Source organism: Poecilia mexicana, unplaced genomic scaffold (genome assembly GCF_051168715.1).
Source record: "Poecilia mexicana isolate PSO_F unplaced genomic scaffold, ASM5116871v1 scaffold_12, whole genome shotgun sequence".
In the NCBI taxonomy this organism is placed as follows: domain Eukaryota; kingdom Metazoa; phylum Chordata; class Actinopteri; order Cyprinodontiformes; family Poeciliidae; genus Poecilia; species Poecilia mexicana.
The window spans coordinates 8,754,594-8,812,946 of record NW_028263381.1 but is presented as its reverse complement, the minus strand read 5'-3'; the positions used below and the strand labels follow the sequence as shown (position 1 = coordinate 8,812,946).

Here is a 58,353-nt window from a genome sequence, read left to right as displayed (position 1 = left end):
GCTAAACTGGCTGTATATGAAGTAGTGGGCAAGAAGCATGCTCATTGAGAGTTTAGGTTGTCACATTTTAGTTGAAGAGCCATATAAGTGGCGCAAAAATATTCACAAATAAACTCATGTTTAATCTATTTATAATAATTATTCATTTTAATTCTTACATTATTATTTGCATTAAATTCTTTTCAATGTTAAGGTTGCAAAGAATAAGCCAATATTATTTATAAAGCATATTGTACAACAAAAGCAACTGAACAAAAATGTTGCTCAAGATAGAATTAAAAAAAAGCAGTGTGCAAAATAAAACCATAATTTAATTTAAAACATCTTGACAAAATTAATAAAAACGAAAAATATTTTTACAATATTAATGCACTTGTGGATCTTCTACCGATGTCTGTTTAAATTGTGGTTTTTATCTATAAATATTTTAATAGGTTGTTTTGATAGGCTGCACATCAGAGTAAGGTGTCGTTAAGTGATATACTGAAACTATATGAATCTTTAAATCCCCTGTTTCCACGGAACTGGAACATGGAACAAACAAAATCAACGAAACTAACCAATTGCTGCTGGTGCAGAGCGCAAACCCTCATGATACAAATACAACTTTGTCTTGTTCACACAACTACTTTTGCTCAGACTTGTCAACCGAAACCTGCCCTCCCAACTGAGTGTGTCTGGATACGGTAAGCCATGGGGCAGGTTGGAACAAAAACTGCTGGTTTACATCGGAACCCCCCCTGGCTTGTCCAAATGGTTTAGCAGAAGCGTGTTGAGTAATCAGAAACCTCTGCTACAGTAAAATATCTGCTGATGGAGTCAAATTGCATTCAAATAAAGCATACTGTCTCCATGAGATGAGAAAATGCATGATAAGTAATTTATGAAGTGTCAAAATTGTGTGAAATTGCATCATATTACTGAGTAAAATAAAGCAAGTTAGGATGATTTATGGTTCATTAAGTGTGCAATTAAATACATGACACAGTGGTTCGCACTGCTGCCTTGCAGCACGAAGGTTGATTCTTGCTGCAAGCAATTTGCATGTGCTCCCTGTGCATTAGTGAGTTCTCTCCTGGTACTGTGACTACCTCCCACAATCCAAAAATATGAATGTTAAGTCTCTTGGTTTGTCTAAATTCCCTTTTAGTTTACATGTGTGCACGGATCTCTCTTTTGGCCTGCAATGGACTGGCAACTTGTTCAGGATATCCTGCAAAATGACTGATGGAGACGGGCACCAGCAAACACGGTGGTGGCAGGATTTTGTAATGTAAACATAAAATTGTCTTTTCTGTAATTTATAAAATGCCACACTAATAGAAAATGCTTTGGATGAATTTGATAATGCATAAATGTGACTGATGATTGACTCTGGTAAATTAAACAACAATTTGGTGACAAATAGTACATATAAATAAATGCCCTGCTTAAACCCACATCTAGCCATGAGATGAAATCTCACGCTCTGCCAAATATATAAAGTCTGACCACACAACTCAGGATGTAGTGCTGGGATGTTTCGTTGCCCGTTGGGTTTCATATTACAATGTGTCCTCTCTCCGTTTCTCACATACAGAGCCGCCACAGTAAACAACATGTGCAGCGCCACTAAAAGCTGCACACCACAACCACAAAGCACATTGCTTCTCATTTCATCTTTCGTCTTCCCTGGCTCCACAACAGACAACACAGCTAACGGTTTCATCACTGCTTTAGTCCCATGCTTGACATACTTCGAGAACTGTAAAACAATAGGCTCGGTGAGAGTTTGCATTAAATTATTAGAAAGGCATAATTCCTTTTAAGGAACTGTAATAAAAATGTTAACATTTTTGTCTTACTGCTGTCATTTAAATTTCATTTACTGCTATTATATGTGGTTATTTTCATATTTAAACAGAAAAGTGTGAGTTGTTTGAAGATCCCATCTCTTTGTTGCTACATCCCCGATCAGCATTATCTGCTCATCTGCATCCTGTGGGTGCGCAGCGATGGGGACAATGGCAGTTTCTGTCCTCTGAGACGCCGTCTACCCCTTCATTAAGGTCATTCCTGCGAGAAAGCCAGGCGCCTGGTTATTGTTTGGTTAACCACTGTCTAAACTCATGATATGAGCCCAGGCAATGTGGTTTGCTAATGGCACAGAGTCTTGAGATAATGGAGAGAAAGAGTTCAACCATGCAGAGGCACGTATGTTTGTTGTATAAGCTCTCCTGTTTGGCAGGTGTGTGATGACTGAGAGAAACCAAGAACAGAAAAGAGTTTCCAATGATCAAAGAAGAGAAAAACACGTATTTACAGCAGACAAATTTATTTTTGTCTTTATCTTCATGTCTGTTTGACGTTTAAACATAAATACAAGCCTCAGCTATCTCTCCTGCCCTCAGTCCTTATGATGGGCGAAGATTAACCCAAAGTCGACCCATAAAACCGAACTCTAAATCCAAACAGCCCATTGGAAGGGAATCTCAAACTGCTCCACCTTAAGATAACAATATAAGCACGCACGCATACTTACAAGCTGTAAGTAATAAAGTGATTGAAAGATTGCTTGGGCAGGTGTAGGCATGGTTTCACAAGACAGGAGGCGGCGAAGATTGGGATCGCAGTAGAGGGCTTACTATCAGGCGATCTCTCACTTCCCCTCATAATAAACCATTATGATCTGCTTAAGAGACCCCTCGTGTTGTTTCAAAACTTTCCGGCATGCTACCCACTTATTGGCACTTTGCAAAGGGCAAAATAATTCCTTCTTTTATTGCAGTCACCTAATCTCAGAAATATTTACCACACATCCAGTCGTGGGAGGGAGACAGAAGGGTGAAGGGACGAGGATAAAAACCCTTACTTAAAAAGATTTATTTTTAACAATAGCCTAAATAAATAAATCACTGGTACAATTATAAACGCCCTAGAACATAACTTATTTAATTCATACTTAACTATTGCCACCCTGAAAACACATGTAAATGGATACATTACAACTTCGTAATTGCTGATGCAGGACTTGCTGTTTCTTGGAAGTACACAGTGATACAGAGTCCCATTTCTCACACAATCTTCAAAGTAAGAAATTCAAATCTGTTTCAATTTAAATGACCGACATGGCACAAATTTACAGGAAATGTGATTTCAAAGTATTTCACAAAAACGTGAATTTAGTTTTTCACTTTCTCTTTTGTCCTTGGTAGAGAAAAACATTCAGTCTGCACCAGTGTTTCTCCATTCTGTTCCTCAGAGATCACTGCCCTGCATATTTTAGGCGTCTCTGTTGCAGAACACCTGATTCAAATGATTGCATGACCTTCTATAAACCCAGCAAGTGCTGCAGAAGCCTGTTAATCACCCATTTGTTCAAGTCAGGAGAGAGGCAGAAGGGAAGCACCTAAAACACCTAGTGGTGCCTGTGAACAAGAATTGAGAAACACTATATAGTCAGCAAAAAAAGAAAGAAAAACAGAAATTGAAATGGGTTTTTAAAATCTTGTTTTGTTTTACCAAGTTTAATAAATGGTTGCATTTATTATATTTTATAGTCTCTTTGCTAGTAAAAGGTGCTGAATGGTTTAAAAAAAATAATCAAGCAGTATGGCTTGTTTAAGGCTTTGTACTTTGTTCTGCTTCTAACATTTTCCATGTTAAGAACTTGGGTCTGAGAGCAACTTAGAACCACATTCAACCAAAAAAGCTGTGGGTTCTGCTAATTGAAATGCTCAATGAACGGACTAACTATCAATAACAATACAATTTACTAACAATCTTCTACATTTAACAAGTTCTACATTTAATGTATCAACATGTTAATTAAAGCAGGTTGCATGATACTATATTTTAAACTGGTAATACAAATTTTCAGAAATTATGATACTTTTAACTTCAACTATCACTAAGTTACTATTGTAAAGCAGATCTGCTGGATAAAATGTTAAAAGCAATTTTCCTATCTTGAAATCCGAGTTTACAAGACATTTCTGTAAAGTTTAATATTTAAAAAAACACAGAAAAACATGCTGAAAAGTATAACTCTTGGTTGCACGATTGCATCTGGTCCTTATATATTTGTATTTCTCAATGTGGTGCTTGTTATAAAGAAATCGATAGCCATTGGTGTGAAGTGTGTGATGGAAAAGAGGGGAAGAGACGATGCAGCAGCAAACACACCTACCTCACTGTGGGCCACCTTGAAACACCAGCAGATGGGGACATTTTTTTGCTCTGGCTGGTGAGCATATGGCATAATGTGAAGAAGTTTGAATGCCCAAGAACAAAGTTTATAAAATCAAAGAGAAACTCAAAGCCAAGATTTAACCTAGATTTAAAATGCTCAAAGACTGAAGTCTGCCTCTGCAAAAGATTGCATTTCAACTATTCCTATGTGAGCGTTTTTGAACGACCACGTCGAGCAAAAATGGCAGCTTGCAGAGCCCTTATTTGATTACAATAACGGTCCTGTATCAAGTTTAGCGATCAGCTAAGACTGGATGCAATTTTCGCAGCACACAATTAGGTATAATCTTGTTTTAGTGCTCATTAAAGTGAGAGTGATGTGAAGGAACAATTGCAGGGGAGAGCAATGTTTTTACAAGTGGAAGATAGATTGTTTTACAAGCAACAGAGGGAGAGACTGAGAGTGGGGCAGAGCAGGATAGTGCAGACGTCACATCTGTTCCTGACAATCCCTAGGGGGTTTGGGAGCATGGGAACCTGCAAAAGCTCCAATGGTTGCAACAGGCTTTAAAATGAATCTCTTCACTTCTCAATTTAAAAGGAAAAATAAACCTAAATAGAGGGTTTCACTAGAGTATAGAATTTTACCACAGTAGCTTAACTCAGGAGCCAGAATTGATATGAAAGAACTGCCAGATGGTAGTTTTGGATATGACAGGAAAAATAAAAGCATCTGTCATCGGTGTTTTGTGCATGTGCTGGGGTCCGTGTCTGTCATGTATCCAATAGAAATGTCTCCTGAATCTGGGCTTCCTGTCTGTGGCTTGTGGCCTACACCATGCTCAGTTTGCGAACAACGGTTTTGAGTTTCCCTTAGTGCCGTGTCTTGCACCGGCCCCCCAGAATGGTGACCACCACACTTTAATAATCTATTTCACAGGGGTCAATTCCCCTTTCTCCACAGCGTCAGCTGGGTCGCTCCATTTACCCTCTTCTCCCCTTCCTCGCCCAGGCTCCCTTGTTGGCATGTGTTCGGTCCAGCGTTGTTTACTGGACTGAGCATTTAGCGGGGTTAGCATTTCACCATGGCAGCTGTTGGCACCATGTGCCTCTCTCTCGAGCGGCTGGCTGACAGCACGCAGGCCACAGCTTCACACACCCTCTGGCATCCCCCAGAGGACGCGGGCCTCTCTCCTGCTTGGCCTTGGTTGAAACCAGTAGCCTTGACCGGGTATCAGATGCCGGTTTAATGGGGGGAGACCCAGTTTTAGCTTTAATTGATTGCTCCCTGATGGTACTCACAGCTTACAGATAAAGTGTCTTGAACTTGGAATAGCAAATTCCACATCCTGTCTTTAAATATAATGTATTGGACATGTACAGACTGTTGTCTGTTTGAAAGCTACAGTTGTGTTTTTCATTGGGAGGATTAAGGTATTGTGTTAATGATTTGCACAGACAAATGTGATCCATATGTAATAGTTCACTTTATCAGCCTCTGTTTACTGTGCCTTACAACTTAATGGTTATTTCTACAGAGATACATTATGACTTACAAATAGCTCAATGTAACATATAATCTGGCTCCAGTTCAGTTTGCTCCTTCGCAAATTTGTTTGTACCTACTTTCATTTCTTATCCAATAACTATTGGGGATTGGATAGTTAGAGATGTTTTGGTAGTTAGATATATGAGAAATTATGTATATTATCATTAAAAGGCTAAAATCCTATGCATCATTTAATTTAAAATAATACATAAATAATAAATAATCTAAAATAACAGAATTGCCTTGCAACAAACTACTTTTATAATTAATAAAAATGCAGAAGCATGAAGCATAAATATAGTGTTATGCAGTGCATAGATGGAGAATTTAATTTTCTATGGGTATAAAAGGAGACTAGGAAATGGCAACCCACTGATTAGGATACAAAGAGTACATTTTTTATTTTTTTTAATTTCCTTTATTTAACCAGGTAAACCCTGTTGAGATCCAGATCTCATTTTCAAGAGGGACCTGGGAAGAAGTCTGCAATACACAGCAACCTGGTTACAAAATAAAATTAATTAATACGTGTAAAACAGTATAAAACAATTTAAAAACAGTGACACTGTTTAAATTGGCCCAGAGCTGACAAAAACATGTTTATAGCAAATTGTGATTTGCTAGAAAGACTTTACTAAAATAGGAGTCATTGTGGCGTTCCAATATATGGTAGCAGAACTCATGATTTTAAAATATTATGTAAAACATATTATGTATTTGAATCTGTAAAATGACACGCACTTAAATGCAGACAAGCTATGTTCCCAGGTTATCACTACGGAGACAATGTCTGAACCTAAAGTACACTAAACCAAACATTCTTGTCAATACACCCAATATTATTTAGGGACCAGAAAGAAGACGGCAAAGATTAATGAAGAGACAAGACGTGCCTTAAGACATAAATTAAGAAGGCATGTGATCTATCTCTCTGACATTTAGTAGCCAATCAGAAGTAGAAAACCAATAGGCTAGTTAATCAGGAGGAAATTTCAGCCCGACTATGCCCTTTCAGCTTTAATTCAAGGTGACGTGCAATACAGCCACCCTCTCATACAAATAAACACAGCACACTTAAGAATCGTCTTAAATATAAACCAGTTTGAGGAAAGATGCTGAAATCCCAAAATGCCAGTGAAGTCAGGCTATCAGCTACCTCGTCATCACTTCATATCTATGCCTGGCAGATGGCCGAACTTTCTAGACAGACAGGGGAGATTGTGAATGTTGGTAATCTCGTCCCACCCTGCCTCAAAGTCCAGGGTCGCTCTGAAAGTGGCGTAGAGAAGCAAGGTCAGGGTGACAGTTGTCCGACATGCATCCATACCGTTTGGATGGAAAGTGATACCGCAGACAGCTGAGGCTGCTTCTGACACTCTCAGGGTTAATTTGGAACGTCTTAACATTCACTTTGCAAAGAAGGATTTGTAATGAACGTGGAATTGGTGGGGGGCAAGTGGGAATCCCAGCATTTGAGTCCCCTTGTGTCTCCCCTGTTTGGCGTACACACGCACACTGATAACTATCTTAAGGCCACAGAGCAAATTCTTGAGGTCGTCCGGTAACCGCAGTCATGCGGCGCCCATAACTCTTTCAATCATAATCACAGAGGCATGTCCTGTCACTTCGCTGCATGCACCCATCATGCCCACTCTCCCCTTGGGTATGGATCATAATTAGAGCCCCAAGGTAAATATTTCTGTCTTTCACTACAGTCAAGTGGTGTATGAGGTGCAGTCCAAAAATAGAGGAACTGGTCATCTACAAATGATTTTACATACCATGATTGTCTCAGTGAACACATCGGCACAAGGGGCATTGTGCTAATTGGCAACAAATGGTTAAAGTCAGGGTCTCAGGAAGATCTTCATCTTGGATTTCATTGTGGGTTTTTCTGTGTGGAGTTTATGTGTTCTCTCAGAGCTTAAATGGTTTTTCCTATAAGTAGTCCCACTTCCTCTCAGATTGTAAAAACACACACTTCAGGTTGTTGGCTGTTCACTGGCACTTTAAAGGACAACGCGCGCTTGTAAATTAAAAACATTATAAATGTTACTGTTGGGTCTGGTAATGTTTTTTATTACTGCTTTATTTGGCTTTTAAGAAGTATTTATAGGTTTCGGCAATATTTTAACAAGTGGTTGAAATTCTGTGAGTATAACGGAAGCACGGAAAACTTTACATACCCATTTCTTCCTCAATGACATCCACTGACAGTACATAAAACTTGGACAGACGGTAAAAGGACAACGCATTAAAAATCAATAACAACTGTGATGACAATTGTGTTGTAGTGATGGAAATGAGTATGAATAGTGTGGGTAAGACATAAAAATGAAACTTTAATTTTGTATCCAGTTTTGAATAAAGCTAGGTAGTTTGAAATAAAATCTCAAGCAATTTAGTTTAGGTTCTATTTAGTTTCAGTTCTATCAGTATTGACAGATCATTAATGTAAACATGACATAAGAGTAAATGACTCTTATGTCATGTATATATATATATATATATATATATATATATATATATATATATATATATATATATAAAATTAGTGTGATGGTGGCTATTTAAATTGTAACTTCATATAAATCAATTTCATGAACTTGGTTCAAAACACTAAACAACCGATATGATATATATACTGTACACCGCTAATGCCTACTGATGCATTTGTTACACATACCAAGGATCACATTAGTAGCTCTTCCCTGCCATCTAGCTGTTGCAGTGATGAATAATTCAGCTACTTTGCACACTAAATACCTAAATTCATACTTTGTTTGTGGTATTTACAAATTAAAAATCTCTACATAAATGAGAATATTTGACAGCAAATTTACAAGTTATCGTTTATGTATTGTAGTTAATACTGGCAGTAAAGATGTAAGACTCAGGACTCGGGACTTGCAGGTCTTTATTTTTGTTTTGAGTTGGACTTCTTACTTTGTGAATTACAAAACAAAAACATGGGGCCACTTCTGCTTTGCATCAAGACAGCTAAGTGTTTTTCTATTGAATGTTACAAGGTTAGATTATATAGGCATAGGAATCTTTGCCCATTCCGCTTTAAAATTAGTATTCATATATGATTGTGACTAGATGAATTTTGCTAAGAACAGCTTCTTGTAAAAATATTTTCCCCCAGATAAAATTAAAGTAAATTAAAGGCATGATTTTTCTTAATTGTCTAATGTTATTATCCTTTTGCAATATATTAGCTGGTCCAGAGACGCTGTATATATACATTACTTATCAGAAATGAGAATGGATTGGATGGTACAATAAGTGACTGGTGTGAAGACCAGTCAACTCGATTTACTTCCTAAATATCCACGGGCTTTGTTTGGATCTTGCTGATTGTGCTACATACGTCTTTCTGTTTTCTCTCACATTAATCAGATAATCTATATCTCTTCTGAGCTAATCTTATAAGAAAACCATAAGATTAGAGGTGCCTGCAGCTCCATGTGCGAGAGTTCACAACTTCATAGCTTACTACTGTCCTGGTCCCCATTTGAGCATCACTTTTTCTGTAGTTTATATGTAAGTTCCACAGTCACAAAGCTCCTACCTCCAACTCTAGAACTAAATCTCATCTGAACCCCCCCAATGAACAAATACCTTTTCTCTGCCATCAATCAATACAGGAATGTGTTGATTGATGGCAGAGAAAATGAGACTGGGGGATATCGCTTGGTCATTGATTCAGCGCTTTGTTCCTAGAAGATGCACCCGAAAAGGGTCACTAAGAGAGCATTGGACTATGATTGGGAGGCAGACGGATGATTATAAATATGAGATGTTCTGCCTTTTCTGGAAACCCCTCAGCAGAGTTTAGACTTCAAACTATGCAATCTCAGTCTGTTTGGGCAGCTATTAAGCTTTGGATCAGTGGGCCTGTAAAGACCGACTGCCTGGCCTGCTGCACTGCTCCAGGCTTCTGCCAAAGCAATGCCCCTTATTAACAGTTATAAATGTCTGCTTAGTGGGGCAGTAAATCTAATGCATGCTTAGTTTGGGGATTTGTTGATACAGGTGATTTCTTTATTTAGGCTCATGTTTATGTGTGTTGCCACACTGTGAGGAGCTTTTTTAAGGTCTGAGCCAGGTGAAGATTATTTGCCACTTCAGAAAAAGAATAAGTTGCTTTTTAAGCTTTAATGTTTGATTTATTTTTAGTTTAACAGATTTTAAGTGATAGTTGTCATTTTGGTCACCCAGCTGTTAATTAGAGTCCTCTTCCTGCACTGTTCTCACTTTGGACTGTAAAGGAGGGGGAAAGGACCCCAGAACAACAAAACAAGACCCACTTATGTATGTAAGCCTTATCTGCATGGAGCCACCACACCGGCACCTTCCTGCCATTCATTTCCTTCAAGAATTATGTAAATACAGTACCTTGCTAAAGCGTGAACTTCTTCGCAATGAGTCATGCCACAGCCATACATTTTAGTTTATTTCACTGTAATTTTAGGTGACAGGCCAACACAAAGCAATGTACAACTAGGAAGTGAAGGAAAGCTTGTATTTTTTTTTTTTTTTACAAACAAAAATCTAGAAATAATGACATGGATTTGTATGCAGTTTGACAGCTTTGTTCAAAGACCTTAAGCGTCAATGACAGCAGAAGATGTTAAACACATATTTATGAGAGAGAGTGGCTCATTGTAGCTCCGGTGGTATTTTTAGGGTCGTTATCCTGCTGGAAGCCGGAGCCCCAACAGGGGGAGAGGGTTGCAAAAGTCTAGACCTTTGCAACCCCCAGCAGTTTTTTGTCCCCAGTATTGCTGTGTGTTTAGATCATTGTCACCAGATTTTCTGTCACCGCTGAATAAGTGCATCCCTTCAGCATGATGCTGCCACCACTATGATTCACAGTAGGGTTAATGTGTTGAGTGCGATGTGCAGTGTTTGTTTTCCCAGATACACCGAGTTGTACATATAAAAAAATCAAAAAGTTCAATTTTGGTCTTATTTGGCATGAGCGCCTATGTTTGCACATGTGCAGTAAACATAGGATGACAGGTTTTCCTTTTAATAATGGCTTTCTTTTTTTCCATTTGCCTATAAATACGGAAATTAATTTACACACAGCTGTCCTCCATTTCTGTTGGGTCCTAAGTAGATCTCTTCCTGGATCCATTCACTCCAGCTCTGTAGTCGAATACTGAAGGCAATTATTTGCACTGCTTTCAAAGTAAAGTTGGTTGAAGACGAGCGCACTGAACACTGTTCTGATTCTTTTTTTTTTCTCAATAAGTTAGAAACTGATTCATTTTCACTTCAATTTATATTCATGCAACACTTTGTGTTGGTCTACCTCCTAAAAACACAATAAAACATAATATTTCTGGATGTTGTGTAACAAATGTGAGCACATCTAGGAGGCATGAATACTTTTACAAAGTAGTTGCCATTCGGTTTGGAAAACTCGCAACAACTCTCCACGCCACTTGGCAAAATATCGTTAAACAATATTCATGTGAATATTTCAGATCTGGTAATGATGTGACAAGTTTATACACAATAAATTAGGATATTTCACAAGTGATAAGTGGTCTCCAAATTTGTTGTCATAATGTGAATTGAACGATTAGCGCATTTTCTCACCAAGCTGCCTCTGGGGGTCAGACATGTGCTTGATCTGTGCCTCTCCTCTCAGCTGTCAGTGTCTGGACATGTTTTACATTAGCACGGGTATCTATATACGAGGGACTCGTCTGCAAACCGCTGTGAAGGTTGTTTGATGAAGGTGATAATTAAGACACCTGACGTCGAGCCAGAGGTTGGGAAAACAAAGAGAAAAGGAGAGGCTCCGTAGCGTGGGGTGTGTGTGTGTGCGTGGTGTTACCAAGGTGTTTTCCCCAAAACAAAGACGTGTGCCTTCTGTAAATATTTGAATCAAACAGGGTTAGATACAAATTTCAGCTGGCATAGAGTTTCTAAGAGCTGCAATTTTAGATACAAATGTTTTCATTCAACTCTTAAATTAACCGTGCTAAAGAGAGAAAACTTACTTATATGTCACCTGTTTTTAAGAGTTGCCTGAGATAGCATTTCAGTTTTAATCCCATAGTAATTGTAAAATAAACTGATTAAGCATTGCAGTTAAGAGGTAATATCCAATAACTGTTTTATTAAGAGAAGATTATTTTATTTTATTTTTTACCACATCTCAACTAATTGCTGTGGACTTTCAATGAAACATTAATATTGTGCTACTTATTGTATTAAAGTTTCTTGATTCAGTCAAGCAAAATAAAAATAAAATATTGGAGCTTTGGTAGCCTTTATTGAACAGCAGTCCTTATATTTTGTGTAGTAAATGTTTAGTTACTGTTTCGTTCATATTTATTTACAGTAAGGGATTCATTGTGGACGTTAAAGAAGAATACCTCAATAACTCAAAACATAAGACAACAGTTTCAACATCCAAAGTTGATGCTGAAGCAGCTTTTGTAGCTTAAAAAAAAAGAATTGCTCTATGAATTTGGATCAGAGTGGAGCAATTTTAAATCCTTATAACATTTATCTTTTTTTTTTTTTTTCCTGTCCTATATTCTCCACTGCCCGACATTTGACACAGTCTGTTCTGAGAAATTGTTTAATCCAAGCTTGTGGATGCATAGGGTGGGAGCCTAACTCCAGCATTGAATGGATGAGAGGCGGGCACAGCCTGAAAGGATTGCCAGGGCAACACACAGACACACAACCACGCACACAAATCCACACCTAAGGGCATATTTACTCATAATGCAAATTTTTAAACAGTGGGAACACTACCTGAAAAAAAAAAAGAAAAAAGCACATGCCTGCAGGGACAATATGCAACATAACTGGATTTGAACCTCCAACCTTCTTGCCTCGAGTCATATTCACACTGTGATACACACACAGGCCACTTTTTAGGTAAACCTGCTCAGTTACTTTTTCTTTTTATGCCAGATCAACAAATAAGTTTATCACATAGCGACAAAGTCAGTTCATTTAGGCTTGCAGAGACGGCAATGAAGACTTCCCAATGTGCACACAGAACATGAAACAAAAGAGATTAATAGAAATGTGAACTTAGCATGGTGGTGTCAGAGGTGTGGGTTTGAGTATTTTAAAAGCTGTCGATCTGTTTGGATTATTTAGAGGATAGAAAGACAAGAGTAGTACAAGCACCATCTCTCAACATGTTGAACCTTACAACATTGGGCTACAGCAGCAGAAAACCACAATGGGTGTCATTCCATTCAGCTAAGAACAAGTAACTGCAGCTACAATAGTCAAAAGCTCCTTAAATTTGGACACTAGCAAATTGAAAACCTGGTCCTATAAATCTCGATTCTAGCCACCAGATGGTAGGGACCAGATTTCATCCCAAACTGACTTCTTGAACATGCAAGTTCCCTGCAATCCAAAGGCCATCAAAGTCACCAAATCTCAGTTAAGCAAAGCAGCTGTAGGATTTGCATTGAGGATGTGAAGCTGCATGATGCTATCAAGTCAATGTGGATCAAAATCACTGAGCGATGTGACTTACACCTTACTGAATCTATGCGCTACAGAATGAAGGCTGATCTGAAGGCAAGAGGTAATCAAACTACTACTATCTTGTGCCTAATAAAGAGTCCAGAGGGTTTATTTTTAAGCAGATACTGTATCAAATTCTGGACCAAAGTGATAAACTCTAATATTATTGATTGGACTGAAGATTGACCATCATCAATTACTTCTGATTTCTATTTAATTCCCAAAAATGATTTAAATATGCATTCTTTAAAAAAAAAAAAAGATACGTTTTTGGGTGAGACATTATCAGCACAAATTGTTAGAGTACTTGAAAGCTGTCACGCCTGAGTAAACTATCACTGTGCTTTTTCTGAGACAACGCCACAACTGTTTAGGTGGGAAGCAGGAATTTCACCACCCGGTCTGATATCAAGATGACATCATGCTGGGTTTGTCAAAGAAAGCAGCTTTCTTTATCGCGACCTCTGGCCTCGCGCCGTCCCAGCTTCCAAGGAAGGAAGGAAGAGATGCTGAAGAGAAAGAACAACATCGTGCTCCAGGTCAGAAGCTACAGTTCTGACCAGCCAGAGTTCAGGCTGCGGAGGGCAGCTCCATTCAATTTAAAGCTCTAATAAATAACTCTGTTTATTTGCACCCTATGTCGACTTCTTAAACAGGTTTCTAAATTAAGCCTTGATAGAGTTGTTTTTTTGGGGGGGTTTTTTAGCTCCGGGTCTTCCCCCCTTCAACTGTGCGAATCAATTTTTAAGTGTTTTCTCATGGCCTTAAATATTCCCCTATAGGAAAGCCTCTCAAACCAGACAAGGGCAGAATGAAGAAAAAAAACACAGACGTTCAGATGTGACGGCAGATAACAAAGTGTTCTGTTTTTCCAAAAATCCTCACTTTCTGACTCCAAGGACTGAACCACACCTTGGGATGTAGAGAGAAGGTGCAGCAGGGCAAGTGTGAGCAGTTTGCCATGAGCTGATCTGAGCGTGTGCCTGTAAGATCTGACATTTCCCACGGTGGGTCAGGTGCTTTCCAGCATGCCCGTGCACATCTTTCTTTCTTTTCTTTTTTTTCCATCCCCTTCAACAAATTACCTCAATAGTAGAATTTACTTTGCAGTTGTGCAATAGGCGCATTTCTAATTACTCAAGTGTGCTTTCTTTTTCTTATTTTCCACGGTTTCCCACACCTTGTGCACCTCAAGAAATTCGTCTGATTTGGCGCCGGTCCATGCGGCAGACACACCGACATAGGGACAGACATATGCGTGGACTTCATAACAAAATAATTTCTGCCCTGGGGCGGGTGAAACTTGCAGTTTCTCCAAATGACAGTTTCACTTGCCCTGAGGGAAGGGAAAAAAAAAGAAGGAATAATAACAATCTCGCTCAGGCATGTATTCTTAACTGTCAGGACAGTAATATATATTGCCGTGAGAACACTAAAACTATGCTGAAACAGCATGCGGCGCAGAAAGACATATGCCCTAGAAACCATACAAGTGATTAAATGCTTAGATTAAAAAAAAAAGAATAAAAAGATGTGTGTACACAATTATGTTGAAACTGAAACTCTGAGGCTGGAATGTGTAATTTTTTTTTTTAAATGCAAAGACATTTTTGTGTTTTTGGACTTCAGGTTTTTACAAGCCAAAGACAAACAGAAGAAGAAATGCACATAAACTCTCCTTTAGAAAGCAACCATCACTGTGTAGAAAAAAATAAAAGGACTTATTTTAAAAGTTGTCAGAATCATCCTATTTATTGTTGCAATTTTGGATCAACTTTAGAAAGAACTTGAAAATAATCAGTGCGTTCACCATATGTGGCAAAACTCTAGATATTTGCAAGGAAAAACAGGCAAAAATGAATTAATGTGCAAAGCTGGTAAAGATATATCAGAAAAAAGAAGGTATAGTTACAGCAAAATATGCATTTAGAAAGTTTTGACTCAAGAGATCATTAAAGCTTTTTGAAAACCTTTTGTACCTTTTCCCTCCTCATCACTATAAAGCCTTATACTGTATGTCGACATAAAGTCTCAGGGCAGTTCATTGAAGTTTGTGGGTATAACATGACATAATGAAAAAGTTTCATAACTCCTTTTTCAAGGTGATTTGTGACTTGAGAAGTGAGCTGGTTCTCAGTTCCTAAATAGGATTTCCACAATATACGTTTTGAAATCATTGCAAGTTTTAAGGGTCTGTACATTATTTTGACCTGTCACAAATATTTTAGGCTCATTCTCACTCAAAACACCATGATTTGATCTTTTTCTGTAGTTTTTTTTCTACTGCAACTTGCAAGGGATTAGATATAAGAAAAACTGTTGCCATAAACAATTTTGCAAGCGTTATCGAACAATGCATGAGTACACAGACAATTTTTTGTCATGATTTTTTTTTTAAATTTAAGAATGCAATTAAATTTATGAGTGAAATTTACTGTCCATTGGATGAATGAAAGCTGATGTATGTCATTGTGCAAGCAAACTGAATGCAGGACTGATTTGCTTGCTCCTATTAGGTGGATGCAGACATTGTTAACTCAAATGTGAAAGAATTAAAACCCACAAACATAATGTATTTAGCTGAGTCAGCTTTGCCCCCTCCCAGCACCCTGACCAAAACAGACCTGCTATAAATTGCATTTCTTGCTGTTTCACTTCTGGTTGGGAGTTTTTTTTTATCCTACAATCAGTGGTACCAGGATGTTTTGATCTTCAAGTGCATCAGATATTATAGCATGAAATCAGAAACAGGTGTTTCTGATAGGGAAAGTCACTTCCTGTTTTTATCTTCTGTCTTATGAAGCAGAGAAATGAAACCAGTCTGAGTCAGTGCGGCAATTTATAAACTGACGTAATGCATTTGATCTTTGTTTGAACCCTGACAACATTGATCTGAGTCAACTACAGTTATTTTCTAGAGCAGTTTCCTCGGCTGGAGGAAAAAGCATGAGAAAATACATTTAAAATCTTGTTTTTGGAGTTTTTGTTGCATATTATAGAATATATATATTACATTTCCTGCCTTCATGTCTGGAAAGTCTGAAAGTCTGATAAACAGCCTGATTTAAGATTACTACCAAACAACAGACTTGCATTCAATATGATCTGTATTAATTGTACAACAAAGCTGTTAGAAAGGCGCAGATAGCCACTTTTAACCAAGCAAAGTCATTAAATTTCAAAATATACAAGTAATGTAAGCAAAAGCAAGAATATTGTGAGATTTGATGTGGATATATTTTACAGTTTGTTATGTAAATTACTTTTTTCTGAGTAGAACATCTGTAACAGTTAAAAAAAAAAAAGTCACATTACAAACAGAAAACATCCATGCATTTTGCAGTCTGTTTTAAACCTTTTGCCCATTCGTCTTCGCAAATGAACTCTTGCTCGCCGCACCTTCTCATGGCACCTGGCATCTTGGTTTGGACTTTGACTGGGCCATTTTTTAAAATGCTTTAAACTAAACTTTCCATTGTGGCTCTGTTTGGTTGTTTAACATTGTTGTTCTACTGGTAGGTTAATCTTCATCCCAGCCTCTAGTTATTTTTAGCCTGTAGAAGATTTTCCTGAATTTAGCTCCATCAATCTTCCTATTAACTTTGAATCCAATCACCTTCAGTGTTTCCAGCACCTTTATTTTAGTCACATGTTTGTTGTGTCCTATACATTGCTTGTGCCAAGCAAGACTTCTTGTTTCATTTCTCTCAACAATGACTTTCATATCACCAGTCTTCCACAAAAAGCCAGATTTGTGAATTGGGCTGTGAACACAAAAGCACGTTGCGCTTTTCAGATCAATTTTGTAAACAATTTTGAGAAAGGCGGTTGCATGTTTTTCTCTTCCACATCCACAATTGCGTGAAAGTGGAAAAACAACTTTGTGCCCCTTGAGTTGACCTTGTCTCATCAAATCCCAATAATGCAAATCGGGGTTGCAATCTGATAGACTGTGTAAAAGTACAAGTCAAATGTAATAAATGACTAGATGAAAATAAAGTCCTCTATAGATGCCTCTAAGAGCTTCATAAACATAAAGTTACCATTTTACACAACTTTCTATTATTAACAGTTTGTGTACACGGAGGGACATGTTTCCTGGAGCATGTGCAGGGGAGGGGGCAGCTCTGATTTGGCCACAGGACGAGGAGGAGGAGAATTTAGAAGGGGCGGAGGAGGAGGAGTAGGAGGAACTTGTGAAGTTGCTCGTAGATTTCATTGAGAACTCGGAGTGCAGCCGGTTAACACCTATGATCTGAGCTGTGGTGAAGACTTTCACTCTACCTGCTGGGATTAACCTTTCCGTCTCAAACTAAGGATATTCATTTTGACGCAACATCTGGAGCCCCAAACTGCGGATCTATGCGAACCCAACGCGGGACTCCTGCACGTTTGTGAAGCTGAAGAGGAGGAATGTATCATTTCTTAGTGAAACTGACATTTCTAATTCAAGCAATCGTCTTCTCACAAGGTAAGCTTTAAAAAATAAAAGTCGTATCCTGTTTAGATTCAGCAGAGAGACTCTGAGGAAGTTACAAAATGATTAGAAGTGCGTTATAAGTTGCCAAATAAGGCTTTTCTGTTTATTATATTCCGGAAATGAGACTGTTAGATTATTGCATGCCGAATAACGAGAATCATTACCTTGGTATAATAATTGTATTAAGCGTGGGAAAAAAAGTTCTTTGCAAGCTGCTGCAGTCTGCGCTGCGGTCGCCGCTGACTTTCCCCGTCTTCGCCAATGAATCAGAGCAATTAAGTTCGTGTGCGCCGCGAAGATTGGTGCAGAATGAGTTTTATGATGTTTAATTCAGCCACATCATAACTTTTAAAAATATTTTTATTTCGTCTGTTCCAATAAAACTTAACACCTGCTTGACTTGGTTATAAACCACATGAGAGAAGATAGAAGTTGGTGCGTGTGCTGGAGTGGGGGGCGGGGGGTTGGCAGAGCGGAGGGTAGACGCTAAAGGAGCTACGAGGCAGAGGGGGGCAGAAGGGGTGCACCTTTTGTCTGCAAGTGTGGGAGAGTGTTGTGAGTGCCGGGTGGTGGGGGTTGCTCGGGGGGGGGGGGGGGACTGTTATCCCGTCTGCTGGTAAACAATGCCGGGGGAGAATGTTTTATGGCTCGTGCTGGACTCTGATTTCTTTTGTTGCGCATCTGAGCCCCGCAGCTGCCGCGCGCTCTTCCTCCTCCTCTCGCAAAAAAGCGTGCCCCCCCCCCTCTTCCCCTCCCACCTTTCCACCTCGCCCCCTCCCAAAAGCCACGCACCACTCACCACGCGCTCCTCTGGCCTCACCGGTGTCCACAGCAGGCTCCCCCAAAGCATCCCCCAAGGACACTCTCGTGATAAATCAATTAATATACACTGGGACGCAAGTGTGATTTGGGATTTTCAGCAAAAATGTGACTTTAGATGTTTAGAAAGTTACTTGTTTTTTTTTGTTTTTTTGTTTGTTTGTTTTTACGGATTTTTGCATTTAGAGTTTACTTTAAGCCTCAGATTTCATTTTTTTGTTCATGCACTCTACAGGTTTAAAATGCTCCCTGCCTACTGAGACGTGCCTAAATGGAGGAAGATGTGAAGCCACCTCAAATGGAGATGGAGAGTGCAAGTAAGTGGTGGAAAGACTCCCAGAGAGAGAGAGGGGGAGAGAGAGGGAGAGAGAAAGTGATGTTCCAGATGTTACACTCCAAAACATACCTACAGCTATTATTGTTGTGTATGTATTTCTTTAAATTTGTGTGGTCCTTGAAAGTGCATTTCAGTTGGAAAGAAAAGGGGCCGCAGGTTCCCCCCTTTCCATTCCAGCCTTTGAGCGGGTGCTGTGCCCAGCAACCGTACAAGCTCTTCTCAGAAGTTTCGCTCTACTCCTGTATTCCTCATCCAGTTCTTTTTTTTCTTTTTTGTTGCGCTGCCCCTTACACACACTCACTCTCTCAAAAAATGAGAAAAACTTTGGAGAAGTGAAGAAATCAAAAGAGCGTAGACCCACAATGTTCAGAATGGGAAGGACAAAACCAGTCCACCACTCTCCTCCCCCCCCTCCACAGCAGCCCATTAATGAATGCAAGACCCCCACAGCAGCAGAGTGAGAGGACGCGTCCAGCCCTAAATCTTGTTGTTCTGCTCTTTCACGGGCGACAGCTGGGGCTCGCCCGCCGCCCGTCACTCCATTGTCCCCGCAGTCAGAATAATGCTGTGTGACTAATCTGAGTGGGGCTTCCCATCATGCCACAGCCACCCCAGACACCTCAACACACACCGAACTCCTGCTGCCCACTCCCTCCAACCTTCCCAAAAAAGGCTTGTCTCCATCATTTTGAATCGAAAGCTCCCCCCACCCCCCACCCCCAGCTCAGTGCTTGTGATCTCCATTTGAAAGCCAGATGGCTGTGAAATGTAATTGGATTGGATGTCAAGAGAGTGAGATTAATTGGAATAAAGTGCAGAAATTTAAGGGCAAACAAGTGGGAAGCGGAGCATAGTGGCAGATTGGGATCTGTTTGTTTACTGTGGGCTGGTGTTATTAGTTTGCTGATGTGACACCTAACATGGCTACATAATCCTTTTGCAGTCACTGAGTCAGTCAAAGCTCAAAGTTTGAATCCTGGAGATTTTATGTGACAAACAAGTAAAGAAGGATGTTAGTTTGCAGTTTTTGTAGCCAGAACAGGTGCATTAAAAAAAAAAAAAAAAAAAAAAAGATTTATTTCCGTTGTGATTCCCAGCAGTGGCACAGTTTGAAAGAAGCTCAGAGGTGGCCCGATTTGCCCTCTGGGCATGTGGTCACGGCGGGCACTTCTCTGCTCTGTGGGGACAACAGGGAGCTATTGAAGAGCCTGCATTGCTAGCCTGGGGCCACCAATTCACAACATCTAATCTGCACGCTCCACACACACACACACACACACACACACACACACACACACACACACACATAGACCTCCGCACGTGTGCACTCCCTGGCACACCGAATCTCTCCCTCCACTCCTACAAAGCTCCTATTGTGGCCACCATCTCTGCTCGGTCTAATTAAAAACAGGCAGGATGAGGGCATCACTTCGCCAACCAGCACTCTCTCCTTCCTGGCTGCTTTCATTAATCATCCATCCTCACACAAAGCCAAGCAGCGATCAGTCCTGGGATGCACTTAGAGAATCATGGGCGAGAGCGCGGCATCGACGCACCAAAGGGGTTTCCAAGTTGTCATTGTTTTCAAGTCACACTCGCAAACGCTGGTGCCTCATCGGCGATGGCAGATTCACCCAGATACTGTGTGGAAGGCCTGGTTGGAAAGTCCACCTGTGGTTAGTGAAACGGAGACGTGTCCGCACATTGAAGTCAAAAGTTACCAACAAAAGGGGCTAAATGGAAGAAAAAAGTTTATAAACGACTTAACACCTCATGCCACCTATTCCACCAACACACACACACACACACACACACACACACACACACACACACACACACACACACACACACATGCACACACGTAAGACACCCGTTGCATTTTGTGGTTTTTGCTGCTCCGTGTGAGCATTCGATGACACAGATTTGAGTGCTGAGATAGATCTAAATCCTCCTCCAGCACAGTTCCCACGGTTGAAAGATTTGTAGTGGATAATAGAATGGAAATGGTCAGATATGTTTTTAAAATTGTCTTTTTAATCTTTTTCACATAACATCCACAAGCTTCTTTGTATTCATAAAGTCACTGAGATTTTAAGTGACAGTCCAACAAAGATTATTTTATTTGACCTCTATTTTTGCAGGTGTCCAATGGCAAAGGAGAAAGAAAAGGACACATGGTTTCCAAACATATAGTGTGCATTTAAATTTAGTCAGCTTAACTTAAACTCTGGGTTGACTTAATTATTTTACCCCTAAATAAAATCTAGAATAATTAATTTCCTTCAGAAGTTTCCTAACTCATAAATGGAGCGCCGCCGTGTGCGACTAGATCTAAATGTAGCTGTACCTCTGAGAGCCACAAAAAAAAGGATGTTTTCCTCACGTCCAAGTTGTAAAAATAGCATCTCTCTCTTTTTGTGGACATGCGTCATTCCTTAAACCAAACTGTGCTTAGTGCTTGGTTGTATATTTATGTGTCTGATTCGGATCATGTTCAGCTTTTGTTTGTAAGTGCTCTTGTTTCCTGCCTCTGTGCGACAAAGATGCTGAAGTTTTCTAGGCATTTGGCAATGCCATAGTCACAAATGGAAACCGTAATGCTCTTTTGGCATGGCCGGGTCATATGATGCAAAGTAAACGTGTGACTCAACCACAACAAATCATGAATTCCACCACTGTCAGACTCTGCACTTTCTAACGGGGATAGTTCCTCCTTTTTTTTTTGTTTGCAGAAATTGTTTGTCGCTTGACAAACAGGTTTCTTGGGTTTTTAACTAAACAAAAACAAAATGTTCAGCTGTTGGTTAAAACCTAACAATGGCTCTCTATATAGCACAAAAAAAAAACAGCTTGGTGTGATTTAACTACAGTGAAACAGCTATAACATACGCCTGCGAGGGGGAAACACAAGGTTGTGACTCTGAGATTCAAGAGGTTATTTGAAGGTCTGGGGCTTCCTGTTTCTCATGGTGCCTGGTAGCTGACTGCCTCTGTAGGCTGTGTGAAAGCACAAGATGAAGGGCACAGCGTTCTGTGACTCAAATTCAGTTTCCATTGGTGGGACAGTAACAGTGGCATGGAGAGGTCGAAAGGGTTATGACCCCAAAACTCACATTCGTGTAATTTACGCTGCTTAGGAGGAAGAGACTGTTTTGGTACTTTAAACACTTCTGACAGAAATACATTTGAAAGCAGGAAATAACATCCAGACTGTTAGTGTGATGAACTTAGGTAACTTTGGCTGGTGCTGTGTATCAACGATAGCACATCTCACTTAAGAACACCACCTTGAATGAGTCCCTCACCGCTCAAGAGACGATTTGCCCTTCCGCCAGGAATGCTGCTCTTCATTTGTCCTCCTATAGGATTACCAAGCAGGTCTCTGTGAAGGCTCAGCTTTGGAGCACGGGAGTGCATGACGGGGTTAAGTGTGGTGACTGATGTTTTTTATTGGGTTTAAGGCTTCAAGCCTGCCACTCCCTCGGTCGGTTCCATTCCCAGGATGCCAGGAACCCCTCGAATGCAGACGAAATGAAGGGTTTGGGGAACCCTGTGGAGAAAGAATCAGTCTCTGTTACGCTGAAATATCTAACGCGAGAAATGTTTCCCATATTTATTGTTGGTGTGGCTTTTAAGTGGGCTGCTCTGGATTTCCTCAGAGCAGGGCAATCAAAGCGGTGCTGTCAGAAGACACAGATAAGAAGCTATTTCATTCAAGTGGGCTCTGAAAGCTCACATTCGCCAGCTGAGGCTGTCAGAAGTAGAAATGACACCTCCAAAATACACTCAACCTTGAGCAAGTCCTTGGTCACGCCTTTATTTTCTTTAAGTTTTGCTTCAGTGGAGTCAGAGATTATTTTACTTATTAATCAGTAGTTCTTTGTGTTTACCGGAAGATCTTTAAAAGATTTACTTTGAGTCGTTAATCATCATTTTGAGATTAATGTATATTTGTTTGGCATTAATAGAAGTGTGCCTTCTTTAATTTAAGCTTATAAAGGCGACTCACAAGTTGAAGAAGAGTTAAGTCAGCTTAGCAAAGAGACATTTGTAAAAAGCTTTAAATTGCATGTTGTCTTCTGATTCTAGACGTCCCACTTTACATATGTATTGTAAAAGGAGAACTGCTACATAGATTGAGCAAGAATGAATTTCTTTGTTCCCCTTACATCAGAGCTGGGAAAATCTTATATGTAATTTGTTTGGGACAGGGGCCACCTTAAGTTAAACTCATTACCCAACACTACAGAATGTACTTTATTTTCAAATTATCCCTGCTTGATCACCTGCTGACTGTGCACGTAAATGTTATTAGCTTCACAGCTTATTTGTCAGCTGACAGGGTTTTACTAAAGCAGTCATTTTTAAGTATCCCCATTTGAAATATGCTAATGAAATGTAGAATTTAATTTAAATTAAATGATCCAATGTTCAACTTGGTGAACAATGGGTCAGTAGCTTACTTGGTTGGTGAAAGGGTACAACCAAGTCAATAATGTGCTGTCAGAAAAACAAGGTTCACTGCACTTACACAACATTCAGCTAAGTGACTAAATTGTGTAAGTATGTTTTTCTTTTTTATTTGCAGCGAAGATATGTATTTTGAATAGAATCTGTTTGCCTACAACATATATTGTATCACTTCTCTAGGTAACTAAATAAAACCAGAAAGTCTCTGTTGAAAAAAAAACCATAAAAGAAAATACCATTTGTAGTTTGCTGTTATTCCTGTAGCGGCTCTAAAACCAAGCCGATAGCGTAGGGACACTCACTTTCTCAGCTCCTCTCACTATCACATGCAAGGCACTGCTGTCTGTAATTTTGCAGCTGGAGCCCCATGCTAAGCTGCTGTATGTCCGTACACTCTCGACCACAGCTGAGTGGAATGATATGAGTTGGCTGTTTGAGGTTTTATGATGCAATTTTTGTCACATCTCTAATGCAGCTTCCCATCCTTTGGTTTTAATATTTTGCAATAAATACTCCATTTAAATGAGTTCAAAGTTTTCCATAATCAGTTAATTTCTACGTTTCTATAGCCAAACCACATTATTAATTTCTTGGTCTTACACAGATGTGCACCCCAGGAGTCAGATCTTGGCTAATGATTAGTTACATTAAAAAAAAGGAAAAAAAAACCCATCAGGGCCCCTTCAATACTGGAGAGAGGATTGAAGATATACTTTATAAGTAGCAGGAGAAAAAGTACAGGAAGTTCGCACGTGCACGCTTACTGTATGTTGCCCTCGACCTCTTCGTGCATTTTTTCCACAGCAGTGGCATTTTCCACTGCACAGTCGGGCTGGTTTTGTGTCGCATGATAAAGTCACCCCCAGAAGTGACAGATGGCAGATCGGGCCCAGTGGGACAAGAGCAGAGAGGGGAGAGAAGGCAAAGAGGCCGTCCCACACTCACAAAAGTGCTTAGGGTCAGAGGTCGGGGAAGCATCTGCTCCGGCCTGAGGGGACATTGCATCGTCGGGAGAGACCTGTTGCCGTGGTGTGTGCTGCTAGTCTGCTCAGCCTGTGGGTGGATCTTTATCTCTGAATGGGGTGACTTCACGACAAAGAGGATCTGTTACAGCTATTTGGTGTGTGCTGATGCAAAGAACCGGAGTGCAAACATTCTGCTTTAAAGGAGGTCTGCTGCATTCTGCTGAGTGAGAATTCTTACACCAAAACAGCCGACTTCTCTCCTGAGTATCCAGGATGTTTTGATAGTGAAACACAAAAAAAGAAGCAGGAAACCTCAAAGCAGCCTCAAATACCTTTACAGTGGTCTGACAATTGCAACTGTCTGGACTCTCCGTTTGTGCACGTAGGACTGTTAAACCTCCCCGACTGGTCTCACCTCGCTAAGTCAACAATCAGAGTTTTAGCAGTCTTGTGTGACATAAGGAAAGGGTTGTAAAAGCAAACTGCTGTGACCTATAAAGGAATCCCTGCAGGAAAGAAGTCAAGATGCAAGTTGATGCTGAGGTAGTAACCAAACGAGAGGGAAAGAGGATGTTGGGTAAAATGAAAGGAGAACAGGTAGGCAAGAGAGGAATTAGGCCCGGATTGCGTGGTTTAAGGGAGTTGAAGCAACAGAAGTTGCAACAGCTGACTTCACATGGGTCCTTTATGTCCCTGGAGGCGAGGTTGGCTTTTCAGTCCCCCCCATCTGAGAAGAGGACAGGAGGAAGGGGGCACTGAGGGGAATAAGGGGACAGGAGGACGAGGAGGAGGAGAAAGGAAAATGGGAGGAGGAGGAACCCTGTCCAACAGCTGCCTTCATTAACATGCGCACCTGCTCCCTGCGGAGATACTCGGAGGCCAACAGATGCCCTTTCTTACACATAAACACTCACGCTCGTGTGCACACTGTCGCACAAGCTCCAATTCAAACATAAACATGTTTTTTTTCGCTGACTTTAAATTTTCCTTCACGTGACAGACGGGACCTTACGTCCACACAAGTGGCATGTAAAACATGTGAGGATTTTGTAAGTGTGAGATCAAAGTTAATAAACTGCTTGATGCCTTTTCATTTGTGGAATCCGTCTCTAGCGATCTGCCGAGAGGCGTGAATATTTTTCATTACTGCTGGGACCTCGGTGTCATTATTCCAACGATCTGATAGAGAGGGCCATGAGACTGATGGAGTAATTGTTCGTGACTAGATCGGATGGAAATATTAGAGAGCTTAGTGCCTGAATGCAGCGCTGCATGGGGGACATGCATAGGCGGCACAGTCGCCTTGATCTCTACAGTCATTCGAGATGAATTTGGACAGCGTGGGGGTAAAAGGTAGATGGGAACAAGCAGTTATGGCTGGACTATTTAGCGGTGTCTGTTGTACCAGTAGAATGTGTTTTCAAGGTCCTGAGAGGGCCTAATCCGGAGAGACACACTAGAACAACATGTCGTCCATGTTCGGTCTAGGTTGGGGAGAAAAACTTTCATCTCACCCCACTTCCACCCTTCTGAAAATCTCCTTTTGTTTGGATGTTTGTTCCCATGATTTTGTCAGAAAAGGATCCCAGTTTTATAATCTTCACCGCCTCCTCCCTGTCTTTTCACAGGTGTTCCACTGACTACGTAGGGGATCGGTGCCAGTACCCAAGCCCCTGCAGCCCGACCCCCTGCCGCAACGGCGGCGAATGCCACGCTGTCTCCCATGGCAACACGTTTGATTTCCACTGCGTGTGCCGCCTGGGTTTCACCGATAGGCTGTGTCTGACTCCCAGGAACCATGCTTGCATGAGCTCCCCCTGTCGCAATGGAGGAACGTGTGACCTCATCAGCCTCAGCAGCTTCCGCTGCCGCTGCCCACCAGGATGGTCAGGTATGTGGCTAGCATCAGTTTCTATCCTATTTCACTTTAAGCCCTCATGATTTACTCACCTCTTTCGTTTGTTTGCCCAGGTAAAACCTGCCAGACTCCAAACCCATGTGCTTCCAATCCATGTGCAAATGGCGGCCAGTGCTCTGCTTTAGATTCCATGTTCAAGTGCACCTGCCCCGCCAACTTCCAAGGCCTAACCTGCAAGCAGGACGTCAACGAGTGTGCCCACAATCCGTCTCCATGTCTCAATGGCGGCTTCTGCGTCAACGAAGTTGGCTCTTACCACTGCCGCTGTCCTCAGGAGTTTACTGGTCAACACTGTGAGACCATTTACTCCCCTTGCAGCCCCTCACCATGCCAGAACGGAGGCACATGTGTCCAGAAGGGAGAAACCACCTATGACTGTAGCTGCCTCCTAGGTATGTGTACTGAGGTCTCGCAACATTAAAATGCCAAATTTTTTTTTTTTTGTCAAAGTGGAGGTTGTCTCGTGAGCCATTATCCGGTTATTGCATGGATATAATTTCACTCTGAATAAGTTAAATCTACTTTTATGAGGAAGTAAAGAAGGAAATATTTCTTGGGTCAACTAATGATTGTGCTAACCAACATCTCTCTGTCAGAAAATCCATCACTTTTAAATCATATAGCATTTTGGATATAGAAAATGTCACTAGATATAGATACACTGTGAAAATACCATGGCTAACCATAGTTGCTAATGAGAGAAGTGTCTCAGAATGCTAGTCTCAGGCCATTTCTGAAACAGTTTTTGCTTTCATGTCCCAGCCCTAAACCTAATTGTAATTCTGACACCCAGCCTGACAGACAAACTAAAATTGGAGAATTATAAAGTATGTCTTTCTATTTGCAAAAACCATGAAATAAAAAAAAAACAAAAAACATTTCAGTGTTTTTTGACAGTACCACCACCTTGGAATGGAATTGGGCAAGCTTAAAAACAAAAGTACTTGTGAAACTTTCACTGGAATATTCTGCAGTGATTATGGCTGCTTTAAAATAAAGCTTAAAATTCGTGAAATGATTTCTCTGTTTGTGAAAAGAAAAAATTCTGTTTAAATGTCACCTTATAGATGGCTTTGTTTCATCCATTGTTCCACCATTACGAGTGAGTCTATCTGTCCTGTTAGAGCTCATTGGGTTTGCGTTTTAGTTTGAATGTTTGTTTTTCCTTTAAAAAAAATATTTGACCTGAAAAGCAATGTGTTGTGATAAGATCTATTGGGAGGGGTGCATAATCTTTGGGTTACCACACTTTCTGCCAGCCTCCACTGGCAGGATATAGTCATGCAGACGTTTCCTTCTGATAATGAGCAACGAGCCCACAAAGCAGTACATCACACTACCTGTAGATATACACACCCCATTGATTAGGTCACATACGGAAAACAATACCTTGTTTTTCACCCCATTCAAACCAATCTGTCTGCCATCTTTATTGTTTGGGTGCTCAAAGCTGTTACAACATTGTGGTTAGTGTTGATACAGTTTGGTTAGCTCGGCCCCTCAACCCACGTTGAAATTTTCTCTTGCTGCATTTACTTGATTTGTGCACTCCTTGAAACATTCAGCTTTTTTAAAATCTTATTGTCTTCCGGTGATCAGCACAGGACACGTTGTTTAGATAAGCAGATGAATGAGGGATATTGAGGGGTTGTTGTGTGTTAAAGTTTAATCCGTGCTGTGCGTCTCCCGTTGTGGGGGCCGGCGCTGGAATGCGTTTAGATTGCGAAGCTGCACGAGCACCTGCAGAGCTGTGGGTTGATTGTTAATCAGACTGTAACACACTCACTCGAGGCTTTGATGTTTGAGGAGGACACAGGCTGTACTGTCAACTCGAAGGCTTTAAAACAGTGTGCCACGAGGATATGGAGAGCTTATCGTTTTATGAATGCTGTGATAAGGATAGGAAGGAAATGTGATTATTAACCACATCTAAGTGGTCAAGTCTGTCTTCGCCATACTCCACTTTGTCTAAGCGCTTTTGGTCGTGTCTCAATCTTTTCAGGCTTTACAGGCCAGCACTGTGAGCACAACATCGATGACTGCCCGGCACACAGCTGTCAGAATGGTGGTGTGTGTGTGGATGGAGTCAACACCTACAACTGCCAGTGCCCACCCCATTACACAGGTTATCTCATTCTTCATGTTATTTTTTTGAATGCTCACCGTTGTAGTTGAAATAGAAGTAGCTACTGTAACATACAAAGTTCTTATGCTCTGCTTTGATAACCCAATCAGGTCAGTATTGTACTGAAAACGTGGACGAGTGTGAAATGATGCCCAACGCATGCCAAAATGGAGGAACATGCCACGACACGCACGGCAGCTACCACTGTGTGTGCGTCAACGGCTGGACGGGCGACGACTGCAGCGAGAACATCGACGACTGCGCCAGCGCAGCCTGCTACAACGGCGCCACCTGCCACGACCGCGTGGCCTCCTTCTTCTGCGAGTGTCCACATGGGCGCACAGGTGAGACTACCGCCAGTCCTGCTTTCAGGACTCACTCTGACAACAAGCTTTGATAAAAAGTGATTAAATGTGGTGCATTTGGTCATACAGGTTTGCTGTGCCACCTTGATGATGCCTGCATCAGCAATCCTTGTCAAAAGGGCTCTAATTGCGACACCAACCCGGTAAATGGCAAGGCGATATGCACCTGTCCCCCGGGTTACGCAGGATCAGCCTGCAACCTGGACATAGATGAATGCTCCCTCGGTAAATTATAAAGCTAGTTTCACAAACGTACATTTTTTTCTCTGTTGTTGCACGGAGGTAGCACAGGGCATATGAATTCTTGTATGTTGCATGTTGTAGGTGCCAACCCTTGTGAGCATGGTGGTCGCTGCCTCAACACGTTAGGCTCTTTCCAGTGCAAGTGTCTTCAAGGGTATGAGGGACCTCGATGTGAGATGGATATTAACGAGTGCATATCTAATCCCTGCCAAAATGATGCCACCTGTCTGGACCAGATTGGAGGTTTCCACTGCATCTGTATGCCAGGTGAGACAACATTTAGTTTCTTTTTCTTGTGTTGATCATTAAAATCGTTGAAAAGGTGACACAATTAAAATCAGGAAGCAGAACTCGACATACAAATGAATAGGCGTCTAGAAAGTGACACTTTCTGTTGTGGTGTGTTGACGATAACAAAAATGTTAAATCCAGTTCTATACTAGTTAGCAAAATTACATATCCAAACTATATAATTGTTCTCTTCGTGTTTTTAGAGATTGTCAAAGGAAGGAAGTTTGACAGCTTATTTTATGGTTTCAGGATATGAGGGTGTGTTTTGCCACATTAACACGGATGAATGTGCCAGCCAGCCTTGTCTTAACAATGGAAAATGCATAGACAAGATCAACTCATTCCACTGCGAGTGTCCCAAAGGTGAGATGACAGAAGAGAATCTGTGTAACATTGTCCAAAAAAGCTTTTAGAACGCATGTGAAATTAAAACTGAACTGATTTAAACCCTTTAGAGAGAAAAATGAGTAATAAAAGAGGGTATCATTAACCAATCTGTCAATGAGTATAGCACACATTGCTCACAGACTGAATGTTAATGATTTACTTCTTCTAATGGTTCCTCTGAATACTTTGTGGGGAGACTGGACAATGTGGACCAAGCTGCATGAGCATTAGCATATTTGGCGGGCAATGCTTAGCGCCAAAATTTGGGGGGCAGGGATTGGTTTAGAGCTGGTGAGTTGGGGGCCATTGTACTGTGACTTAAACTAAAGATTTCCCTGCACAGTAAAAGCTGGGAAGAGGAGGGGGTAGAGTGGAGTTAGCATTGTGGAATGGTTTGTAAAGACTTTCAGCCTCCTGCAGACCCACTTCAAATGCAAATGAACTTGTCTGTGAAGCTTTTTACATTTATGCATATTTTATTGTTAGCTGAAAATATTGCAAAAATATATTTATCTTGATTTTTACACACCTGTACTGAGTTTTGAAACCAAATATTGATTATTCTGTCTTTTTAAATACAATTGCAGGATTTTCAGGAAATCTGTGTCAGGTGGATATTGACGAGTGTGCCAGCACACCCTGCAAGAACGGAGCCAAATGTACTGATGGACCCAATAAGTACACGTGTGATTGTGCCGAAGGTACTTTCTTCAGACGGAAACTGGCATATTGTGTCCTGTTGAAATAAATGCAATACTTAATAATTACTTGGAAAAATTACAAAATAACATCTTTACATGATGTTTGAAGTAAAAACATAATCCAATAAATAAATATTTCTACATTATATTATTGCATATGTTCTGTTGAAATAAATCAAGCACTCACAATACTTCCCAAATTCTTATATTAGTCTGTGCTTAAACTTGAGATAAACAAATAAAGAAATAAATATGGGAAGCACTTGTTCAATTGTTTGAGTTATATTTTATAACTAAAAAATTAGATAAGGCAAATTAAAAAAAAGTTGAAAATGTAATGTAATAGAAAACAGACAGACTACGACATTGTTTAGCAATTTTCTTTTAAAGTAGTGTTCACTTACCGTAGTGTCTGTGCAATTTATAGTATAGTATTTCATATGTTTTGTTGATAAATACATTTGTGTTCTTCAGAGGCAGCACTTGTTAAATAATTTCTTATGTTAGCATAGTATTAAAAATACATAAGGTTAAATAAAAATACAAAAAAACCATTTATTTATAGAAATAAAAATGAAAAAATAAAATGTTTTTTAATTATTATTTATAACTATTCTTTTATTTGGTAAAATAATTTACTTTTCTCTTTCAGGTTACACAGGGCAGCACTGTGAGATTGACATCAACGAGTGCTACTCTGATCCGTGCCACTACGGCACATGTGAAGATGGCCTGGCCTCCTTCACCTGCTACTGCCGCCCCGGCTACACCGGCCGCCTGTGCGAAACCAACATCAACGAGTGTCTCAGCCAGCCGTGTAAGAATGGAGGCACTTGCCAGGACAGGGAAAACTCGTACTTCTGTTCCTGCCCCAAAGGCACTGCTGGTGAGAAAACCGGACTAATCTTCTCATATTGTTCCTGAGAAAATGTCCGCAGGTTTTTCATGTCTTCTCCAACTTGTTTCGTCACATACCAGGGTCCAACTGCGAGGTGAACCTGGACGACTGCAAGAGCCAGCCCTGCGACTATGGGAGGTGCATTGACAAGATCAATGGCTACGAGTGTGCGTGTGAGCCGGGTTACACAGGTGAGTGGCTGGATGGAGTGCACAGATGCAGGGGGCAGGGTCCCCTGAGCTTTGGGAGGGGCAGGTTCGACAGGTGGCTGCCGGGTCCGCTGCTGTGGAACAATGGTGTCAGGTTGCTTGTGTGGGACAGACAGCCAGAGAGAAAGGGAAGACTACCCCCTCCCCGAACCTGATCCATACACACAAAGCTCTAACTTTGTTTGCCTTCTGAAAAGACTGTGATGTTAAGCATGGAAAGAGTCTGTAAAGTGATCCCACAAAGACAAAAGAGATTGGCTTTTAATCACATATCAGATGCTTGTTAGTGTAAAAGTGCATTTCCAGTTATTTATCCATAAGGTTTCACCAAAGCAAGCAGGCGACTTGTCTTCATTCCTTTTGCTGCTCACCAGAGCTGGTTCTGGCTGGTAGCTGCTTTGTCATTATTTCACAAAAGAAGCAACAAGGAGGTAACAAGTGTGTGTGTGTGTGTGTGTGTGGGGGGGGGGGGGGGGTGCGTGTGTGTGTAGGCTGCTGTGCATGCCTCCTCCCAATCCTCTCCACCATCTTTTTGTACTCATGGGGTGAGTGTGGAGGGAACAGCAGGACTGAGACACAGAGGGACAGAGGTCTATTGTGACCAAATATCAGGCAGTTGGGCCCTCCCCTCCTGATTGATGAAGAGCAAAGTAGGAGGGGTGTGTAGGGCAGGAGTGGGAGATCAGAGGTGGTGGTGGGGAAGGAGGGTGGTTAATTGTTACTTGGCCATGTTTTAAATGGGTATGGCCTTCTGTCCTCGTAAACAGTCCTGGTTGAGGTTATTTCTTCATGAAATGGGGGGGGAATAGGGAGAGTGGCCTTGCCCCCACCACATACACACACATGCACACTCCCACTCTCTTGGCAGCACCTCCCTCTTTCAGATCCAGCTTCTTCCTATTCAGCATGGCCCCATTTAATCAATGGGTAGAAGTAAAAAAGGCCTCCAGGGGCCACGAGGTTGGGTACACACTGGAGCTGCTGTTGCTTCTGCTTACTGAATGCCAAAAAGGAGACTTTATTTCGCCGTCATCCAAAAGCTGCACTGACCACTGAGTACCATGGAGAGCATATTATGCAAGATTTAAAGGATACCACACCAGACAGCAGCTGCTTGCCTTCTTTAATGATCCTTGAGAGTGCTTTGCTTGGGGATTTAGATATTTTGTCAAGTTTCAACCAAATATATTTAACATATTTTAGTTGGATTTTTGAGATGGATCCATACAAATTGGTGTATAAATAAAGGGTTTTTTGAGAGAAAGAGAAAGGAAACATGTTGAACCCCACAAAAGCCAAACTTGTCATGCTGTCTTCAAATCCCACTGTCTTGCTTTTCAGGCACAATGTGCAACATCAACATAGACGACTGTGTCATCAACCCCTGTCAAAATGGTGGCACGTGCGTCGATGGCGTCAACAGCTTCACATGCATCTGCCCTGAGGGCTACCATGATGTCACCTGTTTGTCAGAGGTGAATGAGTGCGCCAGTAACCCTTGCATCCACGGCCGATGTCAGGACCTCATTAATGGGTGAGTGGATGTGAAGTTTTAAGAGAAAAAAAAAATCAATAACACCAAAGAGAAAGCAAGAAAATCCTTACTTTTCATTTAATGTCTTGTGAAGCTATAAATGTACCTGCGACTCGGGCTGGAGCGGCCACAACTGCAATATTAATAACAACGAGTGCGAGTCCAACCCCTGCATGAATGGAGGAATATGCAAGGACATGACCAGCGGGTACCACTGCACATGCAGAGTTGGCTTCACCGGTCAGTTTTAACCTTTCTTTCCACTTGCTTTTCACTGGTGGCAAGGGGTTGCTAATCTGGTGAAAATCTAACCCAAATGTCTTTTTTTTTTTACAATCCTGCCACTGTAGGACCTAACTGCCAAACTAACATCAATGAGTGTGCTTCCAATCCCTGCCTCAACCAGGGAACCTGCATTGATGATGTGGCTGGATACAAGTGCAACTGTTTACTGCCTTATACTGGTATGGCATAGAGGGGCTTATCTTTCACTCTGGGGTCAGACTATTTCCTGGATTCTTAACATCATGAATTGCTGTCTCAGCTTTGCATGCAGGTCTGAAAGCATAAAGATAGTCTTTCAGCTTCCTCACAGAGGTTTTGTCCTGTCGTATCTTGTGTTGTCTAAGAAAACACCAGCTAACAACAGGGATGCCTGTTTTTGGCGTCTGTACGTGGAAAGATCTGCTTGTCTGTTTGGCAGGGATAACACAGGGAATGTGGTTTGGAATAACAAAGCAGCTAGTTTCAGCAGCAAACGTGCACTTCAAGCTTTGGTCTCTCTTCTGCCACGTCCTGTTTCCTGTCTAAGATCAAACAATAGCAGGAAACAGGAAGGCCCTTCCTGTTTGGCTAAGTTGTCATGGAAATGGATAAGGAAGTGGAATGGAAAATGGAATTTAGAAACTAATGTTTTTAATTCTACAGATCATGGAAGATATGTAGAAAACATGTTGTTTTTTTTTTTACCATTTGGAGTTAGACATTGATGTATGGTTGAAGTATTTGCTGCATATTGTTAACTATTGCTAATGGTGATGTTTGTTTTGTTTCCAGGTGAAAACTGTGAGACTCTGCAGGCCCCTTGCAGCCCCAGGCCATGTAAAAATGGAGGAATATGTAAGGAGGCTGAAGACTATCAGAGCTTTTCTTGCATCTGCCCTGAAGGATGGCAAGGTTTGCATCTAATAGCATTTGTGCATATAGTATGTGGCTGTTGGTTTATCTCTCAGTTCATCGTTTTACTTATGCATATCCCATTGATGTGATTTTTTTAACAAAAGGTCAGACTTGTGAAATTGACATCAATGAATGCGTGAAGAGCCCTTGCCGCAACGGTGCTGTGTGCCTCAACACCATGGGTGGCTTTCAGTGCAAGTGCCAGCCAGGTTACACCGGTCAACGGTGTGAGACGGATATTGACGACTGCAAACCAAGTAAGCTACTGACCTGGAGCATAGCAGGTTCCCTTCTATGATTTAAAAGTAAAAACTTTGCCTAACATCCACTTTGCTGCATTTCAGATCCATGCAGTAATGGAGGGCTTTGCCGCGATAGTGTCAACAGGTTTACGTGTACCTGCCTGCCCGGGTTTCGTGGCAGCCGGTGTGAGCACGACATAAACGAGTGTGAGAGCAACCCTTGTAAAAACGGGGCTAATTGTACCGACTGTGTAAACAGCTACACCTGCACCTGCCCACTGGGCTTCAGTGGCATCAATTGTGAGATCAACACCAATGACTGCACCGACAGGTAGGGTGCCTAATTTAGTAATTCTACCTATCTTAATCTACGGAAACGTAGTTTTACTAATAATCTGATTGGTTTTCCTCGCTTGTTGTGCAGCTCTTGCTTCAATGGTGGAACTTGTGTGGATGGGATTAACACCTTCACCTGTCTATGTCTAACTGGATTCACTGGCAGCTACTGTCAGTACGACATCAATGAGTGTGACTCCAAACCATGCCTCAATGGAGGCACCTGTCTTGATGGTTATGGGACTTTCAAGTGCACCTGTCCTCATGGCTACACAGGAGTCAACTGTCAGGTAGGCTAACATGTTACAAAGACGGTGTGATACTTACCAGAAATGGCAAGTTGAGTCTTAGATCTGGACTCAAATTGCAAGTTAAGACAATAAACATTAGCTCCTAAGTTCTCTGTGAATTGAAGTAAATCTTCTGATAATTACAACTATTACATATTCAGGCATTAAATTAGGCTTAAGTATAAAACAATGCACAATTCAAAAACTAAAGCAATTCAGTGTTATAGAAATTAACTTCTGGATATTTCTGATACTTGCAGTCTATATTTAAATAGTTTCTAAAATGCATTTTACATACATTTCATTTTTCAGAGTCTTGTGCGCTGGTGCGACTCCTCCCCTTGTAAAAATGGAGGTTCTTGCTGGCAGCAGGGAGCCTCGTATACCTGCCAGTGTCAGACTGAATTTACTGGCCTCTACTGCGACATCCCCAGTGTGTCATGTGAAGTCGCTGCCAAACGGCAAGGTATGATAATTCATATCATGTGCCATCGCTTTAATCTTCTACTTGATTAAGTCTAAAGCCACAGGTGTAAGTGACAATTTCCTTAAGTCATTTCTACTTTTCTTGGTTCCAGGTGTGGATGTGTCTCAACTGTGTAGGAACTCGGGCCAGTGTCTGGATGCTGGAAACACACACTACTGCCGCTGCCAGGCTGGCTACACTGGGAGTTACTGCCAGGAACAGGTGGATGAATGTTCACCTAATCCTTGCCAGAATGGAGCAACCTGCAATGATTATCTTGGAGGTTACAGTTGTGAGGTAAAGGAAATACCTTACAACACTATAAAGTGTTGGCAATCTTACAAGGGTTTATTGTGCCGTATTCAATGATTTAAATAACCAAATGTACTTCTGCTTTTTTTTTTTTTTTATCAGTGTGTCCCTGGTTACCACGGTGTGAACTGTTCAAAAGAAATCAACGAATGTCAGTCTCAACCCTGCCAGAATGGAGGGACCTGCATCGATCTCATTAACACCTACAAATGCTCCTGTCCTAGAGGGACACAAGGTACACATCTGCAAATTAAATGCAAATGCTTTTCAGATATGCCAGGGCTTAACAGGTGTAATAGATATATTTTCTAAAACAATGCATCTATCTACAGGTGTCCACTGTGAGATTAATTTGGATGACTGCAACCCTCCCAGTGACCCACTGACGAATGAGCCCAAATGCTTCAACAATGGAAAGTGTGTAGATCGCATTGGAGGCTACCAGTGCTTGTGCCCGCCTGGTTATGTAGGGGAACGCTGTGAGGGGGACGTCAATGAATGCCTGTCTAACCCTTGTGACCCCCGAGGGTCGTACAACTGCATCCAGCTTCCCAACAGCTACCGCTGTGAATGTAGGACTGGATATACAGGTACACAGATGAGCATCGATTTTTGCATCATCGGAAACTGATTGTGTAGATGTCCAAAAGAACAGCTGACAAACTTCTAACGTTTCTGTTTTACAGGACAACGTTGTGACAAGGTGTTTGATGGCTGCAAGGGAAGGCCCTGCAGGAACGGAGGAACATGTGCCGTTGCCAGTAACACGCCTCATGGATTTATCTGTAAATGTCCACCTGTAAGTGCTGCTAGAATTTCTAGTTACAGTTGCTCCTTATACAAATCCTAACCAGTGATAGTGATACAAATAATAAACTCTTAATATTATAATATTTTCCTGTAGGGCTTCACTGGGTCTTCTTGCGAGTATGATTCTCGCTCCTGTGGCAGTCTGAGTTGCAGGAATGGTGGTACATGTGTGTCCGGCCACCTGGGTCCACGTTGCTTGTGTCCCTCAACCTTCACCGGGCCCGAGTGTCTGACTCCCACCGACAGCCTCTGCATCTCAAATCCCTGCTATAATGGAGGCACCTGCCAGATCACCCCTGATGCTCCCTTTTTCCAGTGCAGTTGTCCCAGTAACTTCAATGGCCTCCTTTGCCACATACTGGACTACTCCTTCGTCGGGGGGTTTGGCCGGGACATCACGCCGCCTCCAGAAGTGGAGGTGAGCTGTGAGATTTCTCAGTGTGATGAGTGGGCCGGTAACCACATCTGTGACTCGCTGTGTAACAACCATGCCTGTGGCTGGGACGGAGGTGACTGCTCGCTCAATTTTGATGATCCCTGGCAAAACTGCTCGGCTGCTCTGCAGTGCTGGCGATACTTCAACAATGGCAAGTGCGATGGCCAATGTAACAGCCCAGGGTGTCTCTATGATGGCTTTGATTGTCAAGGACAGGAAGGGCAGTGCAAGTAAGTCTGAAAATAAAAACTGTTTTTGAGAATGAGTCATAGAAAATGGCTGTGAAAAATCTAACATTTTTTTGTCTGTGTTTTTCAGCCCTCTTTATGATCAGTATTGTAAGGATCACTATGCTGATGGTCATTGTGACCAAGGCTGCAACAATGCAGAATGCGAGTGGGACGGTTTGGACTGTGCTAACAACATGCCAGAGAAGCTAGCAGATGGACATTTAGTTCTGGTTGTCCATATTCCCCCAGAGCTGCTTAAGAACCGCTCTTCATCCTTCCTCAGAGAGCTGAGCAACGTTCTCCACACCAACGTAGTGTTCCGCCGTGACGCAAAAGGAGAACCAATGGTCTTTCCTTACTATGGCAATGAACAAGACCTGGTGAAACACAACGTGCTGAAGCGCTCTGCGGAAGGCTGGCCTTCAATGCCATCCAATGTTTTGGGTCAGGTGAAGGAAAGTGTGTCCTCCATGGTCAATCAGCGGAAATGGAGAGAGCTGGATCCAGTGCAAGTCAAAGGGTAGGAAAACAACGGTTTTAACAAAAACTAGAATGTGTTAGGATTTTGAAAAAGTAGTGAGTGCTAATTTTCCAACCCACTTCTGCTCACAGATCGATTGTATATCTGGAGATAGACAATCGTCAGTGCTACCAGCAGTCTACTGAATGCTTCCAGAGCGCAACAGATGTGGCTGCCTTTCTTGGAGCACTGGCCACCAGTGGGAACCTCAATGTTCCCTATATTGAAGCTGTAACAAGTATGTCTTAATACTTACAGATTCAGATTTTTTTTATAATATATGTAATTATATACAAAATGACTACTAAATCAAAGTTCAACATGTTGAATTATTTCTATCTCTCTAGGTGTGAAACCTACTCCTCCCCCTACAGAGTTGTTCCCCGTGTATTTGGTATTACTGGTGTTGGCCATTTCGGGTTTCATATGCCTCGGTGTGATTGTGGTTCAGAAGCGGCGTCGAGAGCATGGCCAGCTCTGGATGCCGGAGGGATTTAACGTATCAGAGCCCAGCAAAAAGAAACGCAGGGAGCCATTGGGAGAGGACTCTGTTGGACTGAAGTAAGTAGATTTCATATTTTGTTGCATCTCAACACAATATTGATTTACAGGTGATCTAATCGCTTTTTTTTATTTTAAAGACCTATGAAGAACTCAGACAGCAACCTTATAGATGACAATCAAACTGAATGGGGAGATGATGATCCAGACTGTAGGCACTTCAGGGTAAGATGAACAGTTAGTTTGTGTTTGCAGTTTTATATTTACTAAACAAACTTTCTTCATTTAATCACTTGCGGTTGATATTAATCCTACGATGATCTTTACATTCCTCAGTATGAGGAGCAGGCGATGTTGGATTTAAGTGATCATACAGACCAGAGGAAATGGACCCAGCAACACCTGGATGCAGCTGACCTCCGGATAACATCCATTGCACCCACACCTCCTCAGGGAGAGATTGAGAATGACTGCATGGATGTCAATGTCAGAGGACCAGGTATGTTTGCAAAAGTGAAAAATACATAGTATGACCAACTTGAGTAAATATACTACAATTTCAGGGTATTGCATCGTTTTACTCAAATGCCGAATCCTGCATTCATTTTTAGACGGTTTCACACCCCTGATGATCGCCTCCTGCAGCGGTGGAGGACTGGACAACGGTAACAGTGAGGAGGAAGAGGATCCGTCAGCAGAAATAATCACAGACTTCATTTACCATGGAGCCAACCTCCATAACCAGACCGATCGCACGGGCGAGACTGCCCTCCACCTGGCCGCCCGTTATGCCCGCTCAGATGCCGCCAAGCGCCTCCTGGAATCCAGCGCAGACGCCAATGTACAAGATAACATGGGCCGCACCCCGCTGCATGCTGCCGTGGCTGCGGATGCGCAGGGAGTTTTTCAGGTAGCTTGCTCATTCGTCCAGAGCCCTGCCTAGCTTTGGGCTTTCACTTAATTGACAGTCTAGCAGCTGAAATTCCTTAACTAAAGAAATTTGTCTCTGCGCAGATTTTAATCCGAAATCGAGCCACCGATCTTGATGCCCGCATGCATGACGGAACAACGCCTCTGATTCTGGCCGCGCGATTGGCTGTTGAGGGCATGGTCGAGGAACTCATCAACTGTCACGCCGATGCTAACGCCACTGATGATTCTGGTAGCTAAAGTTTTATCATCTCGTAATCTGCACAAACCTTTACACATGCCCCATTGTGTTTGGGAGTTATTATGATAAAATACTGTAATGTAAAAATCTTTGCAGGAAAATCTGCTTTGCACTGGGCTGCCGCTGTAAACAACGTGGAGGCTGCTGTGATGCTGCTGAAAAATGGTGCCAACAAAGACATGCAGGACAACAAGGTACGGGCAAACTAGGGAAACTATTTGCACCCCTTTGACGTTAGTACAGGTAGCACATCATAGTGAAGTGAAAGGAAATTTTTACATGGTCTTCAATTTTTTTTTTCTCACAAATAAAAACATGAAAAGGGTTACATTGATTTGCATTCAGCTCCCTTTACTCTGATTGCCCTAAATAAAATTAATGCAAATAACTCCCTTCATATAACCTGATTTCACTTGTGTGCAAGAGTCTCAATAAAAAGGTGATTGTTGAAAGAAGAAAAAAAAGGAAAGTGTCTGGTTTGCAAGGGAAATGCTAAAAGTAGCAGAAAACCAGCGCCACACAGCCTTTGCACACCAGTCCCTTGGTGAAATATAGTGGCTGGGTTGTTCATCAGAGAAAGGAAATGTCATCATAGTTGATGGTAGCAAGATGGTTGAAACTAAATACAGGGGCAATTAGTTGCCAATTAGGCACTACTTATAACCTTAATATTCCAATAAAATGCAAATAATTTTATTTGTACAGTACAACAAAATGTAAAAAAGTTTTAGGGCTATGAACACTTGTGAGGCACTGTGCTATCTGTTTGTGTTATTTATTGCTTCTAACTGATGTTTCTGGTGTTTTGGTTACTTTTAGGAGGAGACACCGCTGTTTCTCGCAGCCCGCGAAGGCAGTTATGAGACGGCTAAAGTTCTTCTGGAGCACTTTGCCAACCGCGAAATCACTGACCATCTCGACCAACTGCCTCGAGACATCGCCCAGGAGCGCATGCATCACGACATAGTCCGCCTGCTCGACGAGTACAATGTGGTTCGGAGTCCTGGGCTGCACAGCGCCACCTTGAGCACCTCTACCCTCTCTCCTCCTCTCTGCTCCCCCAATGACTATCTCAGCAACCTCAAGCCGACCCCCTCTGGGAAAAAAGTTCGAAAGCCGAGCTCCGGTGGGAAAGGAGGGAAGGATGGGGGTAAGGATATAAGGGTGAAGAAGAAGAAGTCAATGGATGGGAAGAGTAACTTATTAGACACAACAGCTGTTCTGTCTCCTGTTGAGTCACTTGAGTCGCCCCATGGCTACCTGTCCGACGTGGCCTCTCCTCCTATGCCATCACCTTTCCAGCAGTCGCCGCCTATGTCCTTAAATCACCTACAAGGCAACGGGGACTCCCACACAGGCCAGATTAGCATAGGCAAGGATATGAGTTGCATGTCATTTGATCCCCCCCGCCTCACCCACTTGCCTGTGTCCAGCCCCAGTAGCCAGGGCACAACATCTGTGGGCGGCAGCAGAGGAGGCCAGTGCGACTGGCTGACCAGGATGCACCCGGGTGTGAGCCAGCAGGGAAGCTTCACCCAGGGGCCGCCGATTACGCACAACATGATGGGTGCCCTGCACGGTGTCAGTACTGCCACTTTGTCCCAGATCATGGGTTACCAGAATTTGCCAACCAGCCACCTGGGCTCAACCATGCACATGATGCAGCAGCCTCGCTCCAGGCAGCTGCAGCACCAGAACTCCAACTCCACCACCGTCGGCCAAAGCCTGAACCAGAGCTTCCCGAACGTTGAGCTGAACGGCGCTGACATGCAGCCAAACGGTGGCTCGGGCCGCTCGGTTCCCATCCACACTGTGCTGCCACAGGAAACGCCGATGCTCGGCACCCAGTTTCCAACTCCTCCCTCCCAACATAGCTATACAGGACCTATGGACAACACACCTAACCACCAGCTACAGGTGCCTGACCACCCATTTCTAACCCCTTCCCCTGGATCCCCCGACCAGTGGTCCAGCTCATCCCCACATTCCAACTTGTCCGACTGGTCAGAGGGCATCTCTAGCCCGCCAACAAGTATTCACTCACAAATGAACCTAATTCCAGACCAATTTAAATAGAGACTTTCGTGCACAGCAAATAGAAAAAGAAACAGATTCTACCAGAAACATTTCTCAAGACTGAAAACTTTTTTTTCATCAGGATAAGTTTTAGTTATTTTTGTATTTATTTATGTGCTTTTTGACCTGAAAGAAAATATTTTATATTTATGGGTTTTTTTTTTCTAAGTATGAGAACATTAAAAACTGTCAGAAAGGAGTGCATATCAGAGAGAAAGCCTCCTTGACATGAACACTGGTTATTTATTTGTTTCATGTAGATATATTCACTGGATTTATTTTTGTGCTTTTCAACAGTTTTACACAAACAAATTTTATTTGTGGGTAATGGTATGTTTTATGTTTGTACAGGCCTTTCTCACCAATTTTTTTATAGAATTTTGTTAAATGTTCAGTGTTAATTATATATATTTTAACCTTCTTTTGCCTTTTCTGGGTTACTTGTTTTGCTACTGAAATACATTTCGATAAGTCTTATCACTGAGTCTGTGTTAGACATCAATTTAATATATTTATATAACATGTCACCTTCCCTTAAAAGCTTGTTACACTGTCTTATCTGAAGCGGAATGCAAGAGGCAGAGTAGTAGACCTAAGAGGATTTTGAGATTTCTTTGGACCTTTTTAAGAAAAAAAAAAAAAAAAAAACCTAATATTTTTTAATGATTGAAAGACTCTGAGCTTACTTTTCATTCAATATTGGTCTGGGCTGGTGCTGAGTTGTTGATTTGTGATCATGTATGATGCAAGGATTGCCTCTTTGTCTCATGTTGTTTCATGAATCATTCATGATGGTTACTGTGTTTAACCTGTCAAGTGTTAAAATTGCAGACCTAATGTAGAATGTCAAAATGTTACATTTGCCACTACTTTAAAAAGTGCCAGTGTGATTTTCTTGTTCGTTTTTCTTACGAAAAGCAAAGTACTTTTTTGAGATTTCTTGTAAAATTGTCTTTAAGGTGGAAAAATTGTTTGTAAAAGTAAATGGGACCTTTGTGTGTTTAATGACATCGCCCGCTCTTTAGTAAGGAGTGTGTTTTATGGTGTCTACATGTCATGTTTTATAAACTAATTCAGAGGTAAAGATGTTTTTAAGATGAATAAGTGTAACTGAATCTTCATGCACAGATGTAGTTTGAGAAGAAGAAATATTTCCAGATTAAAAATGTTGTAAATTTGTCATGATTGAATAAAAAGATATGATTAAAACTAAAAAAGTATATATTTTTTTCGTTTTAATATGTGTGTTATTCTATTAAAAGTAAGTAGACAGCTGCATGCCAGATGTAGAGTTACCTGGGTCTTTTGTTTGAACCTGATCCCCATGGAAAATACAATGGAAGAACGGAACACAGGTGTGTCGTTGCATGTTAATTACAAAACAATTAGCTAAAAAATCAGCAAACGGCAGTAATCACATAAAAACAGCACATAATACACAAAAGGATTGTAGATTTCACAGCGAGAATATTCCAAGCTGTGAATATACAGTATATAACACTCCAGTTCAAATCATCTGAAGAAAAAAAAATAAGAGTATGACAAAACTGAAAATCTGCCAAGAAATGGTTGTCCTCTTAAATTGGCATGGAGGGCACTTCTTCACTCTACAAATCTGGTCTTTATGTGAGAGTGCGAAGAAAAATGTAACTGGAATGAAATGGGGGGGGGAAAAAAGTCCTCAGAAGTAATACTCAGTTTGCCACAGCCATGCAAGGGATTCCTCAGTTACATGGCATAAATTGCTCAATTCAGATGAATTAAAATGTAATTCATTAAAGAAAATTTAGGAGCATGTGTTCCAACCACAAATGAAAAGAGGGAAATAAAACATGCAATAATAGTTTGGTTTTTAAGAGGAATAGGCTTAGTATGTGGTTGTAATGGGGGATATCTCCAAGTGGTTTTATATATGGTGGTTTTCCATTAATTAGGATTTTCAGTTAAAAATAATATTGCTGTCTTCTTCTTATATGTTCTTTCATTTTAACATGCACAAACTCAGCATAACCTGGTGTTACTTGTTGATTAATGTGGTACATAGACAGTATGAGCAAGAGAGTGCTGGTAAACAATAAACAAAAGCCATTATTTGTTTATTACAGTCATGAAAAAAAATCCTGTCAAATTTGATTTTACTCTTTTTTGGATTATTTTCTAAATTATCATTTGAAGTTATAGCCCTCAGTCTCACTTAATGAGGAACATCACAGTTCAGATTTTTTTTTAAATTTCGTCTAATTTTTACAAAGAACATCACAGGTGTAACAGCCAGAAACACCAACTAAATTGTTGGAGACGATTAATCCAGCTATAAATCATAGCCCATGCTTATCTGTAAATGGAGAAATGTCGCCCCCTTCTGGTTGTCCCCCTTAAACGCAAACATTTAACTTCAACATAACAATTCTGTCTGTAACCTTTCCATTTCTTGCAAAAATAACTTTAGTTCCACATTAGCAATGCTGAAATTATCAAAACATATTAATCTATTCCTCAAAACATACATTTATCAAAGGTAAAAGCAAAAAGAAACATTTTGCTTTGACATACAAGTTTCAAACTGGAATAATAAAAAAATCAAACTGCAATAAGCTGATAGCTTGTGTCACAATGTTAATTATTTAAAGCAAACAATACGTCTGCATTTGGCTCATGTAAAGTCTTAAACAAAGCAATAAGGCAAGTCAGTTTAATAGAAGAATATTCAAACTGATCTGACAGTAATTTCATGAATCTGTTATTGTACAGTATTAAACAGTGAGTGTAAAATTGACAATTGGCAAGTGTCTTGCCATTTATCATGGTGCAACTGCACAAAGTTCTGTAAGAGGAAGGAAAAAGGAACCATGGTTTATCATTTTATTACAGTATTTTTCAACGCTGGTCCTCAGGGCCCCCCTGCTCTGCATGCTTTAGATGTGCCTCTATTCCAGAACAGCTGATTCAAATGATTGCATGACCATCTAATCACCCAGAGATACAATTCAGGTGTGTGGCAGAAGGGAAATACCTAAAACATGCAGGACAGGGGGGCGGTGAGGACCAGGGTTGAGAAACACTGTTTTATTAGAAATATAAAATGTAAAACTAGTATGTGCAAATGTAATTAGTCCTTTTCTCAGAAACCTCTAAAAAAAAAAGAAAAAAGAAAAAAAAAGAGTTAGTTTATTTGTTTACAGTTCTGGGTGAAAGCCTGCTGGAGTCTGAAAAAGACGAGCACCTATACTCAGGACAACTGGACGGTCTAGACCAGGGTCGGTCCTCAAGGGCCGGCATCCTGCATGTTTCAGTTCTCTCCCTGGTGGTAGTAGCAACCTTTGCAGAATATCAATGTTCTTCTTAGGCCTTCTATTGAGCCATCATTGGATCCAGGTGCGTTAAACCAGGGAGAGAACTAAAACATGCAGGATGCTGGTGTTCTGGCTATCTGTCATACCTGTAAATCCAGCATACCTTGTGGTAATGCGCATGCGAACATCGATGTTACGTCACATACTGCTTACTCAGGAGATTTCTTATAAATATGTCCTACCTGTGGAAGTTTTGTTTCATGTGTTTTATTTAATCGCAAATTACGGTTTTATTTAATTTATTTTATACCTGGCTTTAATTAAGCTGCCTATTGATGTGATCAGCAGTTATGAAGTTTTTCTCCATCACTGCAATGTAGTAGTCAACAAAATACTGTTATTTACACCCTTTGAACTTAGCCATAGTTTGTCATGTTTCACCTGTTGGTTACGTATTATAGTTTAATTGGTAGATCAAATCATTTTATTGGGGAATAAAAATAATCTTATCATTTTACTTATTTATTTTTTAATTGAAAAATCTGGGGTGCAAGTGAGTACAGCCTTTATTACTCAGATACCCCAAAATAAAATCGAGTGAAATCAAGCACTTTCAGAAGAAACCTGCAATAAACAAAGTCCACCTTTGTCATAGCATAAACACCAATGTTTACACTGTTTTTCAATGCTTCCATGCAATGCATGTAAGGCACATATTACTCTACACCTAAAAAACACAGAATAAGTAATTTGGTGTTAAGAGATTAGCATTTTCTACTGGTAACGAACTGTCATGAAGTATAAATCAGATTTTTACTTTAGTGTTGAATGTCTGTTTTACAATATATTTACCAAAAAAACAGACAAAAAAACACTTTTCTGCAAAATTCACCAGCTGCACAATTCTTGTTAAATAGTGTAAGATAAGTAGTATTTCAAAAGAGCAGAAAAAATTTTATGTTTGAACAATAACAATTTTTGTTGCTAATCTGTTGCTAAGAGATGAGTGTGTTTACTGGTAACCAAGTGCCACAAAGTGAAGATGAGATTTTTACTTTTGCGAAATGTACCAACGGTAAAACATATATATCTATATATATATGCTCAAAAAAATAAAGGGAACACTCAAATAACACATCCTAGATCTGAATGAATGAAATATTCTCATTGAATACTTTGTTCTGTACAAAGTTGAATGTGCTGACAACAAAATCACACAAAAATCATCAATGGAAATCAAATTTATTAACCAATGGAGGCCTGGATTTGGAGCCACACACAAAATGAAAGTGAAATGTTCCCTTTATTTTTTTGAGCAGTATATATATATAGACATATATACATACAACTATATAACATATATGTATATATATATATATATATATATATATATATATATATATATATATATATATACTTATAAGATATTTGCAATCATATATATATATATATATATATATATATATATATATATATATATATAAGATATTTGCAATCATTAGGTCATGGTGTATCAGTTAGGCTGATTTTATCCTACCATGTTAAATATTCATGTGTTGTTAAAAAGCAGAAATTTATGACTAGTAGCACAAGCAGAAGATAAAAACACGGCAAGTATTGAGAGAACAGGTCTTGTAAAGATCAAATAAAATTAACGAAGTCTTATCACTGTTACATTTTGGGATTTATTTTGAGTAAATTATTGAAAAAATCCTAAAAAAAAATAGGTAAATTGTAAATATAGGTTTTACAACAAGCTAACTGCAACAAAAAAAAAACACCTCCGATTTTAGTCAGTTGTTTTTAAATACCAAATTAAATCTTAGGACGGATACATTTGTCGTTTTGTTTTAGTAAATTCTTGATATCTTACTCAAACTAGCACATAAATTGTAAATTAATTAAAAAAAAAAAAAAAGGTTAAAAAAATGATTCTAGCAACAAGCTGCTGGTTGATAACCTTCGGAGCCTGCTAGCAAGCACAGGAGGGACCAACTGAGACCATTAAATGGGGCTGATTACCACTGATAAAGGCCATTCTATGGGCTGATAACATCCGAAGTGGGTGGCCACATAGTCTAAATCGGGATTTTTACGTTTGTGTTGAATATGTGTTTTGTAATAAACCTACTACTCATGACAAAAAGAATTAACTTTTCTGCAAAATTCACCAACTACACAATTCTTAACAAGTATAAAATACGTGGCATTTCAAAAGAGCAGAAGAAATATTATGTTTTTCGAATAATAACATTTTTTGTTGTTAATCTGTTGCTAAGAGATGATCACATTTTCTGGTAACCAAGTTCCACCAAAGTAAACATCTGATTTTCACTTTTGCAAAATTTACCAACTGTAATTTTCGTGTGTATAGGCAGATAAGGAGTATTTTTGAAAGAGCTCATGTTTTATAAACAATATTACTTATTATTAATTTGGTGTTAAGAGATAAGCAGGTTTTTTTTCTGGTAACGAACTGCCACGAAGTATGAATCGAGATTTTTACTTTTCTGTTGAATGTGTTTTATAACACACTAATGACAAAAAAATAACTTTTCTGCAAAAGTCACCAACTGCACAATTCTTGTTAGTGTAAAATAAGTGGTATTTCAAATGAGCAGAGGAAATAATATATTTTTGAATAATAAAATTTTTGTTGTTAATCTGTTGCTAAGAGATGATCGTGTTTTCTGGTAACAAAGTTCCACAAAGTAAACATCTGATTTTCACTTTTGCAAAATTTACCCACTCTAATTTTCTTGTGTCTAAGCAGATAAGGAGTATTTTTGAAGAGCTTATGTTTTATAAACAATATTACTTATTATTAATTTGGTGCTAAGAGATAAGCGGGGTTTTTTTCTGGTAACGAACTGCCACGAAGTATGAATCGAGATTTTTACTTTTGTGTTGAATGTGTGTTTTATAATGTATCTACTACTAATGACAAAAGAATGAACTTTTCTGCAAAATTCACCAACTACACAATTTTTAACAACTATAAAATAAGTGGTATTTCAAAAGAGCAGAAGAAATATATTTTTTGCCAGCTGATGGTGTAGACCCGCCGATTTCTGTCAGGATCGGTTTGGTAAATTCCAAGTCGCTGGCAAATAAAACTTTTGTCATTAGGGATTTCTTTTCCACTCAAAGATTGGATGTTTTATTTATAACAGAATCATGGACAAGTGGTTTGGGTGACTCCAACATTTTTAATGAACTTGTACTGCGGAACTGAGGCTATTTTAATGCTCCAAGGATGTTGGGCTCTGGTGGAGGAATAGTGACTGTTTTTAAAAGTTTTACTTGTAAACAGTTTCTTCTGGCCTCGTTTAGTAGCTTTGAGATTAGCCTATTTGAACTCGGCAGCTCTCACACTGTGCTGTGTGTGGCGGTCTATCGGCCACCAAAGTACAACAAAAACTTTATAAATGACTTTTCTGATTTCTTGGCAGATATCATGCCCAGGTATGACTGAGTTCTCATTGTTGGTGATTTTAATATTCATGTCTGTTGTCCTTCTTCACCTATGACTATGTCATTTCTTAATGTTATCGATTCTTTTAATTTTGTGGAGTCTGTGACTGGTGCTACTCATGAGCATGGTCACAATCTTGATCTGGTTTGGTTTTATCTTATGGTCTACCGGTTTTTAATTTAGTGATTGGTGATTCAGACCATATGCCTGTTTTATTTGAGATAATGCTGTCCTGTGCTAAAGCAGCTCGGTTCTGTTGTGTTCTTAACCCTTCTACTGCTGGTCAGTTTTCCTTTGTTTTTAATCAATTTATTAGTGTATAAAGTGCTTCATAAATAAAGTTGGTGTGGTATAGTACCATGGTCTTCACCTTCCAGGCCTTTTCCAGTTCCTCTCTGAGGCCCTGGTATTTCTCCAGTTTCTCATGCTCCTTTTTCCTGATGTTGCAATCACTTGGTATTGCTACATCCTTCACAACACCTTTACTCTGTTGTTTATCCACCACCACAATGTCTGGTTGGTTTGCCATTACCATGTTGTCTGTCTGGATCTGGAAGTCCCACAAGATCTTAGCTCGGTTATTCTCCACCACCTTTGGGGGTGGACAGTGGCTCTCACACTCACTAGTCCTCTGCCTCCTTCCTTGCGGTTTGTGTACAGTCTAAGGAAGAAATTCTAAATTGGTTAACTTTGGAAAAAGTTTGGCTCTCTCTTCCTCTGGATCCCAGGTCCTCTCGGCGAGCCACGTGTGGCCACAAGGAAAACAACAGCAATGCGTGTTGACGTCACAGAATTACAGAGTTTAATCCAATATAAGACAATGCATAAATTTACACCAGAAACTGCAGAACAATGGAGAAATACATTCATTTACCTGACATAAATGGAAAGAAGAAGAAAAACAAAGACGTGCAAAGACATCTTTGGAGAGTTGCAAGAGCAAATCTGATTTGTTACTCCATGTGGAAAGTTTTATCTTCTTTTCTTTAATTTATTCAAATAAGGCGTATCTCTGCTCCTCCGACCAGGAGCTATCTCTGACCCTTTATCTGAAGCCGTGTTTACGGCCTTTCACAGATGAGTGTGAAAGGCTACAACTTCTCCTGTATTGTTTTCCCACACAGACAAAAGGCAGTTCAAATGATCCTAGCAAACCATCTGCTGTAACTACAGGTAAATTAAAGGTCAAAAAGTCAGAATACATTACTAATTTCAAAACCACAATTAGGCCATTTGAATCAAGACATGTTAAGTTTTAAAACTAGCTTATTTTAAATTTATTTTCTCAACAAGTCTCAGGGTGCTGGATTTTCGGTAGAACTCTCCATGCAGTAGTTTCCAAGTCTTAGCATCCGTGGTTATCTCCTCCTTTGGCCAGCTATTTATTTATTTATTCATTCATTCATTCATTTAGGCAAGTAGAAGATGTAATGTCCTGCCCCTTTCATACTTGTCAATTTATTATCAATTAACTGTCAAAACATCAAATCAAGACAACTTGTTTCCACTTTACATGATATTTACAGATGTACCATTATTTAAACACTATTTATATAATCAATACATTGTTTTTTAAAATATCCTTCACCTCTTAAATTATAACCACCCTCTCTGTCACAAAACATTTCCTGTATATTGGGCGGAAGTTGCTGATTTCTGACCTTAAACATGAATGGGCTCTTTGCACCTAAGGCGTTGACGTCACATCTCCAGGAGCTAATGCGGCTCACTTTTTTCCGCTTTGAGTTACCATGACTGGTAGAAAAGACTAAGTCGTATTTCAGATGCAAAAAAACAATACTATTAACATTGTTGTCTTCCTAATATAATGGGCTTTTAAGTTTTCGTTAATTTCCAAGCGATCCTGAATTAAGAAGATGGCTTGTAAATATCTGTCGCTACCAGTTAACACTGAACAGCAAAGTTTGCAGCCTTCACTTCACTCCGGATCAGCCTAAAACTACCGGGGATACGGATGGTAAATAAAGGAGCCTCCCTGAGTTATTTCCATGGAATCACTTCTATATTCAGCCTGAAAGAGTTTATGGGAACGAGAGAGCAGACCAGAGCCAGACAGCCGAGCGACTGATCCGCCTGTACATACTGCTGTAAACACCGTCCTATCTGAGCTCTTCACAAGAAACATGCAAAGGTAATAAAACGAAATAACACGGAGACATGAAGCAACACGGTCATATTTTTCTAAAAGCAGCAACTTTGAACCTGAACAGCTGAACCAGATCTCTGACACCAGAGCTGCGCTACTGTCAAGCTATGAGGCTTGTTGTGCTTCGTCAGGCTTCGGAAGTAAAAAGCCCGAACCGTAACCTCCCCGTTAGTCTGTGACACTAACGACAATAAACTTGAAAATAAGATAAATACATTGTCCGTTAGAATGTTTAGATACTTAAATAGCACATTTTACAAGAACAATGTCCGAGAATATTGCCTACTAGCATAAGCTAACGTTAATGTTAGCCACAAATTTTAAGTAAAACTCACCTTCGTGCCAGTGAATGTATAACGAGGCGAACATCTTAAAACCTTTCTCCAGCTGACTTGTTGGGGCTTCAGATCGATGTACAAACCTTGGCCAAGCACTGCAAGCACCTAATGTAAATGATATTTGTATTGGATCGGAAACAATCGAGCTGCTTTACCCCGAACACGGAAGCTGAGGTGCAAAGAGCCCATTGTAAAATTTTAAATATTACAAGGTCCCAGAATTTCAGTATTTAGGGACCTTGTGGCTCAGCTGTCGTGTGGGGTTCCCCAAGGTTCAGTTTTGGGCCCACTCCTCTTTTTACTGTACATACGCCCAATAGGTTCTATTTTAAATCATTATGATGAAGTGGTATGGCATTGAATAAGCTGCTGTGTTATGTATTTGAATTATGTCTGTAATTCCTGGTGAAAAATTAGTGTACTAAGCATGTTCAATTTTAACATACTTAAGCATACTTTTAGTAGAACTAATCATGAGTATATTTCAAGTATACTTAGAATTAGTATACTTAAAGAGTGACTTTTTTGAAATACTAATTTGGTGCTTAGTGTACTTAAATAATATTTAAGTAGTACTTAAGCACTACTTAAAGTGTACTAAGTATACTTCAACGTACTTTTTTGGACAAACTTAAGTAGTACTTAGTGTACTTTAAGTGTACTTATTTTTATGTACCAAAAACATTCTTGATTAGTATATTTAGATTGCACTATTTTAGTGATTGAATTAGATTTAACATATACTTAGAATGTATTTTACTCCTCTTTTATGTATAGATACTACAGCATACTGTAGTGTGATTACAGTATGCTGTAATTATACTTTTAGGTTATTATAATTGCTAATGAAGTACACTTTTTAGTTACTCAATGTCTTTTATTATTCTTCTTTGCCACTTTGTACATTACATGCGTCATACACACATCAGGCTACCAGAACACACCATTTGCTTAGACTGCAAACATATGTTGAAGATAAAAACATATATAACAACAACCTCACAATATCAAAGACATACGGAGCTTAATTAAAACAGGTGAAGTTTATGAAGAAAAGTTTAAGTCACAACAAACAGAGCCTCCATGCAGTTATGACATCAATGATTGTTATAGGTATAGCTATTTTGAGCATATATTTTAAACTATACACAAAATATATTTTAAACATATTTAAAATATATTTTAAATGTACACTTGAGCAAGTGTATATTTGCACTTCCCCAAATATATATTTTGTTCACTTAGTAGATTTCTTTAAAGTTATAATGTAAAAATTGGTACAAGCATGTTTTTAGAATACTTCGTATATATTTATAGGTAACACACTTAATACTTAGTATACTTAAAATATATTTACACAAATGTAAGTATATTTGAAATATACTAAAGTACTTTTTTCACTAGGGTTGATTTATGAGCTGAATGGCTAATTTTCTTTTTGTGTGAATGGTTTATACTTGTTCCTACTCCTTTTCAGTCAGTCATAATTATTTTAGTTACATTAACTATTCACATGTACTACTGAGTGAGTAAAATGAAAAATAAAATGAAAGCGTGTATCATTACATAACAAAACATTCATGCCTGTAGTCAAAGTAACCCATTTTGTTTGCAGAAGGCTTTAACTATGCCAAAAAAAATTTAAATATGAAATGGAAGCAAATACCTTATTCAAACAACCCAACTTAGAGCTAAGCTTATGAGCTGTTCCAATCAATCATTAAAAATTGGCAAAAACAAAAAATAAATAAAATATAAAACACTCGGTGCCAAATTTAGAATTTTTGGAAAAAATTGAATCCAGGATTAGTGATGTTTTGATGCATATTTTATTGATTCCATTACATTTTTGTTTTTCAAACTGACTGAAAACTGAAAAAACTGTAAATAATAGGAAATACTCTAAATGTAAACCAAAAATAAAATTAAACAGTTTCTTTAAGCAGACCCAATCAATCAAGAAAAACTGAAATCCAGACTTTACTTTCCACACTCCATGAACATCATATCTTAGTATTTTGAAAGATTAATTTTAGTGGTGAATGGGTTTTGTATTTTTATACACTTGTAAAAGATGAAAAAACAATTTTAAAGTAAATAAATCTTTAGCTGTAGGATCAAGATCTCAAACTAATAATCCCAACTTTAATAATCAGTCTTAAAAGGCGAAAGGATTGTCTTTTCAAATAAATGGATTAGATGGTAAAAAGGGGTAAAAATCTAAAAATAAAACACTGTTTGCACAGAATGTGGCAAAAAAATGTCAATTGGGGGGTCATTTTGTTTCCATAGCAACTATTAAATGCCAGCTGTACACAAGTTACCAATCATAAAGCTTTTTTTTTTGTCATTATTACAAATGTACCTATGTTCACTTTGCTAAAACAGCTCTCCAGCTTAGTTTGGTGTGAAACAAATTATGAACGTGAGGGAAAGCACCTCACGACCACTGTTAAGTAAAAGAGAGGATCTGTGATGCTGAGGGTCCGTTTCTCTTCCTCATCGGCCTCAAGAATTTGGATAAAATGCAAGTAAAATGCACTATGTTCTGGTTTTTCTTTGAACCAAAACATTTTGAGAAACTTGCTCCCTGCCAGGAACTGAACGCGACTCTTAGATCCAAAACATGCGGCTAAATGTTGGATTTCTCACTGTGAAAAGTACTGCAGAAAAGAAGTAGATCTGTTTCATGGACAATAAATCTGTAAAAAACAAACAAAAAACACATAACTTACTTGGGCTGTTGCGTATTTTTTTCCAGATTGAAGTTTTTGGTTTTTTTCTTTTTGCCGTCCTCTGTAGTTTTGTTGACTGCGTTTTCTAAATCTTCTGGGACGGTTTCTCCTGGGGTCTTTGTCTCATCTGTGGGTTCTGGGTCCGTTGAACAACCTGGTAAAGGGTCTCTAAAAAGTTCCTTCTCCGAAGAAACATCTTTACTCGATCCTATAACCAGGTCGACTGCGCTCTGAGAAATTTCCTCCTCCTGGAAAACGGTGATCTGTTTTTCATCTGTCTTATCTCTCAGTGTGTCTTTTGTTTTTCCTAATTCCTCTTTTACACAGCTTAATTCCAGCTGGTATTTTTTGGCTTCATCTTTTAGGGCAGGCACATTTGCTTCGTGTTGATGATGTAGCTCCTGGTACAAACCTTTAATTTTCTCAGACACAGCCTGGGCTTGACTTTCCTTCTCCTCCAGGAATTTGATTTCTGTTATTTTGCTTTCTTGGAGTAAGGCATTTGTTGCTTTTTCTTTCTTGAATAATCTGCTGCTGGAGTTTTTCGATTTGCTCCAGTGCAGACTGCTGTGTTTCCTCGACAAGTTTTTGTTCTTTTTCTCTTTTTAAAAGAGCAGTTTCCCCCTGCTTTACCTTCTGCTTATAGATTTCTGCCTGCTGCTGCAATTCCATAATATCTGTTTCATATCTACTGCTTAGCTCATCATATAAAAAGTGGACCTGATCTAGTTCGTTAAGGATGTATTTCTCCCTTTTTCAAAATTATGATTTCTCCTGCCATTTTCTGGAAGAGCTCCTCCTTCTCAGCTCTCAGGTTGTTCATGAGCTGCTGACTCTTCTTCTCTCTCTCTAAACTGGCATCTATTTCTTGTCTCACCTGCTGCTTATATTGTTCCACATCTCGACTTAGACTAGAAGTGTCGCTTTCATACTTTGCAATAAATTCGTGGAATGAATGTTTCATCTGGTCAAATTTTTGCTGCCAACGTCTCTTCTCGCGTTGCAGGACTTTTATTTCTTTGATTGTGTCGTCAATGATTGCCTTGTCCTCCCCTGATTTCTTGAGATGAACGTTTCTGTCTTGAATAATCTGGTGTTGAAGCTTTTCAACTTCTTGCTGCAGTTCAGAGTGTTTTCTATCCTGGCAACACGTCTCTTTCTTTTCTCTTCTTATTTTTTGTTGATATGATTCCACCTGCTGCTGCAACACCATTATATCCATTTTATACCTACTCATTAGTTGGTTCCCCTTTGCTTTCTCCCTTTCTAGCTCTTGTTTGGTCTCTTCCAGGTGAACCATTTTCTGGTTGTTTTCAACCCTTCCGGCGATCTCCACTTCCAGAAGGGAGCTTAGTCTTTGGATTTCCTCCAGTAAGGCGTCGTGTGCAGCAGCAAACAGGCCTTCAGGGTTTTCCTGGACTCCCATTGTCGTGGAGTGGTGGGGCCCCATCTCTCCACTGTGGTAGCTTGGTGTATAATCAGACATTTTCTCTGAACTACAATCACTAAAATCGTCGATCGGTACACTTCGTGAACGGTTGATTCCAAAGAGCTTTGTGCACGTCTGAACTAGTCAGTGATATTGCAAGCAATGAAAAATATGCAGAATTGTGGCTGTGTCCGAATTCACGGTCTGCATCCTTAGAAGAACTGGTCTATGTAGGACGGGTCCTTCGAAGGCCGTGAATAAACTGAGACCGGAAGAAAAATATCTGTGGATTCGGACAGGTGTAGCCTTCACCAACTGTCCCCGCCCCCTCCTCAGCGTAACTCATGTTGCCAAGCAACCGTGACAGAGCGAAGCAGAGAGGAGAAAAAACAACGGAACCGAAGTTTGTTTTTCACTCATGTATTACTGATTTCTATATTATTCTTCACTTTTTATAGTAAAGGATGTTCCATAGTAAAAAGGAAATCTCTTACTTTGATTCTAAAATGTTCAAATGTGTACTGCACTTTTCTACAAGGAATACAAATTATTCATTAAAAATACTCTCCACATCGCAGATAGGACATTACGGTTAAATAAACCTATTATGTTTGAAGGCTTAACTTTAATTAATCAATCAAACCGATGTGCCTCTGCTTTGAAATACTTTATAAACCAAACATTTTCAACCAGACCTGTCTGAATAATATCGGCGTTTAACTCCCACTCATTGGGGAAAGCTAGCGGGAGTTTTTATAACAATGTGCCAGGAGTTAGGCGTTTTCTCTCGGTGTACCGAACCTGGAGCGCCCGGCCGGCTGACAGCTAGCGGGGAGCTGGCTGTTAACGCAGCGGTAGCAAACAGGTCCGAAAATGTCAGAGCAATATTGTAATTAGATGATGTATTGATGAACCGAGCAGATATTTGAGATTTACACACTTACATTCTCGCCTAAAAACGTTGCACCAAATCACGTTGTGTCATTTAAAGTGTAATAAAGTTAAATAATTTGTCGCTATTCACCGCCATTGACGCTCTGCCTGAACGCCCAGTTGGAACCCGCAATGAATTATGGGATATCGTGGGCCTTGAAGGATACACCGGACCCATCCTTCAAATCTGGGGAAAAGAAGGATGCATTTGAAGGAGTCTTTGTGAAATTAAATATTTACTACATAGAAAATGCATGTTAAAATCTGAATACTCTTTTGAAAGTGTGCAGCTGAAATTAATTTAAACTACTAGCAGGCAAAGCACAGTGTTCCCCTAATATCTGTAACAACAGTAATACAAAAAATTATGCATATAAGCATTAGTTTATAAAAGTCGAGGCAAACCTAAATTTACCATTTTAAAAACAAAAAGCAGCGGGAGGATGTAACTTCATAACCTCATTTTCTAAGTAGAATATCAGAGAGAAAAAAAGAGAAGCTGTAGTGGCTAAGTTTTGGCTACAGTCCACTGTCGCCTTGATATCAGCAGGAAAATGGAAAAAACTAAGCACCGGATGGTACCGGCTAATTACTGGACACAACGGCACACCACAAAACTCGATTGTTGTACCAGTAGCTCGTAGATATTTTAAGTTTTGCGTCTTTTTCATGGTACAGATCTTGCAGCTTTGGCCAAAAACAATAGGAGCAAGCAGGACCCGGAACCAATCTATGTGGCATAAATTCAAACGGAAATACGTCACCACCTCTCGTGGCATATACCCCATAGCCTGGTTCTGTGCCGTTACTTTACGGCTACGTGGAATCCCAATGCAGAAGGATCGGTGGATCTTCCGAACGAGGCAATTTTCTACCTAAATTGTAGCAGCTAAAGTCCTATATTTTAGGCTACTGGTGGTTGTTCTTGAAAGGCGTTCGTTTTACGTGCGCTCAATTAAGATTCATGATGCCGATCTTCCGTTTGACATAAAGTAAAGTAATTTATTTGTCAGAACAATGTCCATTGTCTTACTGTTTCCATTTAGATCCACATAAATCCGACATACATCCAAACCAAGCACAGTAGAAAACTGTTTGCCTCCGCCCATTAACAACACCTGAACAGAATGATGGTTGACCTTAGATAACCCATCCCCCCCCATCAGACACTCAGAACTCATAATTAAATACGCTCCCTGGTGGCGATAAACACCAGAAAGGATAAATGGCTCCTACAGTATCATAAACTCATTGCAGCCAGTGGACTGAGGGAAATACAGCTCTATTCTGTAACAATGCAAGAGCTACCAGCTTTTATTACTTCGCAAAAAATTAATCAGCACAGAAACTCCAAAGCACACGCCACCAATTACAGCTACTAAGTGTGACTGCAGCGAAGCACACTGTTTTATTATGGCATTAATGTTGTTTTGTAGCTGTATGACATATATAATAAAAGTTTGCTATAGACATAAATATACTTTTTATTGTGGTGTTAGCCAAGCATCTGTATAAAAAAAGTAATTTTTTCATCAGACAAGGTGAATTTGCCCTTCATGATACTTTAATCCACACATACAAGCCAATGTCTGTTGGTTCTCTTTTTCTGTGAGAGTTTTGCTTTCAACATTTCCTTAAAATGAAGCTCCTGCAGTCCCCATTTCGCCTGAGCTGTGTGGTTTGTCCTGTGAAGCCCAAGCAACTCGGTCCCCTGTGGGCCTCTCAATGCATCCAAACTCCATAGTGGTGAGCCAAAACCTGAGGAGGCAAAGGTGATGAAACATCCCTTTTTGCCAGGCCGAAAGATCATCACAGTTTCCATAGGAACATAACTAAAAGCAATTATGCATGACACATGATGAGCCATCGTTCAGGACTTGCTCTCAAAATTCCACTGCAGACATGTAGAGTGTGCTTCTCCTTTCTTCTTCATTTTTCATTATTTGTTTCTTTCGCCTTCACATTCCCCCACTCAGCAGACGCCATAGTTTTAAATACGCTTTGGCCAATTGTTCTCATTTCTACGTTATGATGGAGGCGACACAACTTTTGATCGGCCAGTGTGTCTGAAGTAGAGACTGATGGGATCGTTGTTGGAAAAGGGGGAAACTGTTCTCGAGGACCGACTTTGGGCACCACTGGTTTAGACAAAAGCAGAAGCATTTAATGGAATCGTTTAGTCAAAATCCCACCTAAATCCTTTCATAACCTGTAGCCAGCCTTTAAAGTTGCAGAACTGGTAGGAACATTTCCCAAACAACACCAGCAGTTAGTTGGATTGACGCTAAATGAGGTACGACTGTCTTTATGTGCAGTCACTGTATATAAAACAACAGCGCCCCCCGCTGGTGAGTTGGTATATTGCAGGCAGATTGACGGTAACACCCGTCCCCATAGAGACAGGCTCCTACAAACAGGGCTGCCCGTGCACC

The 58,353-nt window shown here is 40.2% G+C and overlaps 1 protein-coding gene and 1 pseudogene across 2 annotated transcripts; one reads left to right on the top strand and one right to left on the bottom strand.

The window, feature by feature from the left end:
* Positions 1-17,443: 17,443 nt before the first annotated feature.
* On the top strand, positions 17,444-42,768 carry notch1a (notch receptor 1a). 2 transcript variants are annotated; one of them, XM_015009015.2, is made up of 34 exons: positions 17,444-17,711; positions 18,775-18,856; positions 25,940-26,202; positions 26,283-26,621; positions 28,232-28,354; positions 28,465-28,698; positions 28,789-28,944; positions 29,044-29,229; positions 29,503-29,616; positions 30,228-30,341; positions 30,994-31,227; positions 31,320-31,430; positions 32,790-32,982; positions 33,077-33,222; positions 33,333-33,446; positions 34,039-34,158; positions 34,266-34,418; positions 34,506-34,734; positions 34,828-35,029; positions 35,342-35,495; positions 35,608-35,792; positions 35,910-36,042; positions 36,140-36,397; positions 36,494-36,606; positions 36,712-37,283; positions 37,372-37,803; positions 37,896-38,041; positions 38,151-38,364; positions 38,445-38,529; positions 38,641-38,803; positions 38,916-39,214; positions 39,319-39,466; positions 39,572-39,669; positions 40,295-42,768. In XM_015009015.2, exons 1-34 carry the CDS (start codon positions 17,654-17,656, stop codon positions 41,549-41,551), a joined length of 7,428 nt encoding a protein of 2,475 aa, XP_014864501.2. In that variant the 5' UTR covers positions 17,444-17,653; the 3' UTR covers positions 41,552-42,768. The 2 variants fall into 2 exon arrangements, with proteins under 2 accessions (XP_014864501.2, XP_087866997.1); XM_088010871.1 differs by lacking the exon at positions 33,333-33,446.
* Positions 42,769-51,775: 9,007 nt separating this feature from the next.
* On the bottom strand, positions 51,776-55,009 carry LOC148155979 (uncharacterized; annotated as a pseudogene).
* Positions 55,010-58,353: the final 3,344 nt, after the last annotated feature.

Bases quoted from the DNA above. Each gene is read 5' to 3' on its own strand.
- notch1a (XM_015009015.2), top strand. From the start codon at position 17,654: ATGTATCATTTCTTAGTGAAACTGACATTTCTAATTCAAGCAATCGTC. The intron at 26,622-28,231 runs GTATGTGTACTG...CAATCTTTTCAG, and splicing joins TGACTGTAGCTGCCTCCTAG to GCTTTACAGGCCAGCACTGT. The intron at 34,159-34,265 runs GTTTGCATCTAA...TTTTAACAAAAG, and splicing joins CTGCCCTGAAGGATGGCAAG to GTCAGACTTGTGAAATTGAC.